General features: G+C 37.2%; 3 protein-coding genes across 5 annotated transcripts; 1 reads left to right on the top strand and 2 right to left on the bottom strand.

The window, feature by feature from the left end:
- Positions 1-7,346: 7,346 nt before the first annotated feature.
- On the bottom strand, positions 7,347-31,744 carry Smp_007710 (hypothetical protein; the record flags this gene model as incomplete). The annotated part of the gene is made up of 7 exons (XM_018800126.1): positions 7,347-7,468; positions 13,215-13,634; positions 17,987-18,231; positions 18,514-18,645; positions 23,328-23,547; positions 27,350-27,397; positions 31,693-31,744. 7 exons carry the CDS (start codon positions 31,742-31,744, stop codon positions 7,347-7,349), a joined length of 1,239 nt encoding a protein of 412 aa, XP_018653971.1.
- A 14,747-nt stretch (positions 31,745-46,491) lies between these two features.
- On the bottom strand, positions 46,492-58,631 carry Smp_007730.1 (putative er lumen protein retaining receptor; the record flags this gene model as incomplete). 3 transcript variants are annotated; one of them, XM_018800122.1, is made up of 4 exons in its annotated part: positions 46,492-46,994; positions 57,901-58,153; positions 58,196-58,449; positions 58,487-58,577. In XM_018800122.1, the coding sequence occupies 4 exons, from the start codon at positions 58,575-58,577 to the stop codon at positions 46,978-46,980; spliced, it is 615 nt and encodes a 204-aa protein (XP_018653969.1). In that variant the 3' UTR covers positions 46,492-46,977. The 3 variants fall into 3 exon arrangements, with proteins under 3 accessions (XP_018653969.1, XP_018653968.1, XP_018653967.1); XM_018800123.1 differs by lacking the exon at positions 46,492-46,994 and adding an exon at positions 57,189-57,866 and having other exon boundaries at positions 58,487-58,631; XM_018800124.1 differs by lacking the exon at positions 46,492-46,994 and adding an exon at positions 57,189-57,858.
- Smp_191870 (hypothetical protein) lies at positions 51,615-51,783 on the top strand (the record flags this gene model as incomplete). Its single annotated transcript, XM_018800125.1, has 1 exon — positions 51,615-51,783. A coding segment is annotated over one exon (169 nt), but the record flags the coding sequence as incomplete, so codon positions are not given.
- Positions 58,632-72,089: the final 13,458 nt, after the last annotated feature.

Below are 72,089 nucleotides of genomic sequence, written 5' to 3'. Positions count from 1 at the left end.
TCAGTGATGCCCTAATGGTTAAAAAGCAGTTGATCCATACAGCTATAGCTTCACTTTTTCAGTTGTGAAAGAAGCTTGGTGCTTTTGCAAAGTATTACTAGCTCTCTTAAGTATACACAGTATGATAAAGACGAGTACATAGATCAGGTACTAAGTAGTGAATGAATAAAAATTAGAACTTGAATTCATGAAAGCTTAATGGGTTTAAGAAATGATTCATTGAATGGTAATGCATAATGGTAACACATATTTTTCATTTACATTGTAATTGTTTTCTGAAACAAATAGATTTCTATCAACCAATGACTCGCAGTATTTTTAATCAACTCAATCAAAATGTTGTTTAATTACACTTTTATTTGATAAATAGGTTCCACTACTACTACACTTTCGATAAAATGTACAAAATGAGATCAGATTAACGATATAAGTTATGAGAAATTTAATAACTTACTTTGTAAGCCAACAAACCAAGAAGATAACCAGCACGAGTAGATGTTACTTGATTTGAATCAGAAACTGCACGAATCAGAGCCTAAAAAATTTAGGAAATAAGAATACTAATATTTCCACATAAATTGGTACACAACATTGTGCTCATACTGTATTACGTAAACTGATAAGTTTCAAGAAATTAAGTAGATTGTCAACTATTAAACAAAAGTAATTGTATGCTCTCAAGAACTAAAATGGAGGTTAAATAATCCGCAAATTTCTTAAGATCAATAATATAACTATGTAAAACTATTCGTCAATAATTTACCAAAATCAACGATGAGTGGTTGAATAGAAGTTTATTGGGTAAGATTATAATTTACGGATGACCTTTGAGCAACGCCAAATGACCTTGAAATCTCCATCTTCTTACCAGGGTTAAATGAGGGTTACATATTAGTGTGAGGAATTAGGGTTAACATTTACAGTTGAATGTTGGGGTTAGGAACTAGATTTAATGTTTTCATCACGAAATGACATCAGCTATAATGCATAAATGGTATTTATTCGAATGAGTGGATGAATTCCGCGCCAAAATCCAAAACCTGCTATCTTAAATGTGATTGGTTCGTCCATAAACTATAGTCTCACCTTTCATTATTAACTCCTAAGGATTTTGCATTAACGTAGCCGATAATTTGACAATCACTTTGACGATTAGTTTTCAATGGCATACTGATTTACTTGAACAGATAACACGATTTCGATAGCATTTACATTTATAATAGCTAGTAGAGGAATTCCTGGACGTGCATTTTATACCTGCATCCCAGTATTGACATATGAAAAGAAACTCCAAATTCGATATTCATCACTACACGTACTAGTACAAAAGTGGATTTTCCCAGAACTGTAAATCGGGATAGAACATCAGTTCTTTTTAGACTGTAAATACATCATGATGATGAATATTGGACTTGTATAAAATCTGAAAACACTACCATCTATCAGCTGACTGCAAATATTTAACCAAAAATAAAGCTGTAAATAACGATTCTCTTTGTAATAACCGTGCAGTTTCTAAAACATATTTCCGTAAATATTCAAACAAGCTTTGAGACACACATATGTTTACTGAGACATAAATACGAGTATACTATTTTTGTTCTTTATCTAATACCTTGCATCAATCAGAAAAATGACTTCAATGCATAAAAACAAAGTATACACGTATGCCTACCCACAGACAAGTGAAATTGGTTTCTAGGTATTAAATTGATTGCGTCATAGTAAATCCGAGCCTACTTTTAGTAACATTGACTGGTAAATAAAAGTTATGATTGATAATAAGTGTTAATCAATATATATATGTATATATAAACCGATCACTTATGTTTATATATAAACTGAGAAGATTCGGATTGATTTGCATTTCACATCGTTGTAATAACCACATAAAAAGACAGAAAAAACGATACAATCTAGGTAAAAGTTAAATGGAAATACTAAGCAAGAGATAAGTAGTTAACACAGATAATTAAGAAATATAACAATACCACTGCACATTTATACACGCACATACATAAATACGAAAAAGGGATTTAACACACACCTCGTATAATCCAGCTTCAACCAATGTAGCAAGTAAGATGGCATAATAATTATTCATTAGATCAATTCCAATAGAATCATACTTAATTAAAAGACGACAACCTTCTGCAGGAATGAAATCACCTTCAATATCCCAAGCACTAGATGATGATGATGATGATGATGAAATACACCTCACTGGTAAGATTGAGAACAGACGTCGTGAAGAACTGTCCAAATATGAAGATGACATTTCGTTGCGTAAATAATCACTTCTTTTCCCTGGTGAACTCGATAGATTTATTACAGGTAACAAAGAAGATGAACCGGTAGATAATGCTTCAATAAGACCCAGTATAGTTGGTTCTAATTCCTTGACAGATGAATGGGGTATAGGTACTGTTGGAAATAAACCATATAATAAGCTTAATATTTGGTTCTATGGAATAGAGAGAAAGACGAAAAGAAGAAGAGTTTACTACTTTGATGCAGGAAATAACCCTTTATCTATTCGCGTTGTATTCTTTGAGATGCATCATCCATCTCAAAAATACAACACTACTATCCTTATTCTTAGATAAACGTATGCTTTACGATCTCACTCCATGATCATCAATTTAAAGTTACAACTTAGTGGAAAAATAAATCAGTTGGGTAATCCATGTATTTGCTTTCGAACATTCTATTAATTACAATAACTTTCCATGTCCATTGATTGCTTTTTTTTCTGTGATATTGTATGAAATATAGCGATCTAAACAGGCGTTTTATTGTGTGTTTATTGTTGTATTTACTATCTGTCTTAACATACATGTCACTCAAGACTGTACACACTGAATCAGTCAGTTAACGATGTAGCACCGAGCTTACACGCATATCTAAATCATGTTGTCTAATTAGTTATCAGCTCTTAGAGTAAATAAATTAGTACGTTGAGATTTAGTGAAGGAAATATGACGATATCCATTCCAATAAAAAGCTGAATATGGGATAAGATGTAATTCAAAAGGGAAGAATACAATTCAATAATGAAGTGAAGAATGACATTAGGCTTAAGATTTTGAGGAAATAGCCAGAACCACTACCCTAGGTGATTTATGAATTCCAGTATAAAGTCAGAAGTTTAAGTTTCACTACACCTACCTATATCTGAGTTGTAAGGTAGTTTCATAACTCTTACAGTAAATATGAACCCACAGACTAATAAACAAAGATCACTGGGTGCTCCTTTTGTTACCGCTAGCGATAATAAAGCCAGTTCCAACACTTCTTTACCAGGTCCACATGAAATCTAATCTTAAGCACAAACATGAGGCACAAACGATTTTAATCCAGAAACTTAAATAATTGGCAAAACTTAAAATATAGTACACCATGTGCCCATCATTCAATTGAGTAAAGATGATAATACACTGGAAACAACGGAAGTAATATAAATTTAAATATAAACCAATGACAAGTAAAATGGCAAAATATCACATGTAGTATACCAGTTCTTGTATGGTATATATATGGACTTTTATTATCCTATCCCTATAGTAAACTACAGATTTTTTTTAGTTGAGCTGTAAAAGATAGTAAGAGCCAATGATTACAATATTTTAGATAATACAGTTGAAAATTAATAATCATTAATCAGGCTACTACCATCACTTTAATCATGTGTAGATTTTATATACTGAATAGTCTGCTATCTTCTACTCATTATTCAATCTTGCCTTTTACTATTCTTACAAGTTAAATTCACTTCCGCTGCACAATTAAATAACTAAATACTATTTAGTAAGGTTAGTGTATTTGCCCGACATATTTATTTGCTTTGGTCAAATTAATAACACATAACTATAGTGTAACTGAAAATAAGTCATTAGTATATTTTATCAAGTGAATAAAAAATCTGATCAACCAGTTAATATTTTCTCACAACTCACTCTTATTTCTGTATTACCAACACCCAACGTATACAGTAGAGTTTGTAAAGTTGGGAGACCATCATGAATAAAATGGAAAATACCTATCAATAATAAAATAGAAATAAATTACGGCTTAGAATGAAAAATAACAAAGATGTTTTTCTTTAAGCTATATATTATGTGGTTATGTTGTACATCCTTAAAAAATCTCTGCATTGTATTAGAATAGCTAACAGTGAGTCATAAACAATGTAGAACCTGCCATATATGTGCATCGTTTCAAATTGCAACACGATAACAATATATCGAAATGAAATTAACAGGAAAAATCAGTGTAGTAGGAGTATTAACAATATCAGTGATGGTAAAAAAAGATTATGTGGTTCAAGAAGAAAGGGTGAATGACCTGATAGTTTGCATTTATTACCAGGGCTAAATTCAGCAGTCATTAACTTTATGAGCTGATACCATATATTGGCAAAAACTATGAAAAACTGTTTTTAATTACCACTAAACAATGAAAATACTTGTGAAAAAATAAACCCCCAAATGCCCTGGTACGGCCGAGATTGGGGAGAGTCTGCTCTCCCTCTCCAAATGCTCTCACACGGCTAGCGAATATATAGCCTCTGCCAGGGAAGTCCTACTCAATGCCTTCTCGTGGCGGGGGTGTTGTTCACAAAAGTGAGAGGACGAAAAGCGAATGTCCGGCGCTTTAACCGGGTTGGTGGATGTGGAGGATCCACCTAGGGGAGTTGGAAAACCCTGATTCCAAACCAATGGTGCACATGGGCTCCAGTACCCTGAGGGAATGAATGGCGTATGAACCAACTGTTGGTCACCGGCTACCATGGGACTGTATCTCTTCACGATGCTCCACTGCCTTGTGGATCAGACCTTTAGGTCAAAGGCTCCGGGTGTGGCCCCCTAAGAAAACCACCTGCTTCAGTCTGGGCACCTGGGCAGTATCACAGCCCTCACACAAATCGAATGAGATTTGTGAGGCGCATATTTATCTGGTGCTTCCCTGTACCAATATTTATGTGTTTAAATAAATAAATAAAAGAAAAATAAAAGACAAAATCAAACAAAGAAGTAGTTGAAAGTAAATTGCGAATGTGAGATACCTGAACACACACTACAGATAAACAATACAAGAACAATACTACGAAGTTCACAAATCCCTTCAGTTTTGATTCAAAAGACGAACCATAACAACTAAGTACGACTATAAAATTGTAAAGAAAAAGTTAATAACTGAGTAATATTGTTACAAAAGAGAGTTTTATGACTTGAGACGAAACTTTTGATTGATAGATAAACTTTGATTATACGTACTGACCAAGTGGTGGCTGCTAACGAAACCAATTTACCGGGGGATCACCACCCACTCACCCACGAATGCTTTGAGATCAAAGGCAAGAGCACCAGACGGAGGAATAGGCTTTCCAATGGCATAAAATAGGATTTTTGTATACAAAATATTGACACAAAAAAATGTGACAAGCGATTAAAGGAAATCAGTCTGTACGTCACTCGCTCTCCAACCAATTAAGACCTGACTATTAGGCTTACTTTTCGGGCCTTAGTATACTTGCTACTTCGGCTATGAATGCCTTATGCTAATCCTGTTTTTCCATTTATTCCTTTAAGTTTTTTTTGCGCAACAGTTTACCATAGATCCATTTTTTAATTGCCACTGGATGGAACATGCAAATACTAGTTAAACGGTGTGAAAACAGTCGAATCTTAGCTTAAAATAAAGAAACTAACCAGTATATACTTTTATATAGTAGTTTTTTCCCAGATGTTCATAGAGGTAGGATATATATATATATAAAGTGCTTATCTGGGGCTAGACTTTATCACGACGTTATGATGCAATAATGTTGAACCAATAAGTATGGAGAAGCGAACTAAACGTTTTATTATTATTTTGATGGTTGATGGGTTTTGAAACAAGGAAATCTGAAACAATGATGTTCAAAGAAAACCGCAAAAATCAAAATTCAATCTTCGGTAGGGCTTTAAGTATATACTAATGAGGAGTGGTATACGCTAGGGCCGAAACGGCTCCGTCAGCTGTTATCAAATAAAAAGATCCTCCAAATGACTTTAGTTAGTTTACACAATTCAAAAAATATACTCCCAAAAAGTCTCGATGAAACCACTAGACTCAGAGTAATACTATATTTTATTAGATAGTCAGAAAATAATAATACTTAAAAGCTACTATTTGCCTATGTTAATTAAAACGAGAAATATTGATAGGTCTAAAAGAACAACTATGGTGTATAGAGAGCACTACTCACTAGAACCCTATCTATCTGACAATCATATTCAGAAAGTATACAGAATTGATAAACAATATATATTTTCCGATCACCATGACAAGAACAAAACAGGATAAATCTAAACGGGTTTATGCTTAGCTTAATGAACCTGCAGTTCAAATATCCTCTAATAATTTATTTGTTAAATAACTTCTAACAATGTTTATTCCTGTATTCAATATTTTATCCATAAGTGTGCTATTTTGTTAAAAGATGAACCTATTCTACTGTCTTGTCTTTGTACGTCGATTCAATTGACGTCAACAATTCGATCTTGTGAGCAGTTGTCCCTCGACATGTCGATCGGTATTCAATTTATTCATTTTAACAATTAAAACCTTTTTGATGTAACAAACTCTGAATCATAAAATATATAGTTTTAGATAAGTGATTATACATGGAAATTTGCATTGATTCAGCAAGCTATTTGTTTTAAATAAACACTATGAAAAATGGTACATAACTGAAAAAATCAGAGTTTTGAACAGTTCTTGAATAGTCTTTAACGATATATTTAATAGTGTCTATTAAGGATTAAAAATGAGAGATAGAATATGGATTCATAATTTAAGTGTTTATAATAAATCACGAATCATGTTTTTTTCACACAATATGACACAGAAAGGAAGATTGACTCTAAAAACAAAATCGACGGTACCAAAATACATATAGTATGAATACACCCATAATATTATTAAAATCACCACACATTAAAAGAACAATAAAGAAAATAAACACAGACAATTGCATGGAAACTTTACCTGGCCATGAACGAAGGAGAAGAATTAGACTATTTCTAGCACAGATTGGAAATGAAGGATATCTATCATCGCAATCCAGTGACAATCATATTAACAGAGAAAAAAGAGAGAGAACACAAATAACCTCATGTAACATGTCAAAAAGTGTTGATTAAAGCTTTAATAATTTTAAGTAGTAGTTTACAGAAGAGGAAAGGGAATTTAGTTAAACTGTATAGGGGTTTAAATATTGATGGGCTTTCGAGATCGAAATGCACAGAGTGAGTTTTAGTTTGACAATTATCGGTCGACTAAACAAATGAAAAACAATTTTGTTACAATACGTCAACCACTACCATAGGAACCAGGAGACGCAGAAAGTACGCCGTTTCAAACAGCGACTTTAGTACATGTTGAAAATCCATGAATTCATATTCTTTTCCACAACCTGAGTGTCCTATGAAGACATAAAAACAGTCTTTGATTGATGTAATTTAAGTCAAAGGTTTTTATCGTACCGTCACCTTTTGATTTTCTCGAAATTTAAGATTTATATTTGTCTGTGTTTGGATAATCTAATTACCCAATATTCTATAAGAATACGCTTTTTTCACTCACACAACCTACATGATCCTCACAGTCAACTCAACAGAAACATACAAACATAAAGCTACAATAAACTGATTGTGTATAATTATAATAAATAAACAGAGGTTTGAAATTTAATAAAGAATGGAGACGCATAGTATTCTAACTTAAAAGTATCCTATGCAAATGTTGACATACTTTGATGCTATAAGATGAATTTATCGCTGATTTTCTTTTTTGGACCCTGGCACAGTTTAAAAGAAAATACATAATTTTATTTATCGTAATAAACTCACACGTTGAAAGATAATTTTGATCGGTGCAGAAAATATGGTGAAGATGTGAAAGTAACGAAGAATTTCTGCAATTTAATTTTTTTGATGGGAGAAGAATAGTGAAAATACATTATAAATATTTTCAGAAAGCACAGAAAGCAAATGATAAGCGTTTGGTAATAGTCTAAAAATTATACACCACAATGATACAAATACTAATAAATGCACTTCCAATTCATTACTTATGCATTTTAAATTAATGGAATACTATGACTCAGTGATATGAGTAGAGTTAGAAGTACAATAGTGGTTTAATGGTAAAAACGAGTTGATATTCAACCAGTGCATTTCTAACTCGGCCATACATCACAATCGACTGAGTAGGTTGAGACATGTGCCACATATCCTTAACAAACACCTATTTTGACACATAAGATTGGCACAGGTTGAAGTACAGACTTCTTATTTGGGGTTGGAGGAGTAACTTTAATCAATGATTTAAGAAACTGGGTGACATAAAGCGAAAATGGTTGCAGTGGGACAGATGTATCATTCTCTAGACCTTGAATTTCAATGCTATTGCATACCTTTTATTCTGTAAATTCATTTATTACTTCTGAATTATGTTCTCCATAACTAGTACAGTTTTTACTATCATTGACACTAATATTATTATTCTGATTTTTTTGTTATCAACATTTTTAATGCTAGCATGCTTTGTTGGTGTAGTGAAGCAACTTGGAATGATATACACTCAAACTAGGTCCTAGGTTGAATATGGCTGTCTGAATAGTTCATTTAAACCACATTTAAGCCTACTTCGATTTGGATGACCGGTAATCTATCACTGGCCCACATACTCAAACATGTGGCTAAAAATCCGGAGCAAAAGTTGGAACTTCATTAGGATTATTTTCTACTACACTGTGAAGAAAAAAATATATTGATAATCATCAATGAAGGTTAGTAATTTGTATTTTATCAACTGTTATAACCATAGTCTCTAATAAGTGTGCCGCTTTCATTATGGACCATATTTAACACGGCTAACAGAAATATTAAATTACGATTAAATAAGAACAATTCGGTTAATCATATTTAAGTAACTAACATTAGACTACATGATGAAACCGAATTGTAAGGACGACCTAGAGCGACACATTAGCCAATCAAGAAATAATGTTTGGTTATGAAACAAATAATGATAAAAAGCAATAAACTTTCAGTAGATAAATAGTTTTAATATGATTGGTAAACTCTTATGTGTTGATTTAGCTATTTTAGTAGATGAAAAGACGATCACGTTAGGTATCAGAGGTCAAGAGATGGTTATGAGTTAGGGTTAGGAGGGTTATATTGAGAAAATAATTCCTATCCACAAAAATGCTCTTGAACAAGCATACATTCAAATCAAGTAATTAAATAATGTGGTTTATAGATCACGTAACATTCACTATGGTTGTAAAAAAATATTTCGTCAATTTTAAGCACTTTAGGAACTCCATATAAACCATTTCTACTTAGTTCTTCATTAGAAACGTGCTATGCTTCGCTGCGCCTATAACATGACGCGAAAATCCGGGAAGGGATATCTCAAAAAATGATAGGCTCACACAAGGTCATCAATACAGTGAGGTTACATCCAACAATTTTTTACAACACACACATAAACACTCTGTGCGCCAAACTTCACAAATGCACTGATTTATAAAAAAGCCCAAATGAATACAGTGAGGCATCACAGTCAATCCTATTTTGTAACAAAATAGTGTGAACATTTTTACTGTTAAATAGGCATTAATATTAGAAAAACGACTGAAATCAAAAGTTTATGACATTCTTATCATGAATGGTTCTTTTGCTAGAGCATAAATCACCAGTTTATTCATTTAATTCTTTAATGCAGATATATACTGATACAATAGGGCACCGAAATAAACATGTGTCACACAAATAAGGAAATTTAATTATGAAGAAATAGAGGAAGTGGGGAGTAGGGAGTACAATCAGAAAGAAGTGAATGAATAGCATAATACGACTAGGAAGAATACTCTCAAGTAAGGAATTTCCTTTCATTTTTTCTGAAGACTACTAAATAACACTACAGCAAGATCTCCATCAGCCTCTATTCTGAGTCATACCTGTGGACGTCTCAACCCACTGTGTTGCATTATCTCTAGGACCTCAACTAGACAATCGTGAAGGATCGACAGATGCCAGTCCTATACTGTTTTCCCTCATACCACTACGTCATGCCATGAACTGACTGCTTATCCTCCTTTTCCAACCAGTCCCAGAGTCGGAAAATAATGAACAATGTAGAATTCGCTAGGGTGATATTCGCAATATATATTCAAGCCACAGAAGCCAGTGTTTCAAGATGTTAACACCAAGTGAGTTATCTTCACTGCACCCGAATACACATTGTTAAACCTCCGTATTGGTAACATGATATAACTTCTGGATGTTAGCTATCTTTTAGTGACAACGATGATGGGAAACAAAGTCACCGAATATCTTCAACTTGGAGGTCAGTGTTTTTCAGGTATAGAGCAGGATCGCTCCAACCGAAACGTTGATAAGTTGACATTTTAAAACCACACTAACATCACAACAGGCCCAAAGATGAACCTGATTGGTGTAAGCTGCTTTACTTCACATTATACGTTGAGTGGTCTCAACTTCTACGCCAACACCAGCACACACAGCTGCCTAAATACAAAAACTTTCCGACTACTTAGAAAAGCTCATAGCAGACAATAACTAAAGGCTCAAGCTTCTACCAGCTTTGCAGAAGTACTTTTCCTCTAAAAGGTACAAGTCACAGGCCGTGTTTACAAATATTGTCTTCTAACTGATCGAGTGAGATTTGTATAACTTGCCAGTTTATATTGGTATATATATATATATATATATATATATATATATAAGCAAGGTATGTCTTACCGAAATAAGACTATTAGGTAAAAGTTGTGCATACTCTGAGCGATTAAGAACTGCAATCAGCGATAGAATAACAGCTTCGTGTATGCGTGACGAGTGATACGTATGCATTGTACTATTATTGCACACGAATGTAGTCATTAAAGCTTGAATTATAATTTGTCCAATTAATGGAAACAATAATAATAATTTTTTTCCTATTCCATTATCCATTGAAACGTTCGACTTGTTATTATCATTACTATTATTATTATTATAAAACTGTCGATGATGATTGTTGGTATGATCGACATCATGATGATGATAATAGTAGTAGTGGTAATAGTAATGACAATAATAATAATAGTAATAATTGGAATAAGATAATTTAATTTTTGAATGATTAACAACTGAAGGATTTGTGCGTAAAATTAAACGTTCTAAAGCCAAAATAACTAGAGAAAGAAAAAACAACAACAATTATTTGCAAATGAAATATATTCAAGAAAAAAAGGATATTTTCCTGTTCTCTGTGAAATTAGAATGGTCATATGAAATTTAATTCATTCATTTGTCAGGTACAGATTAGTGTATTTAGAGTTCCGCTACACTCTAAGTATGATGTATTAGTGGTATTACCCGATTGTTTAAACCGAAATACATGCAGTAGGGTTTGAGCCCGTGATTAGGTAGATGAAAGTTGAACATTTTAACTATTGAGTCACCACTCTATCACATTAACTAAAGGCGATACAAATAAGAAGAATATTTAAAGAGATGAATTGCATAGTTGAAGCACTTGATACCGGACCACTAATTCGGCTTAACCACTTCAGTTTTCAGAGCTAGATAGCAACAACACTCTATGAAACTATTGTGGATAGAAATTAAACCCGTCATTAAAAAGTGATATCCTTCTTATCATTAGTCAAAAATTAGAAAATGCTGCTAACTACTACAACGCTATGAGTAAACAGTCAAGAATTAGGTCTGATAGTCAAGTCTTTATTTCACTGACGGCTAACCGATAGACAAGGCAGAGTCACTGTTTTAAAGCCACTTTTGTCTTAGATGACACTTGCTAATATTTATTGTGTTATAATATTCAATACATAACTGTATAATTTTTTTAAAAAGCCTTGTTAGCTGATCAAATGTAGTTTATTACAATCTCGGTTCACTTTTAGTGAGTTGTGTTAATAATTAGGTCTGGTGTGTTGTTGCGATGTGGCCACACGGTTTAAACTGTCGATCAACAATCAGATCGTTTTAGAAATTAGAAGTTGGTTATAAAAAATCCCAAAATCCAGCTCAGAATAGTAACTTAATTGTCAAAGTGCACTACATATGACGAATGTTTTGAGTGTACACGTTGTAGGTGGCTTCAAGTAGTGCAATCTACTTTACTGACTACCTAAAGTATATCATTTTATGACAAAATAATGTGACGAACTCGAGAGACAAACCTATACAAACCAGGAATTCATAAAGCATTAAGTACATATCTGATAGTTAAGTGAGTTATGCCTATTTTTATTCGTTTAAGATGTGCTTAAAAACTCGCTGAGAGTGATATATATATATATAAACTTTCGATATACTTCCTAATCACTGATATAAAATTAGAAATCGACTGAGCTAGAGCTGAAACAACCTCATTTCAATACAGTCACCTTGCTTCAGCACATGTGATTTGACAGGATACCAGATTTCTAAGTACAACTCTATTTTTTCATTACGTCTGTCCACTTCTTATTATGTCAGTACGCATGCGACTACTGATGAAATTAGTGTGAATATTAATTTGCATAAGTAAAAAAAAATGGTATAATAGATTTACTAGACTTATTATTTGACGCCTTTCTTGTTTATCAAAAAACCACAGCATCAACTACAATCCAACCATACTAAAACGTGTGACGAGAAAATATTTTTGTAAATTTTATTTAATACAAATATGTCCCGGTACAACTAATGACAGTATACGGGCAATCCTTTTGGGGTATAATTATAGCAACGAAAACTGATCAGAGTCTAATTATAATAATCAACAAACGGGATAATACAAAAGCTTAACGAGTAAACATCAAACGCGTTGAAAAAGCTAACAGATATCAGGACTTCGTAATTCAAAGAGGAAATGTTTGATCGAACAGGTTACTATCCTTTCAATCATCAATGATTTTTAGTGAATAAATTGAAGACACGACTCACTAATTTCTAGATTGATTTATTCAGAGTTGAGACTTATAGTAGAGTGCAAATTTACTGAATACTGATTGATGGAAATAAAACCTTGGTAAGAGAAGAATGTCCATGAAATTGAGATGTAAATTATTTGAAACACGGTAAAACAAAAATAAGCAATAATTGTTTTCTTACTTTAGGAGGTATAAACAACCAAATCAAAACGCTCACCTAATTCAGCAAGAATTAGTAAACAACCCCGAATAGTTGTATCTAGCTCCGAATCATTGAAACCGCTTATTTTAACTTTTGCTTCTCCGAAATCTCCAATACGATGATGACGATTTCGAGGTATATGGCGTGATACAACTGCAGGAACTCCCACACCTGATGCTGCATGAGCATCTCCTTTATTACTAGATTCATTTGAATTAGCAACTAAATAACGATGAACTTCTAAACAAGGAGCAGCAACAGCATGAATTATACTTGAAGGAATTAATTGTGGTGCAAGCCGAGTGATGTAGTAAATCAAACGCAGTACAATTTGGCGCTCACCAAAAGAAGATAGAAAAGGTGGTGAAGAATTTCGAGTCGCTATAGTTGATTTTATAGGATGACCAGTATCCAAAAAAGGAGGACGAGAGAAACCTATCATAATGATTTTTTTAAAGGTATTTCAAAAAAAATGATAAACAAAAAAAATGATTTCCATCAATTTATGTTTAACAACCTATTCCCTGATTGGGAGCGTACAAACTATTAATAAAAACCAACAATCCAGAAACCATGATGCGAAAATTACCAGTCAGTCATTATTGACATAGAGCCTACTGTAAATTTGCGTTGTCTCAAGTTATTACACTATATTAGTACTATGAGATAGGACTAACACGATGAATTGCAAGAGATTGAAATAATATAGTGGCAACGATTAAGAAAACGACTTAACATTTGCAATATACTTCAGGAAAACAGGATGGAAAGGTACATACGAAAAAAACTCTAAAATTTAAGATCGAAAGGTAGGGAGGATGCTTTGTGAACGACTCTGAACCATGTTACCCAAAATCTCCAAAAGCTGACCAGGGTTATCGCGTGGACTTCAACCAGGTAATCTGGATTCATCTAACAACACGGTCCAGATAAACAATCAAAGACTGTGAAGTAATGCCACGTCCTGTTTTGGCTTTCCAAAGCTTTTTTCCAACCTACTTTCTACATCAGCAACCATCAAAGCAGGCGGTGGTTAGGCATGCAATAACGCATTTCCTAGGCATTTCAGTCGATGAAGGTCTACAACATTATCAAACAATTTCCCACCTTTCTCTAGTACCCTCCGTCTAATCTTAACATTACTTACTTAATCGTTTCACGAAGCGCAGACAATACTTTGAAGAAACATGGTCAAAAAACTGTGACCATAAAGGAATACAGAGTAAACTGCTGAGCAATATGCAACCGCTTTAGTTAATAGACAGGTATCTTCCTTAAGCCACAGACGATGAAAGTTCCCAAAAGTCAATCAAACTTTCAAAATCTGTGCTGAGATTGTCAAAATTGTGGTTGATTGATAGTATCAAGAAGACAACATGCTACTTGGATAAACTATAGTGTATTTTCTAAGTCAATGAACGACTCTAGATCGTTTAATTTCTCAACTAGTTTGATAGATTATTAGAAGACGTACATATATCACATTACTTCTACTGTGCTAAGACCTAGAGAGAATATTCCTAATTGCGTGTGCAAAAAAACAGATTCATTTATTTTTATTTACCACCCAACTGAACAGTTATCTAAAGGAATTCAAAAAGCTATAAACGGGAGCTGACAACTAAAATAATAATAAATAACTGTTATATAAATAAATTATTATCAACCTCGTTTAATTTCAACAAATACTTTCCATATAAAATAAAATTTATTACTTTTGGTTTTTATGCCATGAATTCTGTCCGTAGAGCTTTGGGCAAAACTTTTACAAGAAAAACAACACAAAACACTGTATGTGCATTCATCACTTCAACTAGCGGCACAATTTGATTTTTATTAGTACAAATACAATGATACCCTATTGAACTACTTTACTATATTCCTTTAAATATTATTCACTTTAATTCTCGTTTTCGTTCTATCGTGTTCTGTTTTGACATATTTTGTAGCTTCGGTCTTACACTAAAATATGATGATCATTATCACTTACATCATTTCAATCGCTTATAAGTCTCCTATCACTAGACATTTCGCAATACAACTAACTCTTACAGATTTCCACATCGTTAGTCTTGTTTTTACATATATCATTGATCGTTAGAATTGTACCGGCCTAAACAAATAAAGGTTGTTTAATATCTGCTTTACAGCATCGATTGCAAAGACGTGAGATTACAAATTATATCAACTAAGCATCTTGTTGCATGAGTAGAGAAGGAATTTTAAAAGGTTGATTTTTCAAGTTAATAATCATTTCCAAGTATAGATTTTTATGATTGACTTTGACTAACAATGTTTGTTTGAGAGGCTAATACTGTAGCGAATAAGAACACTATTGGGGACAATTGAATGTATTTGGACTCAATATTACAGAACGTCTTAGTAAAATCTGAGAATCATACAGTAAATACTCAATTTGCAAAATGTCAATCAAGTGTCTCAAACTTGACTGTTTATTTTGCAAATATCAGTCAATCGTCTCAGATTTCATTGTTCCTGCATTTTCATGCCAATTGCTTTCCGTTTCCGTTCTTTCCTTCTCGATTTTCTATGCCAGACATTCTATTCATGACTCACGACATACACTACTTATGTCGATAAGAGTAGCACATACTAAAAGTCTACAATCCAGTAAACCAAAGCCGATGTAGGTAGAGCAGTTTGAACATGAAAGATAGGTACTTTAAGCACTAAGACAGACATCATATTCATCAAGCTATGGTAGATAACTAAAGAGTCGTGTGTTAGACTATTCAAAAGAAAATAAACCAATCAGTAGATATGTCAAAATATTGTCTTTATAATCACATCTGAGAATGAGATCACATTCACCCATAAAACTCCCTTCAAAATCCAACCAATCAAATATAGTTGACCTTGTCTCTTATTTCTAATGTTTCATTTTTAAGTACTTTCCAGAAGAGTAGTATTCTAAGCTATCATATCGAAAATTAAGCCCAAAGTTGATCACAAGAATCTGTACTTTGTAAGTGGATTACATTAAATTTAGTTTGTGCTCAGATTGTGTGAAACGCATAGAAAAAATAACTCATGAGAAAATGGATAAGGTCTCAATCAGGTTATGGATTCCATATTCACATAGCCTCTCTCCACTGACAAACATATGACAAGCTGAAAGCGTGAGTCAATTGAAGCTAGACCACCATGGAAAACATGGAAGCACTGGACGGCCGTTTCGTCCTATTATGGGACTCCCCTTCTGATAATAATAATAATAATAATAATAATAATAATATGACTACGAGGGGTAAATCCAGGAGTTCTAGCGAGAAGTAGTGACCAGTGGAGTTCAAACCACGTCTGTTGTGAGATATCAACTCACTGAAGACAATTGGTGAACGGTTGCTCAAATTCGTGGATCAGTTGAAGTTAAACATTAACACCGTTGGATGCTGGCTCAGTGGTCTATCGGTTAAGTGCTCTGGCGCGAGACTGGTAGGTCCTGTGTTCGAATCTCGCGAGTGCGGGATCATGGATGCGCACTGTTGAGGAGTCCCATAATAGGACGAAATGGTCGTCCAGTGCTTCCAGTTTTTCTATGGTGGTCTAGCTTCAATTGACTCACGCTTTCAACTATGGAAATACTAAATCTCCACAAAACCCCTTCTGATAATAATATGACAAGCTAACAACCAGATGTTAGGCTAGGAATTAGGTTTGATTTTTATTAGCTGAAAATGACTGTGGTCTGAAACTGCTTTTTATACTGAAATGTTTATCGACACATTGAAAGTTTTATACAAAAGTAACTTAAACAATATTAAAGTAAATAAAAGTTCGACAGCTTTGCTCCCTACAGATAGTGCCGCTAAACTAAGTTGCCTGATCTAATCACTTCAAAAACACGTTACGTTCATAACGACAGTGGAGACTTGTTAGTTGAATGTTCTTCATATTTGAGTAGGCAGACAATATCTTACTGTACACTTATATGCAGACAACTCAAACTCCGCCTAATCGATCCTTGATCAGTATCCATAATGTTCCAACAAGACATTAGGTAGCTATATAAAATTAAGAGAAGTTTTTGAATTCATCGTTCTCGGGAGTGAACTATTGACCAAACTGAGAAGTTTGTGTCTAGATAGGTATCTAAGATTTATTGGTAGTGTTGGAAATAGGACTATATATATATATATATATATCGAACTCACCAACTTTTTGATTACATCAATCCGGGTATAAAATGCCTGTGGGTATGACTTTACAGACTACGTAATCAAATGGCTTGGATAGGAAGCAAACCCGAACCTAGTAAAGACTATGTCATTTTCTTATGGCCTACATAGACAATAAAGTACTTCTTTGATAAATGAAACCGATTTTAGTTCGAAGAGCTGGTTTTGTGTACTATTATTAGATTTTTTATTATCATTACTATTTTCCACCCTCCGGTTTTGAAACCTAACTCTGAATATAGCCCCTCCGGGGACGGACAACATCACAAAGGTTTAATACGGCTATTCTTCGGGATACTGGCAAACTCAATGAATCCAAGATAGCCCTCAACAATAAGTTCCAGGCCTTTCATGATCTCAATGAAGGGGGAACTACCATGGAGAGAAACTGGAAAGGAATAAAAGAGACAATCACTTCAATGTGTCATGAGGTTCTGGGCCACAAGAAGTAAGTAACCTTTTGAAACATTATTTCGCATAGACCATTACTTATCACCCCACACTCAAGTATAGTATCACATGAAATAACCAAATAGCACCATATAGAATACAAAATAATCAAAACTAACATAAAACAATGTAACATACGTGTAGCATTTGTCCCTTTTAACAAAACACCAGAGGATTGATAATGATCACTAATTAGCTGACGATTTGATGATTCTTCACTCAACTGACAAGATGAAGAATTACATGTAGAACTGATTGGCGGATTCGATGTAACAAGGAATTTAGTACGGGGATTACTATTAACCCTTGAGGTAGCCGAAGAATTTCCAGACAGCCCATTTGATGAAATAAAGTTTGTGGGATAATAAGATAAGTCCATACATCTACAGTGAAAATTTTAAAAAAAACACAATTGACATTTTATCTGATATTTAATATGTGCATATAGAAATATGTTGGTCAGCAATAGACACATTTATTTTTGCAAAACTTCAAGATTAAGATTACACCTCACAGATAAACTAGATTCTTATACTTATGAATAAAACCTTTTAGGTCTTTGACATGTCAAAAAAGGAAATTAAGTGCAAATAGAACAGCGTGCAACCGTCCATAAATATTAAAGACATGAATCTTAGAGTTATTTTGAAATATTTAAAACTTACCGAGCAATCAATAGATCCAGACGACATTCCAAGAGTAGCTCAACATCAACGCTGCTATGTACATAATAACGAAGGCAACGTAAAGCTGCACATCGCAGTGAAGGATTATGGTGCCAAAGTGGTAAGCGTAAACTGAATAGAAAATTAGTATTAGATAAGAAGGGATTAAAATGTTTAAACTTTACGTATATGATTAGTTTGGAAAACCGAATAATATAAATGAAACTTTAAATCTTGTTTGGAATACATTTAAGCACTTTATAATAGAAAATAAGAAATTAATTATGAATAACGTTTACCAACAGCGACAATAAAACGCGTAAAAAATCGAAAGTGAAGGATTGCCACCAAGAAAGTTAGGTAGCTACTGATCAGCGATCTTCAATGAGGTTTTACTAATATTGCAAACGGATTGAGATGAAGTCAAATAAATCAGTAAATTTTGACTAAGTAGAGGCTAAATGGAACCATTCATATTAGCAGCAGGACGTATAGGTTACTTTCAATCCAGTATGAGTTAGCACATACATAATAGTGATCAGTCTTCAACTAGACCGAAACAGTTGTTCAATCCTTTCGATGTTTAACGTCAGTCTATGGTGAAAGAAAATTTGATATCAGTTCAAACAACATTGAACTTCCGCTTTTCACTACGACAACTAAAAAATGATTTGGAAACACTAGGGATTCGATGAAGAAATGCAGTTATCAACGTGCATTGTTATTTTTTTTTTATTATTAAGACTATTCTTGTCCCATTTCTACAATCATCATTACATTAAAAATAATCTTCATACAGTTATTGAGTAATAAACAAAACATTGGTATTCTTGATATTTCCTTGCAATAATCAAGATACTCAGACGAAAATAGTTGATATAATATCAAGGAATTGAGAAATATTTGACAAAAAATTAAATAAATGATAATCAAACTTAATCTAACAGACAGAAACAGGGTGATAAATTACTAAAATGATAAATACGTACATAAACTTATAGTTAATTGATCATACAGTTTCTGTTAGCTCGAAATTCAGTTTTTGATGTAAAACAACACCAATATCATGGTATTTTATCATTTCACAAATATGGAAATGAGAGAAAAACATCGTTAGGTAAACTTTAGTCAGATTATACGAAAAATAGCAAAAAAGATAGTCAATATATTGGGTGATTGGACTTTAATATTAATGCATCAATGACCACTTAAACATCAGTTTATCACTCAGCTATAAGAACCACAAATCATTTGGAGATAAAGATTTATAAAATGTTAGATAACTATGGATAAAATAGCTTAAACATAGAGTAAAAATGTAAACAAAAGTACTGAAAGAAATCACGCTAAGTATCCGTGTACAGATTATTGTACCAAGCTATTAGTTACATCCATTGTGATAATTACTTAGGTTGCTGGACCGCCCAAATAATTCAATAACAAGTTTCATTTTTATCAATCATTCGAACGACTTTAAGCCATATAATTCAAAGTTAGTTATAAATCACCCAGACCCCAACCAGGAAGTCTATACCTATCGTCAATGACTTCATGAACTGATGCCACTTTTTGATTCGGCCGCCCCTAGATTTCTTCACGCAATACATGTCCCAATCACATCAGTTGATGAAGATTTACTACCCCTTCAACCGATTCGCCATCCATACCTAGTACCATATTCCCTAGCCAGGGGTTGCTTACTCAGTAGTCCCGAAATGCACGAACAATGCTTCATAGACACCCATAGTCGAATACCTGTAACCTACGAACATCGCCTGCTCCTAATGGCCATGTTTCACATCCATAAAGTGGAACGAAATAAACTACTGCATTATAAACTGGTTCTTTGGTTGGTAAACGAATATATTGCCTACTCCATTAGTGGCGCAAATTGGATAAAACCAATCGAGCTCCCTGAATTCGTGCCAAGATTTCCTCAGACACCCGACCATCAGGACTAATGAGACTCCCAAGATAACTGAAGCGGTCGATGTACCCAACCACTTCACTTCCTATCATTAGTTCGGGCGCGGGTGCAGGTCAATCCTAAAGCAACATGCTTGCATTGTTGTTTAGTGGTCTAAAGACTGCATTTTATCAATGTCTTCAAGCGGAACTATATCGTCTGCGTATTTTAGGTCAACAAGTGAATCTCTTAGTAGAAGATCGACCCTTGGAAAGTTTGACAATGAGCGCGCTAACTCTAAAGGGATGTCTGTGACAAAGTTAGATAAAAGTGGAGAAAGCAGGCAACCCTGATGAACACTTGAAGTTACCAACTCTGATAACAGTTCCCCATAAGTTTCGACTCGACCAGTAGTGCTTGAGCAGAGAGAGCCTGAACAAGGTTGGTGTAATTGTTTGGTCAACTCTCAATGACAGACAGTAGTAAAGAGCCTCACGATCAACAGAGTCAAATGTTACCTTAAGGTCAAGGAATATAATTATTGTTGGACGTAGAAAAATATGACTATTTTCCAGAACCTTCCGAAGGGTGAATATTTGGTTTATCCATCCAAGTCCAGGTCTAAAACCAGCATAGCTTTCTAAGAGTTGTACTTCATGAGCTCTGGTTTTCAGTTGAAGTATTATTGAGGTTAGCACTTCAGATACTACACTAATTAGACTGATTCCTCTGTGGTTGTCATAAGAGGATTTTCCTCCTTTCTGATTGACTGGGACAGTCAGCGATCGAAACCAGTCAGATGTGATTACGTCCAGTAAACAGATCCTATCTAAGATCTTAGTTAATTTAACTGTTAAAACTAAACCAATATTCTTAAAACTCTCAGGAGTTAATCCTCCAGGCCTTCCTGGCCTCTCTCTCTTCAGATCGCATATAGAATTTTGAACCTCACTAAAGGTTGGAGGACCTACATCAATGCGTTATTTAGATTGCTTGGAGATAGTGCGTAACCGAAGTATGGCTGAAAGCCAGTTGAACTGTTCCCTAAAGTGTTCTGTCCATCGGTCTGATCTCCTGGATTGAGAGCGAACAACGTTCCTGTCTTTTTCCAAGGTAGTCTAGCAGCCAGATTTTTAATGCCAGTTTCCTTAATAAGTCTGAACAGTTGTCTGTCTCCTGTTACCTATCACTGCTGCCTCTTTCATCTCTTTTGCTTCTGCTATTTACCACTGCTCACGATCACTACGTAGGCTTCTCATGAGCCTATTTTTAAGTTGTCTCCGCTCCTAATCGTGTTCGGAGCCAGATGGGATGAATTTTCCGGCACCTATCGGTTTATCAGACGCCGCCGAAATTCTCCGATTTTTCTTAACCTTTTGGTTCAAGTTATTTGTAGATATCACTGCTGATTCCACAGCTGTTTGGAAATCATGTCAAGCTACCTGGAGACTGACATCACTCTCATGGGTGACTAACTCCTCTAGTTGTTCATGAAATATATTCTCGGATTTTTCATCATTAAGTTTAAACTCAAGGTGTTTACTTGCTGTGACGTTTCTACGTCCCATAAGACGCAGACAAATACGTGCTCGTACTAGAGCATGAACCGAGTTGAAAAATCTGACCCAGAATGATTGGCAGTCTCCTCTCAAGCCTCTTCAACGATGACTGATGGTAATGTGGTCTATTTGAGTTTATCGATAAGTTGATTATAGAGGTCGTTACATCAGACGATGTTTCTCCTCATGTTTAAAGTTGGTGCTTATCAGAAATGGACGGTTATCTGAGCATAGTTACAACAGATGGTCGCCATTATCTGTTCGCTAGGCCACAACACCGTAAGACCCACCTGAGTGCCTTTCAGTTTGGTTTAGTCAACCTACTTGGGTATTAAAATCACCTACATCAATGCGTTTGGCTTTTTAAAGGAGGTTGGATAGCTTCTTATAAACTTCATATTTAACATTATCCGAGCTCCAGCCAGTGGAAACGTAGACAGAGACAACGGAAAGGCAACGGCGTGTCCCTCTATCTTTTCGAGTTCTTACTGTCCCGTTTAATCGGACAGCGCACAAGCGACTGTCCATTAGGATGCAGTATATCAGAGCCTGTTCTGCTTTTGAACTTAATGCTAAACCTACACCAGCAAGGCCACAGGAAATACCAGTGGGGTGTGCAGATACTCGAAGGATAAATCGTGTCAGTTCTTTATATCGACAAGGTGAGGTCAAACGAATAACTGTACTTGAATCCTGTATGCGTGGTTCAGAGACGTAGCATACATCGATGGCGCGAGATTCTAGAGTCCTAGCTAAAGGAGCCTAGTGTTCTATCTGATACAAGGTTCGAACATTAGAAGCTCTAAAGTATAGTTTAGAATGTGGTTCGAGGAGACAAGGAATTACATTTTGTGAGCTCGAATCATTAGTATTGGCGGGGCGTGGTGATAAAGATATACGAGCAGGGTTATTCGTGGGGATGGGAGAATTATTAAGAGGTCAGGGAGGGATCTAATCGTCAATGAGATGATATCGGGTGTTGATACGGGTATGAAGACAGTTGTCACTTCCCGGTTGCCTACACCGTAGAAAGATATTTCTTCTTAATGGACCTGATAAAGAAGCTGAATCAGTAGTGGTCTTACAGATCCGATAGTGAGACCGCAGAGCTATAAGTCCAAAACCTAGTTTTATTTTCTATTTCCAGCTATTCAATATCATCGATATTACTTCTCGTACACTGCTTTTTATCCTGTTAATTTCTCTTTTCACTTTGCTGTATGAGATGCGATAACTTGGACAGATACATATTTGTGACTGACTAAGTAACCAAACAAAGTAATCAATGATGAAATTTTTATATAGTGAACAAAATTTAAGAAATCATGGCTAAATTAGTTGTGACTTACATATGGTACACTGATCGGAGAAGCGGAGTTCTTAGGTGAGGTAGTCCACGTACAGCCTCGAACACACGTTGCGATATAAGAACTAACACATTAAGTCTTGCAACAATTCTGCGCTGCGCAGACACTTGAAATGAAACATCTGATTCTTTAAAGCGCAGACAAGCGTTAGTAAAATCATTGTAAATCCCTTTTAATAAATTATTTAGAACATAAAATGTGTCTGCAAACAGAAAGAAAGAACAATATAAAAGGGGGACACAAAGTATGATGACAAACAACAGGAATCAGAAAATATGATAAATAAGTTCGAGGTAACAACTTTGGTTTGACATTTAGACTAGTTTAGCTAAGCACTGCAGACAGACCATTTGAACAACCTTGTCACAAGTGTTTGCACCAATCTCCCCGAATCCCTAGCCATTTATTCATTTATTTGAATACATAAACATCGGTGCAAGGGGGTACCAAATACATATGCGCCACACTAACGATGAGGTTGTGAAGAGAAAGAGGTAAAGTGTGTACAATAAAAAGAACAACAATGAACAGAAACTAGTGTGAGAGTAAAATTATTATTATTGATATAATAATAATAATACTTATGTCTTATATTCTCATTATTCTATTTATGAATACTCATCATATCACCTTATTTATTTTTACACCTCTATAACCTTTATTTATTGTAGCAAAAACATTTTATTCATTTTAATGATCTTATTATATTCACTAAATCTATTATTATTACTCGTATTACGTAATCTAGTACTATAATCTTTCCATTACATCATCTTGGTCATTCGTGTTCACATTTCCTCAAGGAATTAGTACTTTAACAAAACATTTTCATATATTTACGATTGTACAACTTGATAATAAATTCGTTGAAAAGAGATCCCTTCGCTGAACTTCGTGTTTTTAATTTTAATGTTTAAATGGGAATTATATGTCAATAATAATAATAACAATAATAATAATAATAATAATAATAATAATGGGAGAAGCAGTTCAGTTAGGAAAAATACAACCAAAAAGAATTTCTTCAGTTAAAGAGGTTACGTCCACTTTTTATGGAGTAAAATAAAGTTACAGCAGGATCGCCACTGGCTTCTATTCTGAGCCATATCTGATAACATCTCTAGCCACTGTGTTGCTCCATCTCTAGGACCCCAACCAGTGAGTCGTGAAAGACTAACAGAAGCCAGTCCTGTGCAGCTTTCTTTCATACCACGACACCATGTCATACACTGACCTCCTCTCCGCCTCTTCCAACCAATCTCAGACTCGGCAAATAATGCACGACGAGAAATTCGTAGAACATGTTCAAGACACCGAAGTCGGTGTTTCAAGATGGTGACACCAATTGGATTATCGTCTCTGAGCCCGAACACACGATGCCCGACCTCTGCATTACTAACATGTTGTTGCCACTGGATGTCAGCTACCCTTCGGAGACAACGATTATCAAACACAAAGAGTCTTCTAACATCCTCAACTCGGAGAGGCCAGGTTTCACAAGCATAGAGCAAAACTGCTCTCACCGATGCGATGTAGATCCAACCTTTTACAGCCAGACTAACATCACGAAGGCGCCAAAGATGACCCAGATTGGCATAAGCCGCTCTGGCTTTCACTATACGTGAATTCATTTCATCACTCATGCAGATACCTAGATACACGAACTTTTCGACTACTTCTACCTGCTCACTTCCTAGAGCGAGTACAGGATCAGGGTCCTGCCAGTCTTTTAAAAGTACTTTGCACTTCGAAGGTGGAAAGCACATACCGTACCTGAGGACACTGATTGCCAACTGATTAATTGCGGATTGCATGGCTTGAGCATTATCGCACAGTAAGACAATATCATCCACATACTTAAAGGTCGAAAATTCTTTCTCTGGGTAACAGATCCACACCGTCATTATATACACCCATAAGAGCTGTTTCCAGGATGTCGTCGATGGCAAAGTTGGAGAGGAATGGTGAGATTGGGCAACCCTGACTAACCCCACTGCTTGAATAGAACAAGGGAGAAAGATGGTTGTATGCCCTCACTCTGACTGAGATGTTTGTGCATAGAGCTTTTAGGATGTCGATAAAATTCTCAGGCACACTCTTCTTCAATAGACAATTCCAGAGGACAGTCCTATCCAACGAATCGAAAGCGGCCTCGGTGTCAAGAAACACTATGATTGTTGGCCTGTAATACGTATGACGGTGTTTTAGCATATGGTGGAGGGTGAAGATGTGGTCAATATACCCTCGACCAGAACGAAAACCAGCCTGCTCCTCGAGAGCCAATCTTTCTCGGGTTTTGAACAGTCTACGAAGTTTGACGGAAGCTGATAGTTTGGACTCGATCGGAAGTAGACTTATTCCCTGATAGTTGTTCCAGAAACGACGTGAACCCTTTTTAAAGATGGGGACAACTATCGACTCATCCGACGACACTGGAACACTTTCTAATCGCCAGTGAGTTCCTTAACCAGAAAGTCACCATCTTTAAAAGGGTCGAAAGTAAGTCATCAGGGCTTGGTGATTTGTAGCGCCTTAATAGTTGGAGTTCCTTGTGGACTTCCACTTTGGCGAATTTCATTGCGTAACAGTCGTCATTTGTGGTCAAACTCATGGTCACCCGGAGTAGACTGACAGGCTTCAATAAGTTATAAGGAGCCTGAAGAAACCCAGTGCTTATAAGCGGGACATTCCACGAAGCCGCAAGTGACTTTACTCGCACGTTTTATAGAAAGACAGTTAATTGGTGGTAAAACTCATCCCTGATCGCATACGGGCTGCAATCTGTCGGAGCGTACGCGATGACGAAAAGACATCGTTTCTCACACCGATTTCTCCTCATTTTGGCAGAACTTCGTAATCTAACAGAACATAACCGAGTGTTAATGGGGATCCAATCGGTCAATGCTACCTCAGATCTAGCGCTTAATGAGACACCAACGCCAGAAAAACCAGACGGAGATGCCACAGTGTCCCCAGATAAACGCACGTGAAACTAGCTTTTCGAAGCGACAGGTTAAGAGTGGATTTGTAGAACTTCACTAGTCTTGAATACGGGTCCCAGACAACAGACACCGATGTTGAGACTTCCTAAATACAAAGCCAACCCTGTTTTCCGACCTGCATTAGTGTGCGAACGTTGAAGGAGATCATTTTGAACGGTATACGTGATTTCAGAAAGGCTGTTTCAGTATTCTTAGTCAGTGATAGCACTCAACTTTCGACCAGTCAGCGACTCGAAATCGTTTAGATAGGATAGGGTTTCCACCATAGGCGAGCTGCTGTATAAGTTGAAAAATAAAATACGCGAAATGAGAATAAAGGAGAACACATAAGGGACGTAGTATAAAAGAAATAAAAACGAATATTATCATATGATTGTGAATAAGATTCCTAGTATATTGGCAGAATAGATAAATGGCTAACAAATGTACCTATCACAAACAAAAACAATCTTCAAGCAATCCTAATATACAGCTTATGAGGAAAAAAATCATTATCGATTAAGATGAATTTGTCACATTAAATTCAGTGCGAACTCCGCTTATAGACTTCCAATACATTTTTTGTATGATTTGTGTTTAGTGACAAATACTTAGCTTATAAATCCTAATCATTGTGACTGATATATAATCGATTAGCTTGAGTATATTTTCAATCATACTGTGTTCATCATTAACGGAACTCCCACTACTAAACTATTCTTCTTACTTTCGCTGGTGAGTAAGAGAAGAGAATAGAAGAATACTGTGGATATGGATTCGTTCACTATATTGAAGTCGGAGTTGCAAAATATTAGCATAGCTCACAAATGGATCGGTCGGACAGATCACTAATAATAAAAATGGATGAGAACACTACCAGAACTATGTGATATATATTAGAGCAATACATTCCGAACAATATGATCACACCGCTGGTATATCACATAGTTCTGATAATATTTATCATCTTGTTACACTATACAAATTTATCGAACGGATTAACTGTTTTAAAGATGGATATACCTTTCTTCAAATCAATTTGCAAGAACGTCACGCTATATCGAAGTGAAGCTGAAATAAGAAAAAACAAAATGGTTTATTTATTTTAAAAAGTTTAGTTCAGTGGGGCATTTAATGTAATAGGATGAAGTTAGTTCATTGCATTTTGCGAGTACTTATCAGTAATGGAAGATATTAACCCGTTCTCAAACCCCATGCTTCCAAACCCTAGTTACATTTATGTGAGCACATACCTTTTATATCAATCCATATGCTTGTTCTTTTATTTCTGCATAAAATGTATTTTTATTTTTCCGATCGTCGGCGCTGTTTCTAAACAGTATTTCTAAAAGTTAATTATCTACGTGTCATAATGGAGAATATGGATCCAAATTTAAAGGTGTCCTAGTAGTTAAAACTTGGGCAACATCATTGACAAACACGGTGGATCTGATGCAGATGCGAAGGCGCGGATCAGCAAAGCAAGAGCAGCATATGTACAATTGAAGGACATCTGGAACTCAAAACAATAGTCAACCAACACTAAGATCATAATTTCCAATACAAATGTCAAGACAGTTCTATTGTATGGAGCGGAAAGTTGGAGAACTACGAAAACCATCATCCAGAAGATACAAGTGTTTATCAACAGTTATCTACGCAAAATACTTCGGATCTGTTGGCCAGACACTATCAACAACAACCTACTGCGGGAGAGAACCAACCAGATTTCAACAGAGGAAGAAATCAGGAAGAAGTGCTGGAAGTGGATAGGACACATATTGAGGAAAGCACCCAACTGCGTCATGAAACAAGCCCTCATATGGAATCCTGAAGGTCAAAGGAAAAGAGGAAGACCAAAGAACACATTACACCGAGAAATGGAGACAGACATGAGAAGAATGAACGAAAATTGGATAGAACTAGAAAGGAAGGACCAGGACAGAGTGGGTTGGAGAATGCTGGTCGGCGGCCAAAGCTCCATTGGGAGTAACAGGTGTAAGTAAGTAAGTAGTAGTTAAAACACTCAAATTTCAACTAATGAGTCACACAAATAAATAATATATTTGTAGCAAAATTAGATTTTCTGACGATTCGTGACTCAGTGTAAGCCACTTCTTCAGAGAATAAATAAAAAGAAGTGGCTTACACTGAGTCGCTAAACGTCAGAAAATCTAATTTTTCTACTCATTGGGATATTACAAATATATTATTTACTTATAACAATCTACCCAATGCTCAACTTATTCTATTCAGTATCATGATTAATCCTGTGATAAAAAAAATGTGGCTTTAAATACAGTACACAGGTTTATACTTGGCTGACATTGATATTTACTTGATTGATAATAACAAATACATAACAGAAAATAGGTTTGAGATTATTAGTTTTACTGTGGATATGGATAGGCTAAAATACCTTTAAAAATATCGAACTAGATTTCTGACACTGGAGAAGTCGTATATATGAAAAAAATTTTCATTTTATTTTATTTAAACACATAAACATTGGTACAAGGAAGCACCAGATAAATATGCGCCTCACAAATCTCATTCGATTTGTGTGAGGGCTGTGATACTGACCAGGTGCCCAGACTGAAGCAGGTGGTTTTCTTAGGGGGCCACACCCGGAGCCTTTGACCTAAAGGTCTGATCCACAAGGCAGTGGAGCATCGTAAGGAGATGCAGTCCCATGGTAGCCGGTGACCAACAGTTGGTTCATACGCCATTCGTTCCTTCAGGATACTGGAGCCCATGTGCACCATTGGTTTGGAATCAGGGTTTTCCAACTCCCCTAGGTGGATCCTCCACATCCACCAACCCGGTTAAAGCGCCGGACATTCGCTTTTCGTCCTCTCACTTTTGTGAACAACACCCCCGCCACGAGAAGGCAGTGAGTAGGACTTCCCTGACAGAGGCTATATATTCGCGTGGCCATGTGAGAGCATTTCGAGAGGGAGAGTGGGCTCTCCCCACTCTCGGCCGTACCAGGGCATTTGGGGGCAATGAAAAGATATTACCTGACGAAGTGTTAAGCTGAGTAATTTTGAATACTAAAATTCCGTAATGCGAAGCTTAGACTTATCACCATCTTGTTTAAAGTGGCAAGCTCAGTGTTTCATCAAGATAACATTTTTTGTACTTAAAGAAAGTCATAAGATGAAAGTGAATATTAGAGAGAACAGTGTGGATTATTATTATTATTTGGGATTGTTCATAAACCTTCATTATATTAAGGACTATCGTTTAGAAACTCACGTTTCTCTACACAAATGGATCTACATTTATTTAAAAAGTACAGCTTATCAAAACTATCATTGAGGATGATTCACTATGCTAATAAACTAACCTTTTACTACGATATATAACAGACCAATTAAAAAAATAATCACAAAGTTGTGTATTAAGCCACATATAGCCAACACGCCATTAACAGTTAAGTATTGAACAGTAACTGAAGCGATGGCTAGGAGGCTAAGGCGTTCAACTCACAACCATCAAGTCGAGAATTCGAGCTCCCGTATCAAATACTTCGGTTTATGCAACCGCATAGTCACCAGCCCTACACTTAAATGTGGTCCAAAAGTGAATACGTCAATCAGTATCTTGGATATGATTTGAGTAAATAAACAAACAACCCACTGAGTCAACCTACAGTTAGGGACAAATGTATGGTAACCCATGTTGCCATATCACATCACCACAGAGCGAAATTACTAAATATGAATAGCTGAGCTGAAATACTAGTAGTGAAAGACTGAATATAGAAGAATACGGTTCGAAGAGATGACTTCGAAGGATAGAAACTATGGAATACGGTTAAAACTCAAGACAGTAGAAGATAAAGTGAGTGCATTTAATCCATTGTGGTCACTTTTGAGTCATGTTAACGTCTGATAGCTCAAACCTTACTCAAGTTATCTGCAACTACTAACAAGGTTTAGTCCAACAGCCAATGACCCCAGTGAAGTACTTGGCTCCCAGGGTTTTTACCAGTACACTTCTATTCCAGTCAACATCGCCAATCGAGAGGGGAGAGAGCAGTACTCAGACTACCTGGTCTACGAGCACAAATGCCAACATGGAGGTGGGTATTTTTAGATTACACTGTTGATTTTTTTTGACACTAGCAACAATACTATGTGAAATACTGTTGATTTATAGGAGATACAGAGCAGTATTTTGGTTGTTTGTTTAGATCTATCTTAAAAAGTAAGCCAATAGGTTAAAAACAACGTACAGTCTGGGACAGATGTCCATTAGTCTCAATCTCCACTCTTCGCATCAGCTGAGAAACAGGAAACTTACAACCAGAAATGCGATTGCAAAAAAGTACGAAATTCAAACAAAATATAGTTCAAAATAGACAAATGAAATTTTGGGGTAAGGAGTATTAATTAATACCAGAACTGAACAAGCATACCTGGTGAGTTTTTATCAAAGTCCACAAAACAACTGAGTAGCAGATAACAAACTATCCGAACAAGGAGTATTCCAAGATGACTATTTACCACAACGAACATTATAGTATGCTTGGTAGGAAACCCTTTATAAGCAAACTATGAAAACTTCAGTGCGTCTTGCCAGAGTTGTGCTTTAACGAATCAGATCGAATATACGGCTTTGAAACACAAAATCAGACTTGCTTTCTAACTTAGTCCCACTATTTTGGCACCAGTTATACTCTTAAAAATTTCCATTCCTCTTTAATTTGTAGAACCAACTACAACACATCAGATTCCTCGTTGACATAAGTGCCTATGTTGGATAACAGTGAATCATCAAGAATTTTTAGACGGACAATAGGACACTTGCATACATAGGTGCGATCGAAACGCCAAATAGCTACGGACGATTGCTGTCCAGAATAATTGTAATTGACCGTTACAATGCAAATTTACTAGTCTAGTCGAGAGCAATTGAACTCCGCTACTTAAGGGACTAAAGAGATTCCAGCGAACAAGATAAATATCAACAAACGAAATCACTTGGTGAGATTTGATTATTATGTTTAATTTAATAAAGCGTAGGATGTGCTGTCTTTCTCTATTAGTATGCAATGTCCCAAGAGGATATTAAATTAACAAGCTCAAGCTTTTATTTGGTATAAAAAATGACAGAGCTACAAAGCCCACCTATCAATTTATATTCTCAGACAATATTTAAAATAAAACGTAAGTAAATGCCAATATCCGCTTAAGCACTGTAAGAACTAGTTCACAGACGAATCGCTCGAACAATGTCAACATTGCCAAACAAACATAGATGTGTCAGGAACAACTTAGGTAATGAAACACAGATCTGGACTCAAGCGGAATAAAATTTACCAAGACAGCAATAACGAATGGACTATACAAATGTCTCACCTCCAGTTGGTCTGAATCCTTTTAAGTCACGCAAACGAAACTCTTGGTGCATTTAAACGATTAGTATTTAAACCCTGAATACGAGATTGCCAGTTTTTATTGTTTTATACAACACAGGTTTCCGGGAAAATCGTCTGTCCCCTCACCATACGAAATATCCATAAGACCTGATAATCTATGGACAATGGAAAATCACGCCAGACCTCAGTTTAGGTTTCTATTGGTTTATTTTTATGAGCATCTGGTATGGAGGTAGATATACACAATCGTCCAACTCCTCGTGATCAAATCGTTGCCAACTTAGTCCTTCAGGTGTTTAGTGGTGAACAGACCACCCCGACGGCCTTGGACGAACCAATCAGAATTAAGATTGCGCCCTATGGATTTTGCACGACATTAAAACTGTAGTGGATGATAATCCTTGAGATGTAATTAACTCAGTAAAATTCAATGTCATCGGGCTCTCAAACGCTTAAGCTTATAAAAATGTCTATTATTCAGCTAGAAAGCAATTTTCTGGTGATGCGACGAGGCGTGGAATACGGGCGCCTTGCGAGAAACATCAGTGACCTTGAGACTTTGACCTACAATGGTCAGAAAAAGGTAAAAAAATAGTGTGAGTTATCAGGAATACAATCAAGAGCTAAGATTCTGAGTTAGAAATAAAATTTAGGGCTTTTGTTACAAACTGATATCGGCTATAATGCTAAAATGCTATCCACCAAAATCTGAGACCCACAACGACAACTATAAAGATGGTTGCACGAACATCTGGATGACAAAGCTTTGCAACATATTGAAGACATTGTGTCGATAATGTTTCAATACTATTGGATGATCCCTACATGTGGATGTATCAGTTAGCGAGGTTTTCTTACTTATTCCGATCTGTTCAATGTGTAGTTTCAGGGTTGTCCAAATTAACTGGTGCTGAAGATCGGTGCCTCGTTTTTGAAGCCACCAGAGTTTAGGAAGGTCGATCCCTTGAAAACTGTTCAAAGAATTCATACGACACAAAGCGTCTGGAACTACATTGTTTGTTCCAGAAACGTTTTGTATATCTGAAGTAAACTGCAAAATGCAGTCCAGTTGTCGAGAATCTCAAGGGGAATACTTGTTTGAAGATTAACTTAAAGAAAAGGTAAGAGGTTTGTGATCGTTGAAAAGGGTGAATTTTCGACCTCTCATGGAGTCTCGAAAGTACTATACAGCGCAGGACATAACTAGGAGCTCCTTACTGAAAATGCTATGCTTCAATCTAGTTTCTAGCAACCGCCTCGAGAAGAATGCCAAAGGTTGTCAGATGTTGTCAACTCATTGTTGTACAATTCCTACGACTGCCAAGTCAGATGTGTCGACTGCGATACTAACGAGAGCTTCGATGTCCTGATCAGCGAGCAATGTCGCTTTGAAGATTAGTTCCTTAACTTTGGAGAATGATTTTCTCGCGATATCGTCCAAATTGATGGACTTCTCATTTCCATGAAGTTGGTCTGTTAAAGGTCCCATAAGGGATGTGCAACTCAGTATGAACCATTTATAGGATTTTACTAGGCCGTTAACCGTGCGTAGTTGTTTGATTGTGGTCGGTTCTTGATCATCAGTAGTATGTCCTAAAAAATCTAAGGAGGTGGTGCCGATTCGATTTCGCTGGATCTTTAAAGTAATGCCGTGTTTTTACTGTCTTTCAAAGACAAGGTCCAGATGCTGAAGATGAGATTTCCTTTATGGACTTACAAACAAGCAGTCATCAAAAAACGTCATCGATGAACCTTTGGAAAGTCTGGACAGCATTTCTTAAGCCGAAAGGCATTTACGAAAATTCGTGGAGTCTGAAAGGGGTGATGATAGCGGTTTTCGAAATATCGTCAGTAGCCATGGGAATTTGGTTATAGGCTTTACCTGCTTTGCAAACTACACAACTCCTCTAGTGACCTTGGGATAAACTCGACATTTTTAAGTAATCTAGTTATATCGTAGTTACAGATTACAGTTATGTTTTCATTTAATTGGTTACCCAGATGTAGATATCTCTGAATAATTTATATAATAGGACTACTGTGTGTAAACCTTAGCTTTGTTGTAGTTTTTCTTCAATCATGATTGACTGCATTACGTCTGATACGTTCATAACATGATGGAGTAGTATTTTCATCGCATAAAACTTTACACTTTTCAAGTGAGCCAGCAAAAATAACTGAGAATAAAATACACCCAACATCATGGATAACGATAATTTAAACAATAATCAACGCTTCATTTTGATGTTTTGCCAGGGGCAAAATAGTGAACGAGAGTTAAACTTATCTCTAACCCTCAGGTGGACTGGAAGTAAATCTTTTGCCGGTTCGTAACTTTGACGGTCTGCTTAGCGACCAATCAAAACGAAGCGAAAATTATCATTCCCACCATCTCTGTAACCAATGTGGGTTGTCTTGCCTTGTTCTGAGTGTTTTTCCTCTGGTATTCTTGTCTTTCTGCAAAACCAAATGACGCGAATAGCACTCAGTACATATGAGCGAATGAAAATGCACCTGAATTAATTATTTGTATCGATTCGACATACAGCACTAACACAGGGAGTAAGTGGAAGTGCTCCACCTATGGAACGTCATCAGTTGTAAACTGTTGACTGCTACAAATAACTGTGGACGCAGGACCCCAACTTTATTCACCTGAACGAAGAAAAAGAGGAAGCTGCAGTGGGAATCACGTATCAATTTAAACTAAACGCGACGAATGCCAGTCATACGGAAACATTCGCAATTAATTGTACATGATCCATTATCTCTTTTGATGGAAGCAACTTATAGTACAGCCCACACAGTTTTATGTGCACTTCATGGGTGTGGAGCTATATCTAAAAAGATCCATCATCCAATATTAAAGCCAAATTGCCTATGAACTGCAGCAAAGTTTATCAGGCTCACCTCATAATTAAAACGCATAATGGCACTCTCTTAAACAAACTGGATGAAGTGGAAACGCAATTGGGCTACAGTTTCTTCGGTGACATGGTTACTTTAAGTAACAATGCAAATAACCAAGTTGAAAGTTCGTAGAAACAACTGAAACGCAGGTTATGTCACAGAGATTCTTCATGTAAATGTATGTGGGAGACATACAAGTGGCAAACACAAAGAAGTGGATGTAAGCCATTGGAGTCAAGATAACACTGTGGTTGCAAAAGTAGTTTTGCTACGTGGGAGGGTTACACACCTCTCTTAAGCAGGTTGACTAAGTACACTGGGTTTTTAGCCCTTAGAGATTATAAAAAAGAAGTATGATATACAATGAAAGCAGTGCGTTATCACGAATGTTCTTTGCGGACCGTAGTCAATATCCCATGAATCAACTACTAAAGTTCCAGTTCCGTGTCGTCATTTATCGAGACTTATCTACTTTCAGCATGGAAATCATCTCGGAAGTCCGTCACTAGTGAAGTAAACAAGAAGTTCAAGGTTGCTGTAATGTGTAACAGACTGGAGATTCCAGCTTTCCTCTATTGAAAATAGTTTTTGGGATGACGTTTTTGAGGTTTCAGTGGTTATTACGTTCTGGAACACTGTATATTTCGATAACATACACCGTAACACTAGATCTATTTCTCACATAGTAAGTCCAATTTTTCTTTCCAAACTGACGCTTATTCTCTACTAAATGCACCTACTAGGCTGATATCCCTATTCTAAATATTAGGTGATCAATGAAAAAAAGTCGCTCAATGTGCATCTGCCGAATAATATCATTTACTGAAATGCAGGTTATGTCACAGAGATTCTTTATGTAAATGTATGTGGGAGATATACAAGTGGCAAACACAAAGAAGTGGACGTAAGCCATTGGAGTCAAGATAACACTGTGGTTGCAAAAGTAGTTTTGCTACGTGTACACATGTACGCGAGGTAAATATATAAGACAGATTAAGTGTTTTTAAGCAGAGAATAATACATATAAATACATACAAACTCAGGCGTATGGTCTGCGAACTCACACCGAGCGTTTTTATCACTTTTTTCCAAACTCAGCACTATTTTACGATGCATGACGACAGAGACAGCCGAGATACCTTTTTGTATTTGTAGGCGGATTGATTTGGATTGGTATTTTGACTTAAAGCAGGCTCATATAGAAGGCGCCAAGGTTTCTCTGTCGTTTTCAGAAAAGGCTATGGTAATACTATGGGTCTACATCAATAGTACTTTACGTGTGATTTACTAATGCAATGTATTAGTGATAAGTTGGAGCGAGGGGAATGCAATAAATATGATACATCGTTGTCTAGTACCCTGATTCATCATGTACCGCACAAGTTGCAAGTTCTCAACTTCAGATTCAGGGAGCCAGTTACAAGATAGCGCATACAGAATCTCTTACTGAACGTTTTCTAACTTAGACACTTAACAACACCAACGGCAATGAAAAGTGAGGTAACTCTACTTACTAAATTTATGTGCTTTATCACTTCCTTTAAGTGCCATTATTATGTTGATCAAGCTAAATTATACGACAAACAATTATACTAAACTAAATAGATCTCGTAATTAACGTTTCATTTGAACGGACATGTTTCTTTAAGGGGTTGAATAAAGATAATTAGACCTACAAAGCCTCAAAAGGGCTAAAAGCTAATAAAACTTACCTAAACAGGGACAAACGATATTGTTTCCAGACTAAAGGCTACAGTCACTAAGAAATCAAAACATGGTTTACAGTACAAATATGAGAACAAAACTTGACCTAAAATCTTTTTCTACTATTCCCTGACGGTCTACTTCAAAACAACCACGACTACTATTAAGCTTCCCATGACTTAGGGTACCATTCCAGCATGTAATACGCGTGCCCAATGTAATGCAGCATAACAAGTTGGTTAAAACTTATAGTCACAGAGAAATCCATAAAATCCACTAAAAACTACATCATAATGTGATAAATTCATTGTATACATGGACGTAAACATGACCATTATCCCGGTCGAAGACAAGCTTAGTTGGCATGACAACGTTGAGCATACATTCAATCCCCAAGTAGGCTACTATTAAACTCAACTCGAATTCGTAATCTTGGCAGTCTACTTAGCGGCCAATCAGAATGAAGCGCGATTTATTGTAAGTACTGGCGGTCGGCTTTCTTTGTTCTGTTTTTTCTCCGCTATTTCTTTTGTGTAGCTGCATAATTTAACGTTTCAGTGTACTGAAATACCTCAGTTAATGTAATACTCTTAATGTTGGCGCAAATTTTCTTTGATTCAGCTTTGCATTTTTCGCTTTTGCTGCCGCTACTCAATTCAATGTATTCCTTCAGGCAGTCCGTTTTGTTTTGAGTATTGTTTTGTAGATATTGAAAATCAAAGTTAGTATTTTGTTAAAATAAGTGTTGTTACCTCCTGGGACTTTGGCTGTCCTCATGTTCGTTCCCATGTGAACAGTTATAAGTGTCATTTATGATGTTGTCGTGAGCAGTTGCTCATTATCTCTGGTTTATTTTCTTCATTATTATGTTAACCTGTCAACGAGTCAAACTAATACTGAGTGTCCAGTAGAAATGAATGTCGGTAATGTTTTCGAGAAGATTGAGGCCCAGGCACCTAACAACCCTGGACCTAGTCAGAGATACTATCGATCTACTGCAGAAGCTTTGCTATTAAAAATATGTTATATAACAGTATTAGATGAGTTGAACTCAGCACATCGTGCGTGAAACCAAGCTTAACATTGAAAATCCGGGAATCCGCTAGCAGTATGTAGTGAGTGTTTGATTTTTTGGCCAATAAAGGAAGCCGGACGGTCATGGTCAGGGAAAACAGGGTAATTAACTGTTATTATGCCCACTTTTTTAATAGATTAAAGCTTACCGGTTGCAAAGTCATGTTTTTTGTGGTATGATGTTAACTGGTATGTAATAGCTTTATCTAAGATGTCCCATAACCACCCTTGAGATGAGAAGCACCTGTGAATTTCTGCCTTCTTATTCGAATTATTTTTGGACAACTGTCTCTCAGTTTGAGTGCTTTGTACGCTCTAAGGAACTCGATTTTGATGACATTCATAGTAACAGTATGGCTTTCTCACACAGTAAATTCAATTTTTCTTTCAAAATAGACGTTTAAGTCTTCCTAAATGCACCTGTTAAGCTAATATCATATATATATATATTCTACTTCAGGTAATCGATGAAGACAAGTGACGCCATGTACATATGCTGTATATTACTCTCATTTCCAACTGTTATGTCTTACTTTTGAAAAATAAAATCGTTGTACTCAGTAAATACACACTTATTTGCCTTGATGGAGATAAGGGGTTCATGACATGTTCAACATGACTGTGTTAGTATTTTCACTAAGAAGATAAGTGAGCTCGTAGACCGATGTACGGGTACTTCTGTGTTACTAGTGTTTCATTAGTATAGGTAAAGACGTTGCTGGCATATCGTAAGGCATTTAAGCAAGCAACTATGAGATTAGACGCATGGATGGTTAGGATGTGCGTAGTGCGCTTCCATCTATCAACTGCCGTGAACACGTCAGGTGGGTGGAATAGGTAAGAAGGCCTGAGTCTGTAGGTTTCCCAAGAAAACAACGAAGATGTGTGCTATATCACCAAAATTTATTACATATAAACTAGGTGCTGAGATGCTCGTGATTCACAAATTTCTTACGACTGTCGACTTGCTAAAACAAAATAGCATAAGATCGGCAAATTTATTCAGGACGTTTCATTAACAATGGAATATCAAGCAAACAATTACACCAGGTTTCCATTTAGATCTCGCTTTGGTAATGTTAAGTTGTAGTCCTTGTTATTTTTTTAAACTAAGTGGTGGAAGAGGTGACTCATAAATACTGCAAGTGATTATGAGACTGAAGTGGAGATGCTGTTAATTGAGTCTCCCGTAAACAGTTTCACTGGGCCATTGTTCTAACGACGAAACAGTTTGTAAGATCTGTGAAGGCTCACTCCTGTTGGATTCTAAATGAAAAAAGTAGTAATGGCTTTAATCGAAAATCTAGGATAGGTAAATAAACAAATTACATGTTTTGAAGCACGAAATTTTCGCAGCCGTGATTTACCCTGAGTTCATGAATACTGGTTTAAGATCAGGCCAGCTGATACAACCTGTGCAAAGCATAGCATGTTTTAAGCTCAGTATTGTACAGCTCTTATTATTTTGTTTCCATTTAAGTATTCCAATGCGTCAACGTCTGGTTTGACAGAAAGATATGCAAGTAGAGTTAGTGTCTGATAAACCGAAATTCCCAGCTGTCAAAAAGATTTTTAGTGTTTATCCACAGCCAACTGCATTTAATTAAGACACAGAACACTCCTCATCCCGGACTGTACATTGTTAATTTTTAGGAAAGTAAAAACACAGATACTTAGCTATCCTGCTATCGATGTTAACGTTGAGAAAATTTATTAATGACTGTGATCTTGAAATATGGTCAGAGCTAGACGTACAGTCTGAAAATGAACACTATCTTATAATCCATGACAGCAACAACACTCAAAGCATTCTTTTCCTATTCGCAAACACACTGATGTGAATTAGTATACTCATTAAAAGCAGGCTAATACGACGAGTCACTGCAGTTTCTCAGTAGTTTTTATCAAAGGTTAACTTATTACAATGGGTCCATATCACTACTATATCATGTATAAGTTATTGACTAAATGAATAAGCGCAATGTTAAGTCTAGCGAAAATATGATAAATATGATACATCAATATAATATTTTCGTGATTTCCTCTGTTCTGCACAAATTCTAAGCTCTCAACTTCAGCTTCCTTGGGCTATATACGCTGTAGTGTATATACATAATTTCACACTGATAGTTTTCTAGCTGTGACGTTTAAGCATGCTAACAATTCGGTGTGTATTTAGGCGAAAAGTGGACAGTTTGAAACGCAGAGCGACATAAAGGGAAAAATCGTCAATAGTTCTCCGGACAGGTGAAAAAGCAGACATTTTGGAGCGTTTCCCCATAATTTTCCCTTGTTTTCCAACGCATTTTTCCCTTTATTTCCCCTTCATTGGTTGTTTAGTATATACAATAGCCAAGAATACTAAACTATGCATGTGTTATAATTATTGTTTCATTTGCACAGACAAGTTGCTTAAAGTAGTTTAATGTAGATAACTAAGCCTATTAACCCAAAATAAGAACTATATGCTAGTAGGACTTACCTAACAGACAGCGGTCGCTTACTCATAAAAACATAGTTCACGGAAAAACAAAACTTTCTCCATTAACATTATTCATTGACAGTCTATTTGAAAAGAAGCCAACGATGTAGTTAAATTTATTGTAATTTCGGATATCATCCCAGCAAACAATGCACGTCCGGTGTAACGTAGCCAGGCGTGGCAAATAAAAATTACAACCAGAGCAAAATTCACAACATAATCTAGTTGTTTATTAAAAAATTCATGATTTAACAAATTAAATGACTTCATGAACGCAAACATGACCGTTATTACACTTGGCGATACATTGGGTTTACGTGGAAACGTTGAGGTTAAATCCACCCTACAAGTGAGATAGCGTGATTTAATTCTCCGCCGAAATGTTTGTTTATTTCTGCCGACCTTGAAATAAATCAAGAGTAATAATAGTGAGTCACTTTAATTGAAAATGTTCCTTCTGAACTAAAATTCCTTTTTCTGGTTTCTCTACAACCTGCACATGATGTTAAGATATGGTGTATTGCGGTGCATCAAATCAATCGCAAAGCGTTGCAGTTTCTTCGCTAATCAGGTGCTGAAGGTCCTGTAAGTTCGTAATCTATGTTATCACTGCGCAAAATTCACTCTTCGATGTAACTAATACATGAATGTTGTGTTTTAGACACTCCATAAATGAATGGAAATTGCTACACTTTCAAATGGTTTTTGGACGTCATGTTGGTGAACTTGTGTATTTAGTTAAACATGGTTTTCAGGGTTGTGAAATGGTAGGTGAATCGGGTTATCAACTTAGAAATTTGCCAAACAACCGCTCTAAGCGTAACATGGAGATCGAGTGTGATTCCAATACCTGTGGGCATCAAGCTAAGCGTCCACGTCGTTCTGACTCGACCTCATCACATAAAGAGAACAATGGCATCTGTACGGCACCAAAAAACATGTTCCCATCTAGGTCTAGAATACCTCCATTAAGGAGCATTCATCCGATGAATACGATCAATGAGTCCACAAATGTGTCAACACTTGTTCGGAGACTTAAAGTACCTGGAGATTTAAGTGAAACTACTACACGGCTGACGCGTTCATGTAGTGTCAAAACAAGTCCAGTTGTCAACCAAAAACGTACTTTGCGAAGCAGTCACCGACGCAGCATTCAAACTATTCCGAATGCCATATTACAGGTTAGGCTGGAACGTTTCCCTATCCAATCTTTTTCTGGCAAAAAGTCTGACTCAGCTGTCGGTTCGTGTAATAGCAGTTTGGCGAATGAATCACAGACAGAAACTAAGGCTTCAAAAGAGTTGCTATCCTTGTTCTCTCCCAGAAGATTTAGTTCAGCTGGAAAAGATCAGGCAGCCAAGCTAAAGCGACTAAACAGAAGGCGCATGGAGTTCGACGTTCAAGAATTAAACCAGTCTTTTGGCTGCGATCTTTCTCCTTCATCTTCCGACTCACTACATGTAAGTAAAAGCTTTAATTATGTAATTTAAAATGTCCATTATTGGTGTTCAGTGACTATCCAGTATCGTAGCCTAGTTACTATATGTTAATTTCCACTTTTTAGTGACTTCAAGATTCATATCATCTGCTTGTCTTAAAACAGAAAGTTTACAGGTCTACGTAATTGCTCACTTCAACTTTGTATTTACTCTATCTAACGGAATTTTTATACTTTATGACAATCGGTAATTTTTGTGGGTTATAAGTTTCTTGACTTAGCTACTTTTCCTTAATAATTTCAAATTTTTCAGGATCAATCTGTAGTGGGTGATCCCCTGGAAAAATTATTGCGGTTATGCGGCCAAACTGAAATCAAGTCATTCGATGAATATTTTGATCATACGTATGATACTCATTTATAAGTTCATAATTTTGATTATAGAATAGTTGAAAGTATGGTGAAAATTGGCGAGGGTGTGTATGGTGAGGTATTTCAGTCACCGAAGGGCAATGTAGTCAAAATCTTCCCTGTGGATGGAGAAGATCTTGTTAATGGTGAGAAGCAAATGAAGTTTGAAGAAGTTTATCCCGAAGTGTTCGTGTCGCAGTAAGTCTAAGGTGTTTATTTTCAATCATCATTAGGAAGTTAAGTGAGCTTGCATACAAGTATCGACGTAACCGGTCAGTCAATTTTGCTCAGCTAAAAAGGTAAATACTTGTACGCTTTCATTCCACTTCCTTTTCAGAGCAACTGTTGTTCGAGGAAAACTACCTAAGGCTTTAGCTTCAAGTTGGAGAAAATATGAAAGTCAACGGGGTTCAGACAACGAATGTCTGGACTTCTTACCTGCTGAACAACAATGGATGGTTTTAGAATCTGAATTTGCTGGAGAGCCACTTTCCAATGTACGAGTAAGTATTATTACATGGAATTTCCAAAGTTGCGTAATTGTAGTAACACATACTTCAACTGTACACTAAGTCATTATAACTTCATTTATTTAGAATTTCTATACGATTTTTAGTTATACTTCTTGTCTCCAAATCCGGCCAGTTTTCTAATCTCAGTCCACCAAATTTTTTGTTTGTAACTCCTGTGACTCGGGGTATTTCTGTAATGTCTCCTTACACAGGTTACTCGTCGACTCAATATTAGGTTTTATTTTGAGTAATCTATCAGAGGAGTTATGATCTATGGTGTTTCTAATTCGCCGACTAGAAAGGCCCACTTGACAGTACCGGTTACTAAATAGCGCTTTAGAATATACTGACTGTCCTGCTTCAGTTTGGGCACCTGGGCAGTATCACAGCCCTCACACAAGTCAAATGAGATTTGTATGACGCGTATGTGTCTGGTGCCCTCCTGTACCAATATTTATGTTTAAATAAATAAACAAGTAAAATATACTAATTGTACTATCTCACCATTTAATATCCACAAATAGTCTTATCATGAGTTTTTATTTTGCCACAGCACCACTAACTGTCCGCACAAAATTACACCTGTTACTCCTCATGGAGCATAAACCACTGACCAGAAATCTCTAATCTACTTCGCTCTGGGCTGTCGGTCTTTCCCACATGCTATTCATCATTTTGATATTCGCCTCTAATTCTCTGTACAATATGTCATTTGTCATCCGTTTCCTTTTTGCCTTAAGGATCCCAAGTTAGGACTTGCCTTGTGATGCAGTTTGACAATTTCAGCAGTATGATCTATCCACCCTCGACGTCTTCTGATTTCCTCTTCAGCTGGAAGCTGGTTTGTCCTCTGCCTGAATATGTTGTTGCTGATGTTTGCTCAACGGATATGGAGTGTCTTGCGTGGAAAGCTGTATATAAGTACCTGTATCTTTTTGGGTGATAGTTGTAGTACTGCATGTTTCAGCTCTGTACAGTAGAACTATCTTGACGTTTGTATTAAGCATTCTGACTTCGGTGTTATTTTGAGTTCTAGATATTCTTCAATTATAAGAATGCTCCCCTTGCTTTGTCAATCTGTGCCTTCATATCTCCTCCTGGTACCCCAGTGTTTATGAGTAATGCTGTACAGGTACATAATAGTTTCGATCTCTTCCAAAGCGTCTCCATCAATTGTGATTTGGTTGGTGCTCGTCATGCTGTATTTCAGGATCTTTCTTTTTCCCGTGTGAATGTTGAAACATAGTGCCGCAGGGACTGCTGGTATGCTGACTTTCTTCGCCTGGATTGGTTGTTGTGTATGGGGTAGAAGAGCTAGAACATCTACAGAACCCAAGTCATATAGCTGAATCCAAGCTGTCAACTAAAATGTGGATTTCTTCATAATCCATTCAACCATCAGAAGAAAAAGGAGAGAATAAGCAGCTTTGTCTGACACTGGTCTTCAATTGGAATGCATTTGTTAGTTGCCCTCTATGGAGGACTGTGCATTGCGATCTGTCGTAAGAAGTCCGTATGATAATGACTATCTTAGGTACACCAGTGTCGAAGAGGATTCCACAAGGTTCTCTTATCTGCCCTGTCAAATGCTTTTTCTTAGTCAATGAAGTTGATGTTTGGTGATTAGTTCCATTTGATTGACTATTCGACAGTGATCCGTTGTGTCTCGAATTTTTCGGTACATGGTTGATCCGTACAAACTATAGACTGTTGGTATCAAAATTGATCGTCCACTGGACTTGTCATTCGGTTCAACAACACTCCGTTGGAGATTTTGCTTGTTACTAGTAGTAGTGTTATGCCTTTTTACCTCCTACACTTAACCGAATCTCCTTTCTTCGATTTCTTGAGGTGTCGTTCTTTGTAGTTTATCGGCATTTGTCATTCCAATCAAATCTTTCTGAAGAGATCGTGGAGCATCTTTGCAATTACCTCTGTATCTTCCCCCAGTGTTCCAACTGATATGCTATCAGGTTCTAATGCTTTCCCACTCTTGTTTAATCTGATGGACATGCTGATTTCTTTGATGGTTGGTGGAGCGACGTGTACAGGGAGGTCTGTAGGTGCTGCATAGATGTCCGGTGGGGTTTCGATAGAGATCCATTCCTTATGATGATTATAAGTGCGGTCCAAAACCTCCAGGCATGTTGAAGTTAGTGCTTCTTTAATCCATTTCCGTTTCTTCTCTATAGTAGTTTCCTTTCATTTAAGTAGATCTTGTAAGGTTTGAAACTTGTTGCTGAGAGCTATCTTGAATTCGCTGAGTTCGTTGGTCTCTCTATAGAAAACTGTACCAGACGTTTGTTATGGTGTTTGTCCAGTGCTCCTTTAGCTTCGGTTTCAGCTTGGCCACCACCAGGTGGTGATCCGAGGCTATATCAATTCCTCTCTTTGTTATGTTTTCCATGAACCTTTTGATGCAAATGTGATCAATCAGATTCTTCGTAGTGTGGTCCGGTGAAACCCATGTAGCTTTGTGTATGAGTTTGCCGAGAAAATAGTGAAACCCATAAGCATTTTGCTAAAAACACATGGATTTGCAAATCCCTCACCGTCTCGTTTCTTTTTCCTAGTCAATGTCGTCCCATGATATCTCCATACCTGATGTTGTCCATTCCAACCTTGGAGGTTAGGTCTCCCATCAGGATGGTCAGGCCCTTTCCTAGGCATCTCTCTGCGATCGACTGCAGTCTCATTAAACTGATCTTTATCGCCTTCACTGCTATCATTATTGGCCCATAGCACTGGGTGATATTCATTGTAATCTGTTCTTTCTTTTTTTGAAGGATGATTCGAGGATCCTGGATCCATGAGATTCGCATCCTATAGGTGCTTTCCGCACTTCTTTGGAGAGCATCGGCGCAACTTATGTGTGAGAGGCGTTTTCTTCATGACCAGAATACAACAGCACCTTTCCCGCGGCTTGCGTCAAATGGGTTTTACTTATTTCAAGCGTCGACAGGTTATATCTTATGATTTCTGCCGCTAATAGAATGATCCTTCCGGTCTCCTTCGTTGTGCGGAGATTCTATGTACCTATATTAATTGTTGCTCTGGTTGTCAAAAGCGGCATCGGCCTAGTAATTTCCTAAGAATCTCGGCTATCACCATGAGGCGTCATAACTTCGAAATGAAGAGCTTTTAACTCCTAAGGGAGAATTTAGATGGTGAAACTTATTTTTTCTGGTTAACGTTTTTTGAGCAATGTTCTTTTCTGTGAGACGGGGTTTCTAGCCCTATGCCCAATCCTCCTTTATTCGGGCTTGGAGCTGGCAGTAAACCTAGTGGGGCTCCCAGTGAAGTTGTTGACACAAAGTGAAAAAAGATTAGAAGACCCAAAATAATCTCAGTGAACTTCGTTTTCTTTGGTGATCACTAGTCCCAACTTGAGGTCCGACTTTCTCGTTTTCATAGTCTCAAATCGCAATGATTTACTTTTGTTTAAAAATTTGTAGATTGTCGATTTCCTCAGAATACTATAGTTTACATACCATTGCTATTTATATGTTTCTTAAAGCTGAATGAAAATCTTTGTCTATTGGTTACATTTGCAGTTTGAAATCAACATCAGTAGATAAACAGTATCCTGGGGAAGTTTTGGTTAAAACGTAGGTGTTATATATGTTAGTACAGATCTCTTCAGTGATTTAGTTCAGTAGTAATTTGGATATTACTTGTGTTATACACAGAACCTTTCATCACAGCAGTAGTAGCAGGTTTAGACATGAAAAATGTACTCCCAGCTGTTATTTGTGTATACTTAGTTGATCTTAGTGATTTTAGTACTACATGCTCTTTATCGATGTTACATTTATATGTTTATGAAGTTCAACACTTGCCGTGAAGCTCGTTCTGTGATTGAACAGATAGCATTGTCCTTGGCTGCCGCTGAATCTGCTCTTCAATTTGAACATAGAGACTTACATTGGCATAATGTATTGGTCCGACCTACTCGACAATCGAAACTGCGTTATCGTGTTGGGGGAGTGAGTTATGCTGTTTTCACTGAAGGAATACAAGTTACAATAATTGATTTCACAGTATCCCGTCTTTGTCATGGTACGGATTATTTTTTACACATATCTCTCCATACGCATTTAGAATGTTTCGTTCTATTCACTATTATACTTAATATATGAGTTCTATTGACTTGAAACATCAAAGGATCTCTCGTATCTTATTTACTCCAGGTAGTACCTAGTCTATTTTAATGGATATTTATATATCATATGGATGTTTTTAATAGCTATAGTATTTGTTTATTTGAACACATTGGTACAAAAGGACACCACACAAAAAAAAGTCAGGTTGTAAAGATATAAACGAAGGAAGATGAGTATAATAAAGAAAAAAAAACAATAAGTAAATAGAGCAAAGAATTGTGGGAAGGGCAGTTCTGTTAAGAAAAAATACATCCAAAAAAATTCTCTCAGTTCAAAAAGTTCTTTTCACTTATATGAAGAAAGTAAAAGAAATTACAGTTATGAGTCGTATCTGGTGACATATCAAGCCAATTATGTTGTACTCTATGACCTCATCCAGGGAGTCGTAAAGAACCGACAGACATTAATCCTGCACAACTTTCATAACATGGTACTATCATAACCTAACTAAACAGGTTAGTTTGGACGGGACACACGGTTTCAGGAAGGCTTGTTCAAAATTCGTATTCAGTGGTAGCATCCAACTGTCGACCAGTTCGTGACCTGATATCGTTTAGATGGGAAAGGATTTCTACCACAAGCGAGCTGCTGGGTAAGTTAAAGACCAAAAGAGTACACAAAGTGGGTATGAAAGGAAATAGACAAGTGATAAAATGCAAAATAAAAATGAATGCTACTAAATAGTTGAATATAAGTTGAGAGAGTATTTCCTTCAGTTATAGTCACCATCCACGAGGCAGTAGAGCAACGTCAGGGAATACTATGATAGCCGGTGACCAAGTATAGGTTCATATGCCGTTAGTTTGGAATCAGACTTTTCCCCTACATGCCTCCTGCATACTGACCAGTCCAGTTTAAGCACCGGACATTTGTCTTCCATCCTCTCACTCTTCCAGTGAATATCCCCGTCACGAGAAGGCGTTGGGTAGAACTTACCTAGTAATGGCCATATGAGAGTATTTCGAGAGGGGAAGCGAACTTTCCCCACCCTCGGCCGTCCCAGGGCATTTGAAGGCAAAGCCGTAGGTGAACGCTCGTCCGACCCGGCTAAAGACTTAATTCTAGACAGAATAGTTAATCTCTTTTCACATCACTTTACTAAAGTAATGAATAAGCGCAAACAGTGAGAACTAAAGATAAAACAAAACTCAGATGCTCATTTCTGCAAATCACATAGAACTTGTTCTTAATGTATGATTTTTCACCAAATAGAATTCAAAGTTAATCAATATAAAGACCAAGTCATACTAGCTAAAGTAGTGAAAAACTTATAATGTATTCTGTACTTGCATAGATTCCGTTTTAACTTTTCCGGATTTCGTAAGTTGACTCCCTTACTAAGCACTTGGATATGGAGCACACTGGGTATCAGGGTTAATTATATTAACCAACTGCCCAAACCCAAATAGGTGGTGAGGGTCTCGAACCTGAGACTTAGTGCTCTACATATTATTTAATTATTCAAAAACAGGAATGGTAATTAAGCAGTTCGTAGGGTTGACTTGAGAATGTAAATATACATAAATAATATTATGGAGAAATTTAATGCAACAACCTGGTGAGGAATACAGTCCTTTGATTTCATTACTTATTTATTTAAACACATAAATATTGGTACAAAAAGCACCAGATAAATATGCGCCTCACAAATCTCATTTGATTTGTGTGAGGGCTGAGATACTGCCAGGTGGTTTTCTTAGGGGGCCACACCCCGAGCCTCTGACCTAAAAGTCTGATCCACAAGGCAGTGGAGCATCGTGAAGAGATGCAGTCCCATGGTAGTCGGTGACCAACAGTAGGTTCATACGCCATTCGTTCCATCAGGAACCTGGGGCCCATGTGCACCATTGGTTTGGGATCAGGGTTTTCCAACTCCCCTAGGTGGACCCTCCATGTCCACCAACCCGGTTAAAGCGCCGGACATTCGCTCTTCGTCCTCTCACTTTCGTAAACAACACCCCCGCCACGAGAAGGCAGTGAGTAGGACTTCCCTGGCAGAGGCTATATATTCGCTAGCCATGTGAGAGCATTTGAAGAGGGAGAGTGGACTCTCCCCACTCTCGGCCGTACCAGGGCATTTGGGGGCTAGTTCATTTAAATAACAGCTCAAATGGTTTAACTCTACTGAAGGTAGTCATAAAAAACTAAAACCGTCTGATCATATTATCTAACTTTCTTTCTCACATTCTTAACCCCATTAGTGATATTTAGCGGTATTTAGTTTCTGAAGATAATGGCTAAAGTCTCGCAAATGCATTCCATTTAGTTATATTTCTCACCTTTAACAGTGAATCTTACTAACTATTGTTGTTGTATACATTTACTACAAAATATTACTACTATCAATTGTCTCTAGAAATCTCATACTCTGGGATTGGACCATCTTGCTTGTTAAAGGTTATTAAATTAGAAATAGAAACTTTCTTGACTATGACCGGAAATAAATACAGAGGTGAATTTCCAATGGCATGCGTTTTCCTTTGGAACCGTAAATTCGTACCATCGATTACTTACGAACATTCGACACCTCACACATCACAGAACAGTTTCTTATCACTTAGTGATCAGATTGCATTATTGTATCGGCCACCCGGCATCAATTTAACATTTAGATTCAGTGTTTACATTATTTGCTTTTTCCTTGGGTAGCTTGAAAAAATTACATCTCATGTATTAATAAACTAGTAATATAACTTCTGATCTATCCATTTTTAATTTTTAGAAGGCAACATTGTTTACGTTGATATGTCAGAGTCACCAGAAATTTTTGAGTGTGAAGGGGATTATCAATTCGACATTTACCGTATAATGCGCGAAAACAATGGGTATGTTATAAGTGACATTTTTGTTCTCATACTTTCTTTTAAGTGATGTAATCATTTGTCCTATGTTTACATGCATAACTTCCCAGAATTAGTTACATTTAGGCTTCGTGATGCTTTCTTAGTATTCACTAACGCATCTGTTACAATTGGATGAGCACTCCACCCCACGATACGTCTATTTATAAACTTTCAGAAAAATTAGTGAAAACGGACTAATCATAAACCATTTGATTTGAGATCTTTACTGTTAATGACTATATACTGAACTTGTGCTAAAAACTGGTCTCAATGATACATGTCTTGAAATTCACCGTACATATATTGAACACAAAATATTTCAAAAATAACTTTATTTGCGGACTGCTGCAAAGGACGGGTTTGCTGTGCAGCAGTCCGTTCCGTCCTACTTTATGGCAGTGAAACATGGCCGGTAAGAGTAGAGGATATTCGTAGGCTACTAGTATTCGATCATAGGTGTCTTCGAAGCATTGCTCGTATATCCTGGGACCACCGGGTAAGTAATGCAGATGTTAGGAAACGGGTACTAGGTAAGGATGGCAAATCGATTGATGAAGTAGTAAAACTTCATCAGTTGAGATGGCTGGGACATGTGTTACGTATGCCCAACCACCGACTGCCCCTATGTGCAATGTTTTATGGTGTAGGAGTAGGTTGGAAGAAAGCTAGGGGCGGCCAGACCAAAACATGGCATAAATCCATGAAGTCGCTGACAAGTGGACTGAGCCATGTTGGTAGGTGTAGACTACCTGGTTGGGATTCGCGAGATGATAGCAACCGATGGTTAGAGACCTTGAATGACATTGCTCAAAATCGTTTGCAATGGCGAAGGTGCACCCACTCTTTGTGTTCTACCAAATTCTAATCTTCTGAATTCTTCATGTCCGTATCCTTTTTCTCTTTCCAAATTTATTTCACCGTATTATACTCCTTCAATAACATCTTCAAACCCTTATCTTTCACATAATACTTATACTCTTACTACTTCTACCACTATGGGATTTGAATTGACAACTTCATCTCTGTGCTAATGTGGTATGGCAACTCGAACTGATGTACGTACGTACGAAGTTCTACGTTGTAGCTGACTGACTTATTTTTCACGTGCTCTGCAAATTAATCATCAATCAGTCACGGCATATAGCCTGTTTGAAATATCTCTTAACCCAAGTTTATATACCACATTACAAAAGTGAGATAAAATTATTTCAAGACATCCTAGAGTAGTAGTAATAGTATCAGTACTATTAGTGGTGGTAGTGTCAGTAGAAAAGACTAGATATGAAAAAAAATGAAGATTACATGATTCAGCCTCTAAAGTGAATATAAAGAGTGAATACATTTGCGCCATTACGAATGATTTTGAGCCATGTCACTCAAAGTCTGTACATTTTGGTTGCGATAATCACGTGGATCTTAACCAGGTAGCCTGTACATGTTGTCAGTTCAATTATCAATGACTTCATGGAATAGTCCCAAGTTAAGGCAAGTAACAATTAAACACATCCCAAACATGTCAGTTGATGAAGATTTACTACCCCTTCAACCGATTCGCCATCCATACCTAGTACCATATTCCCTAGCCAGGGGTTGCTTACTCAGTAGTCCCGAAATGCACGAACAATGCTTCATAGACACCCATAGTCGAATACCTGTAACCTACGAACATCGCCTGCTCCTAATGGCCATGTTTCACATCCATAAAGTGGAACGAAATAAACTACTGCATTATAAACTGGTTCTTTGGTTGGTAAACGAATATATTGCCTACTCCATTAGTGGCGCAAATTGGATAAAACCAATCGAGCTCCCTGAATTCGTGCCAAGATTTCCTCAGACACCCGACCATCAGGACTAATGAGACTCCCAAGATAACTGAAGCGGTCGATGTACCCAACCACTTCACTTCCTATCATTAGTTCGGGCGCGGGTGCAGGTCAATCCTAAAGCAACATGCTTGCATTGTTGTTTAGTGGTCTAAAGACTGCATTTTATCAATGTCTTCAAGCGGAACTATATCGTCTGCGTATTTTAGGTCAACAAGTGAATCTCTTAGTAGAAGATCGACCCTTGGAAAGTTTGACAATGAGCGCGCTAACTCTAAAGGGATGTCTGTGACAAAGTTAGATAAAAGTGGAGAAAGCAGGCAACCCTGATGAACACTTGAAGTTACCAACTCTGATAACAGTTCCCCATAAGTTTCGACTCGACCAGTAGTGCTTGAGCAGAGAAAGCCTGCACAAGGTTGTAGTTACAGTTATAACTTCCCCATTATCATAATACTAAGTCTTTTATTTATTTTGTCTTACAGGAATGATTGGCGTCCCTTTCATCCAAGTTCCAATCTTTATTGGCTTCATTATCTTATGGGGAAACTTTTAAACGAAACATCTTATCCCAGACGTGATCCTGATTCTCAACCTGTGGAATCTGAATTGCGCGCATTGTATGACATGGTATTAGCAGGTGATTATAATTCTGCCACGCAACTTGTAAGCTCAAGTTTCTACTTCGATTCTTGTCGAATCGGTTAACAGGGACTTGATGGACTTCCCAAAACGTCAAAGATTGTTGCTGTTTAGTTTGGTTCCGCCTTTTGATCCTTATAATCTTTCATACAAAACTCCTTCGTTTTTTTGTTTTGATAAATGATATGTGTAAAGTAGAACTCTTCCCATTCACATTCTAATTCTTTAGAAGAGGGACGCTAGCTTTGTGAAAACGTTTATCATGAAGTTCGATAATTTTTCCGGTTTCTTGACATACGTTCTATGTTTGTGGTTAGTTTTGGATATTTTTTGTAGACCTCGTCTCAAAATCGCTTTTTGTATCATAAAATATTTAGTGATCAGGTTACTTATCGTTTGGTTATGAGTGTTAGCGCTTCCGCTGGGTCTTGCTTATTATGCCACAACTAGATAGTTGCTGTAACAGATTTTCACTCTGACTTTATTACCTTATGCGACGGCATATATTATTTTCTTGCTATTAGTTTAGTAACTACTTGAAGCTTACCAACTACTATTGCTTGCTTAAAACACAGCAGAGGAATAGGGGCGTGCAACGTCTGTTAAGCCCAGATTGTAGTCAATATTTTCCGGATGTATCAATATCACCCTGAGAAAGCGCGCCACGGTGGCTATCGCATCAGAAAAATAACGAGTCAACCAGTGACCTCATTAGGAAGAGGGTTCCACAATGTGAAACGACTGGAGAACACTACAAAATCGAAGCGACCATTGAGGACCTGCCATTTGCGAACATCCAGTCAGCTATAACGTAGGACCAAGCGCATATATGCATCGGTCCAAATTACTACACATCATTACCTCAACAAGATGAACACTGAATTAATAAAGTAGTTACTTCAATGGTAGTAATATATAAAAGATTGTGTATAACGATATAATACAGTAAGAATGAATTAGTTGGTAGAAAGAAAGATATAAAACAAATTAAACCTCACAGTTTGAGGGAAGACAGAGTGCATACACCTACGCCATTGTGGTCGATTCAGAGCCATGTCACAGAGTTTCCAACCATTCGTTACGGCAGTCACATGGACCCCGACCAAGTAGTCTGTATCTACCAACATGGCTCAGACTAGAGTTAGTGACTTTAAGCACTTATGCCACGTTTTGGTTTAGCCGCCCCTAAGTTTATTCCAACCATCCCCAACACTAGTCAGCATTGAGCATCGTGGTAATCGGTGTCCAGGCATACGTGACTCAACCATCCCAGCCGATGTTGCAAACATCCACCGCTAAATGTATTAGGATATAGAAACCGGTGATGGGCAGTATCTGTCAAATGTGCTTTTCGGAGATTACTTAACTGGTGGTAGAACTAATCCTTGGTAGCATCCAGGTTTCAATCTATCAGGGCCTAGGCAATAACGAGAAGACACGGAGATGCCACAGGATCTCCGGGTAAATGTAGATGAAACAAGCTATACGAGTCGACAAATGGACAGTGAGTATGTACTGCTTTGATAAACTCAAGCAACAGACACCAATTTTAAGGCGTTCTAAAGACAAAGCCAACACTACCTGTTGTCCTATCTGCATTAATGTGAGAATATTGAAAGAGGTCAATTTGAACGATACACAAAGTTTCAGGAAGGCTGATTCGTGATCATAGCAGCTTTCGACCGGTTAATGATCTGAGATCGTCTAAATTCCTACCATGATCGAGCTGTTGGGTAAGTTGAAAACTAAGGGAATATGCGAGAGGGATGGAACAGAAACTCAGTGTAAAGTAAAAGTGATTGCCACAATATAACCGTGAGAATGCAAACTGAGTTGAAAAATTTTCAGTCGTAACCATTTTTACGTGGACTAAAATAACCTCGAAGGTCAAGACCGGAGCAGATGGTTTCTTTCTGGTCATCTACAAATTGAGCTAAAGATCTAACCCAAAAGGTAGTGAGGCAACGTCGAGACGCTATCCCATGGTAGCCAACGACCAAGAATAAGTCAATACGCCATTTTTCTGGCACTAGGGTTGTCCAACCCTTCAAGGTGGGAAAGACACCTAGGTGGATCTTTTAGTATAGTGACCGAAAGAACAGATAATGGCGACCGTCTGTTGCAGCTATGCTCAGATAACCGCCTATTCCTTGCAAATACTAACATTAAGCACAAGGAAAAACATCTTTTGACATGGCGACCCCCGAATTCGTCCCAACGTTGGACCCAACTAGATCACATCGCTATCAGCCAACAATGGAGCGGCTCAATAGAAAACTGTCGCACATTCTGGAGCTTATGTTTATATTCAGATCATGCTCTAGTGCGAGCACGTATCTGTCTGCGTCTCAATGGACGTAGGAAAGACACTGCAGGGAAACCTCAGGTTTCTACTTAATGATAGGCAAGCTAAGAATATATTTCAGGAAAAACAGTTAAGCAGCATGTAAGTTAAACCACCCCGAGTCAGCGTGGAATGACATCCGGAAAGCTGTGGAGACAGCAGTGATATCTGCTAATACAGTAAATCATAAGGTTAGGGAGAAACACTGGATCTCAGCAGCATCTACTGCACTGATAGATGCTCGAAAACGCATCCCATCTGGCTCTAAGCATAATGAAGAGCGAAGTCAGCTGAAGTGCAGGCTAATAAGAAGCCTACGCAATGATCGCGAACAGTGGTGGGTGGCGAAAGCAAGAGAGATGGAAAAGGTAGCGGCAATAGGCAACAGAAGACAACTGTTCAGACTTCTTAAAGAAGCCGGTACTATGAACCCAACTGTCAGCGAAACTATCTCGGAATAAGAGGGACATATTATTCATTCTCGATCCAGGATATTGGATCGATGGGCAGAACACTTAAGGGATCAGTTCAACTGGCCTTCAGCAACACTTCAGTTTCCCACGAACCCCAGTCGACCTGAATGGCAAGTTAATGTAAATCATCCAACTCTTTACGAGGTTGAAAAAGCTATACGAAATCTGAAATGAGGAAGAGCAGCAGGCCCTGACAGGTTTACCCCTGAGATTTTTAAGGATGGCAGACCAGTACTAGCAGCGAGATTGACTGAGGTCTTAGATAGAATCTGGGAACTGGATGTAATTCCATCTGACTGGTCCCAATCACTGATTGTGTCAGTGCCGGTCTGTAAGAATGGACAAAGATCCTCTTGTGACAATCCCAGAGGAATCAGTTTGACTAATATAGTGTCTAAAATATTAGCTCCAATAATACTTCGACGCCTAACCAAAGATCGTGAAGAGCAGATAAGAGAAAACCAGGATGGTTTTCGACCTGGGCGTGGTTGTATAAACCAGATATTCACTCTACGTCATGTCCTAGAACATAGACACATATTCAGATGTCCCACAATAGTAGTATTTCTCGACCCTAAGGCGGCTTTGACTCCGTTGATCGTGAGGTTCTGTGGCAGTTTTTGTCACTGAAAAGAAAACCAAAAAAGTACATTAACCTTATTAAGGCTCTCTACTCGAACACAACTGGTCGAGTTAGAACTTATAGTGAACTGTCATCAGAATCGATTACCTCAAGTGGTGTTCGTCAGGGTTGTCCACTCTTGTTTAACTTTGTCGTTGACATGCTTTTAGAAATAACGCATTCATCATCTAAATCTGCAGGAGTTGAACTTTTACCGGGAGACTCACTTGTTGACTTAGAATATGCCGACGACATAGTTCTATTTAGTGAAGACGCTGACAAAATTCCGTCTCCTAACCACTATAAGCAACAATGCAGGCATGTTCAAGATGAGATTCTCCCCCTCGAAGTGCAAAATGTTACTTCAGGATTGGGTTGCATCGACACCTGAACTAATGATAGGGAGTGAAGTAGTTGAACGTGTTGATCGCTTCACATAACTTGGGAGTCTCATCAGCCCATGTGTGACGAAATCTCAGCACGGATACAGAAGGCTCGACTAGCTTTCACCAACTTGCGTCATTTATGGCGTAGGCGAGATATCCGTCTAACAACTAAAGGACGGATTTACTGAGCAGCAGTTCGTTCCGTCCTACTTTATGGCAGTGAAGCATGGCCGGTAAGAGTAGAGGATATTCGTAGGCTACTAGTATTCGATCATAGGTGTCTTCGAAGCATTGCTCGTATATCCTGGGACCACCGGGTAAGTAATGCAGATGTTAGGAAACGGGTACTAGGTAAGGATGGCAAATCGATTGATGAAGTAGTAAAACTTCATCAGTTGAGATGGCTGGGACATGTGTTACGTATGCCCAACCACCGACTGCCCCTATGTGCAATGTTTTATGGTGTAGGAGTAGGTTGGAAGAAAGCTAGGGGCGGCCAGACCAAAACGTGGCACAAATCCATGAAGTCGCTGACAAGTGGACTGAGCCATGTTGGTAGGTGTAGACTACCTGATTGGGATCCGCGAGATAATAGAAATCGATGGTTGGAGACGTTGAATGACATTGCTCAAAATCGTTTGCAATGGTGAAGGTGCACCCACTCTTTGTGTTCTTCCAAAGTCTTCATGTCTGTATCCTTTTTCGCTTTCCAAATTTATTTCACTGGACTATACTCCTTGAATAACATCTTCAAACCCTAATCTTTCGGATTACTGTTTATACTCTTACTATTTCTACCACTATGGGATTTGAACCGACAACTGCATCTCTGTGCTGATGTGGTATGGCAACTGGGACTGATGTACGTACGTACGAAGTTCTACGTTGTGACTGACTGAAGTCTTCAAGGTGGATCCGCAGTACCCAACAGAAAAGAAGCTCAAAGCACAGGACCGATAGACAATCCACAAATAAAAAATCAGACCAACCCCTATTTGCAATTCTGATGCCTTTAAGCTTTGGTGTGTAATACATGAAAGAATTACATAGACCATCTTATCATGGGTGAAGGCTACTAAACGAGACTCATTATTTCTACTATTTGATTTGAGTATAAAATGTATGCATAATCGAAACACTAACTGAGTAAACCTTCGTAGCTGAAATCTCTATTTTGATTAGATAGTAGAGATATCTATACGCTGGTGGTGAGTCATCAGATGTATTACAGGTTTGATACTTCCGAGTTCTTGGCTAGAGATCCAATCCATAGGACAATGAAACTGCGAGCAAACGTAATCTCCATAAGTTATATCACGTTTTAAAGTACGACCAACGTCAACAGATAGTTTAATCCTGTGGTGTTCCTTGAATCAACTAGTTCCATAAATAATACCAAAATGGTCGGAATTTAAAGGTTATTAAAGTTGACGTTTTCAAGCTACCGAGGAAAAATGTCCCTAAAACAGAATCAAATGATTGCGAATCTATGCTCTGCAGGAAAAGCCATATCATGGGAGGTCCTTACGAACGTAAAACATTGTGCAATTATGTTCCAGGATAATTGGACCTGTGGATCCCATGGACTTTGTGACGACCAGTTGAGAGTTAAAATGAAAACATTTATAAACAATCTCGAACACTACACGAACAAAATTCTAATAATTCTCAAGCAGTCTACCCCAACAAATTAGTAAGCAGTTCACTGTCAATTCTTTTCATCTTGGATTACTGTGGCCTAATTATGTCTAGTATCCGGAAGAGACGAGATGCCGCGAGTATCACGACACACACCAATATACTTACCGATTCGAAAACCTTAGAATTACTGAAGTGGGAGTATTTGAAAAGATAACTCATGTAGTTTTATTGTAATAAGTTTTTCTACGGCAGCCAAATGCTTTACTAAAAATTTAAGATAACAGAAAATAAAAAAAATAGTAGCAAACGCAGTTAATAGTACGTTACGTACAATGAAGCTAAGGACCTTAGTGTTGAGGCCCGGTTGGTGGCGGAGATAAAAGTTTATTAAAAATAAATCACAGGAAAGCCAGAAAAACTTTCTGATATTATTCAGATGTAAAGTACATGCTAGAATAACGAGAGCGCATAAGAAAAACGATCAGCTGTATTTTGTTTATCACCGATAAAGTGAACACAAATGGAGTCCTCGATTAAACAGTACTTTGGAGCTTCCCAGATCCGACAGGAGAAACAAGTAAAAAGGAATCGGAGTTCGTGCTATTGTATTAACGTGAGTCGGGACGCATTATTCATTTGATCACATTACTACGCCGGAAGAGCAAAAGCTTTACCCTTGATAACTGAAAAATCATATGTATTTAGACAAATACTTACCTCTGGTTATGTACAAGTAAAAAAAGTCGCAATATAGCAAAGTTTGCAACACACCCGCAGATATCGCGATCAAATCGTAATAGTTTTGGACATAATACCGGTATATCCAGTTGAGTATGTACAGGCCACGGTAAGAACCAAGCGAAAATAGATAGTGAGAAGTGATGGTTTCTGCTTCTCCAGTTTTGCTAATAAGGAACAACTGAGGCAGGATGGCAACTGATTCCAAATATATGGAGAAGGTCCACAACAACTATGGTAAGACTGAGCGTTATTTATTACGACTTGCCTCGACAACTTGAAAACGATGATTGACAATCAACGCCAGTAGAGCGCATGGAACAAGAAGGAACTCCAGCCGGAACGTGTCATGATTCCCATCATATGTAGCCTTGAATCTAAAATATATTAAATACAATGTTGCGTAAGACGAAAATATGAAGATGATCTTTGCAAGCGAATTGTATAGAGACACATAAGATGTCAGAAGATCAACATAACGTGTAGTGAATACAATAGCGAACGCAATTTGACTACGTCCTGACAGACCTGAAACGTAGCGTTGGTTGCATTCATCAGATCGTACCTGCACAAGATCGTGTTTTCCAAATCTTCAGTACTAAAATTATAATAGCTGCAAAATGTGAAGCATCACCAAGAAACCGGAATATATTCATGACAACAGTTATTTGACGAACAGAACGTCAGACGGGACTCAATCAATGCTGAGATGGACCTGTTTAAACACAACCAGTATCCAACATCCAATAATTTTATGACGTGCTCGAATAAACCAATTGATTTCTTTGGGCTCCCTTGTCGCTGTTGTTTCCGCACGGTTCCAGGTCTTTGGTAATCTCCAATTGGCTGTGGTTTAGCCACCACATTGCACAGATTCTGATCAGTTTGATATATGTTTGTGGGTTTGTATATCTTATAATCTGAGTGTGTGATTTCTTCTCAACTCATTGGGGTTTTTAAGGCCAGCTGCTATCATTTCATCAGGCGAGAGCTTGGTCGGTTGCAATGTAAACAATAATGAATAAAAATTCGAGTATAGAAGAGTGAAGAAAAGATGACGGTCAGAAAAAGTCGCCTAATTAATCAATTAATAATCCACATGATGTGAACAGATATAAGTGAAAAAGTCATAGGTAATGGGGGATGATGGGAAGAAAGGTAGAGATAAACTGATGCTATTTGATAATGATAACGGTAAGTTAGTTACGAGAAGCCCATCAGGTACAGCTAGTTCAAAAGGAGATGGCAATCCATGGATGGGTACGTGTTTGTCAAGTCTCCTCCTAAAGGTATCCTTTGAGAAGTCTGTGATCACCTCGGACGGGAGAACGTTTCATATGGTGGGAATTTATAAGGGAAAATGTGGGAGTAAACCTGGACTTCTCATCGCGTAACGCAGTAGTAAGGTCGTAGAGGCATATTTGTGTTGGGGCAACTTGCCAGTACGAGGTCATCTCCCATTCTCATATGGGTCAAGTAGAATAATCTAGAGTACTAGGGTCTGCCTCAGTAAGATTTGTTCACTAACCCCCATTCACCTACTTAGTTTACCACCACTGTGCCTGATCTACTTTTATGTCTCTTTTGAGGAGAAGGGCTGCAATAACGTTGTGGACTTCAAGGTGAGGTCTCGAGTATATTTAGGTCAGTATTATAAATAATTCTAAGGGGAGGGTGCCAAGCATCTTCCGAGTAAAGTAAGGAGTAACAGTTACTTTGGCTAAATCCTCGATGAATTTTGAGCTGTAGTGCAAACTCTCTGGCTAACAATTTTAGATGGTGCTTTGTGAGGCCGGTTACGAGTAGACTTCCATGGTGAGTGTGAGTTTTTTGCATTTTGTGCGGCGGAGTGTTTGTAGGATGACATTTTGAAGAGTAAAACTTGTTTCGGGGTCCTCTGGTAGCTCAAGAGAACCCGATTCGCTCTATGTGGACCTCCATGTCTCAGTATTGTCAGCTTATGTGAAGGTCAATGACCTAGTTTTATCCAAGAGGTTGTTAGTAAAAGTTAGGGAGAGGAGTGATCCTCAAATGAGCCTCGTAAAGCCCTCCATGTTGAGACCTTCTAGCTAACGTGCACTCTGCTTGCCTAAATAAGGAACATCCAGTTTTCAGGCAGCTTCGAAGTCAATAAAGGAATGAACAAGTGAAACTCTTCCTTTCAACCTTTGCCTTAAGGGGTGCATGTATCACTGTGTCAAATGCCTTTGTGAAGTCAAGAAATGTCATATAGACTGGCACCTTTTACTTTCTACAGGTTCGCCGGCTGTCTCATACTAAAAGAATGTTGGACGTTCAGGATCTGGGTTCTCTGGTCCTATGTTGGTCCTCATGAACGATGTTGTTTCTGTCCACATCCTACCTGATTGAGCCATGTAGCGGTCCTCTTGTTACTTTCGACGGTACTGAAAGTAGTGCGAATAGTATGTAGAAGTTTTGGCCTTCCGTGATTCCTCCCGTGAAGATTTCATAAAGAATAGACAGTTTTCATTATTTTGGAAGTTGCTGTGACTTTAGTGATTCCCTGAACACGTCACATACAGCGGACTGGTGGCTTTGACATACTACTTTAGGACTACAGGGTGAATAAGGATGGGCGCAAGGTTTCGAGGTTTTTGGTACTAATCCGGGAGTCAGATGAATATTCTCAAGGGTATCAGCTAGCCCTAGCTTGGAGTGATGTTCTATGCTTGAATGTTTCTAGTTTAATCGATCAGCGGAATCAAGATAAAAAGATTTCTGTCACCTTCAGGCACTCTGGTTTTTAGGTTTCCGTTTGGTCATGAACCTGTGTAGATATTTCGGACTAACTTGTATTTTGTTATTATTATTATTCACAAACATCTTATGGGTACACAAGTGTTGTGAAGAAACCATTTCGGGTGTCCCTATGGTGTTATTGACTGATAATGAGTCTCGTTTCGCACCATGTACAATTACAAAGTGGTTGAACTGTTCAGGTACAAACATCTCAGACATTCTTGTTCTAATGGTCAGGAGAAAGATGTCAAGGTATTAAAAAGTGTTGTTAATTCCAATACTGCTACACCACTCATTGGACTGGAAAAAAGAGGGAACATTTTTTAGCTGCAACATAGCAGTGCTAAACACTCTATAACGAAAGAGATTGTATAAAATCTACTGAAGGGGAGGATTCTCCGTTTGTGTATGAGATGTCTAGAGTCCGCGGGAGTTATGTATTATCGTGTATATAATCGTCGACCATCTGTGGGGATTAAGATGGCAAGTATTAGTAACTCTATTTTTCGAATTCTAGGTCCCAATTGTAAGATCCATTTCGAAGGTTTCGTGTGTGAAAATCCCTCCACGCATACATTTGCACCTTTTTCTCATTTGTTTCTTTAGTTGTACATTTTGTTAGTCTTTTCGACGCCATTTGAAATTGTAATGTTTCAGTTTGTAATAGTTTTCTCATTTTTTATTTCGCTTTCAGTGAGTTTCTATGTTTCTTCTTGAACTGCATTTATGTTGTTTTAGTTTACATTTTAATCTTGGAGGCAGCCATATTGACTGTTCCCCTATTTGGGTGTGTTGCTTGAATTGACTGGGATCGTGCATTTTGATTGTGAATTGGAGCACTTTTACAGAGTCGGAAACACTTTGGGTTAGAAAGCAACAAACTGTTATCTTTCGAACGGATTTTTCCTTGATCTATCCAGAAAGGGATAGAATAACACTTACTATTTGGCGCGTTCGATAGATTGTTGTGGGAACAATTATTGGTTGAATAACTGAGCGGTAATATTTGTTTAGAACCGTTGTTTCCCCAATCACCTTGTTCTGATTTCGATTGGTGTCCGCGCTTCTCTAATTAACCAGACAGTCATTCTACAGCCAAACTTAGTTTGGATTCTACACCAATAATTTAAGTACACACAACCGAAATATTGATCAAATACATTAATAGAACAAAGTGAATTTGTTTCGAATGCTGTTATTGATTCTGATACTAACGAATACATTCTAAAGAGCACAGAGTTTATATACGAGACAGCCATACGGACACATGATGGAGCTACAGAAAAAACGTATTAGATATTACAGAAATCTGGATTTTTAATCAGGCTGTGACGGCCGTGGTATTCGCATTAACTGATGATTTCTTACGTGGATGATTCCACGGTTGATTTGGTTTCCGATTCTCATGCTCTTGCTAGAACATGTTGATTTAAAGCGGTTTGTAGACAATATAGGAATTTCCAAGTGATCGTTGTTGACTTATGTTCGTATTGTGGTTCTTGTTGTACCTTTGTTGGGTAATGCTGTGAAAAGGGTGCTGACTTTCAGAAAAACGACTTTCAACCCCTCGATGATGATGTTAATATGGTTGCGTTCTTGTCAACGCTATAACATTGCGACTTGGGAAATTTATAGGATTCTTTAAGGCTTGCGTCAAGTGGTTCGAGTGGTTATTAATTACCCAAAAGGCATTTCTACTATTATGCAAGACAAATAAAATGAAGTAGATTTATGTCGAACGAACGAGTTACTAGACAAACTCAAAAAGTTTGTAAACTGTCACAAAATAAGGGTTCGAATCTATATTCAGCGAAAAGATAGGGAATCTGAGAGTTCCTCTGAAAGTCCGAGGGTCGCGCTGTAAACGAAGTCGGGTCCATCCGGAGTTTATCTCCACCTGCCACGAATTCCTGATGAGATAGGAGGAAATGCATTGTATCACCCATGTTAAGAGATAAGAACATCCCCTTGATTCAGGAGGGAGCATGTCCGCTCAATCGTACATTTATTTATATTAGAAGAGAAGTTGCTAAGCAATGAACTTGATGGTCTGTCAAAAAGTTAAATGATGTAGGCTATGCAGCGAACTGAAAATGTTGTGACTGCAATGTTCTCTCTGAATTAGATCACCCATACCTCAACTCAGAACTTCTCTAGATCATGCACAATAAACTAGACCTTGTCTTTATCAACCGGCTTATAAATAGTATCTCTTACTCCTCGGTATTCACCTCTTCCTGTTCTATCATATCATCCCCCAAACTTAGCAATAAAAAGAATATCCTGTGAGTGCCGGGAACCTACGTAAGCCTAGATCAGAATTTCTTTAGTATTCGCCATTAAACTATGCGGAAAAGACTCCCTGCAAGCACCCGTTACTGTAACACTATAACCTGGTCCCAAAGTGTAGTTGATAATTTACTCTCGGAATGTTGTTTATATTACCTGTTAAATATCAGTGCGATTGCCAACAATCTATACAAACAAGGCCCGGTACCTACTTAATCGCTGTTAAATAGAACAGAACCTTTGAACCTCTGTTAACTTGCTTATTTATTTATTATTTAATTTCTCACATGTAAGTACCCGAAGTCCGTTTATATTCATATTCACTATTATTATTATTGTGAATGATGCGCTGATACATCAGATATTCTTCTTCTTCTCTCTTTTCCTTCTACATAGACTTTGTTCCTGCTCATCCAGAGTTTTTAACTTGAAACACACTATCTTGTATTAGACTTACATAAATGAGTTGACTTATGCATTTTTTCCTCACCATATATATTCCATACAAATTGATATTTTACGATCATCCTTTGCAATTAATTAAGATATTACTGCACAAACCCTTATTCTAACGCCAAATTTTATCACATCGTTGATTTATTTTTTTATCCTTCCTGCAATACATTTAATATCGTTTACACTTATTCTATCTCACAAGCATACTTATCACATTATTTACTCCTTTTAGTTTTCTTTCTACCACTTTTGTTCCTTAATGTTAGGTGGATATTCTTCCAAGTACTACAAAGCCTGTTTAAATATTACGAATGTCATGTATACATCATTGAAACTCGTTTCATAATTTTACCTACGAAAAGCCCAGAAATGGTTCCTTCACGGCATTTGTGTGCTAATAAGCTGTTTGTGAATGACAACAATCATATGTCACCTGGTACGTGTCATCGCCCGTTCCACTCTGTTAGATTTGTAGCTATAGAGCTTTCCACAGAGACTCATGTGGATGACAAGCGTCTTCTTTTGAATATTGTATATGTCTGAAGTAAACTATGAAATGGAGTTTGACTGACACGAATCTCAGGGAGAGGATCTATCTCGCTACTGTTCAAGAGAAGAACTTTAGATTTATGATCCTCAAAAAGAGTAGGTCATCAGTCTTACGCAGAGTACCAAGCATGTTGTATGGCACAATATATAGCTAGAAGTTCCCTGCCGAGAGAACTACACTTTTATTCAGTGTCTTATGGCAGTTCCCAGAAAAATTTCAAGGATTGCCAAGTTGCGCGTGCCCACCGTTGTAAGGCTTCTCCGATTGTTGAGTCGGATGGGCCTGCAGTCACACAATTAGGTTGATATGTGTTGCGATGCACAAAAACTGTTGGCCTGGAGATGCTTGTAAAATCTTGTCCACGTTTGTCAGAATCCATGCATATATACCTTCCTGATGATAATAACAACCTGTTTAACCTTAAATGTTAGTTTGGGATTCTCAATAGTTTTTTCGTGCGTTTCACTTGTTTTTGTACCCAGAAGATACTTGTATTTTGATTTCCCTAACGTAACACTTTATTTTTTTTTCATTGACCTTAATGATAATAATGACAGTTTTACTCTTTATCATACGTTCAGCACAATTTGGAATTCTCACCCTACAATATACTTTACTTACTCTTATCATATCACAATACGTAAACAATAAGTAAATAAATTATCTTGAACCTAACAAAACACTTTTACGAAAGTAGAAATCTGGGAACTGTAAACTAATCACAGAGAAAATAACAGCAATATATTTCTGATAGAGCAGTTACATACCATTTTCATAGGCGTAATCGTCAGTATACAACAAAGATTGGCCATAGAGTTCAAGTCCGCTGGAGTAGTTGAGAAGAGACATTAATCAATGAAGAAAGATCTACGGTAAAATGATTGCGGAAACTTACCGGCCAAGTATTTGTGTGCTATGACTGTTTAATAGTTTCATAGTTGTTTGAAGTAGGTAAAACATATGGAATGGTATTATACGTTTACACTCCTTGAGGCAACTCTTGAAGGACTGCACATCAAAGAGCGAACACCCAGGTACACTTTCACATTTTATCATTATGAGTTGTCTTCATTTGGAATGCTCTTCAAGCAGAGATGACTATAGCTCTCTCAGTGAGTAGCTTTAATAGGAAACTTGACGAACACATACCATACTCCTCGTAGACCAGCTATGTTTGATTCATGTCTCACAAAATACCACAAATACGTCACCGCGTAACCAGTACCTACTTCTAACCTCTCTAACTACTATATCCGTGCCACTCTTATTCTGTCAGTTCCATCTTCTTACACATCATCAGCTTAGTGAACTACTTATTTACTCTCGAAACAATTACCCTCTCTTAGCACTTGAATTTTTACTTTATTATTCCCATATTGCAGTAAACCAACTCCCCACTTGGTAATATGATATCTGCTGGTATCCGTAAACCCTAGCGCCCTGAGGCGAACACATTCACCCAAACTACAAGGTATATAAATCCACAAATAACCGTCAAACCGACTAGAATTAGTTCAATCAAGTGGCTGGTCAACCACTCATTGGACACAACCTAATACCTGGAACCGTACCAAAATAACAGGAACCGAGCAAGAAGAAATCAACCTATCTATACAGGCTCGTCACAGTGGTGTTTGATATTGTATAAAGTGGTATTAAAAGGCCGCTTGGTATAGGCTGTGACCTTGACGCTCGAGTATGTGAGGTTTGTGTTCCAGGCACAGTAAGGAACACTATGGCTGTGAACTGCGAATGTGAGGCTGGAAAAAAGCGAAAGAGACCCATCAGTGAACACCGTTGATTAGGTCAGATCTTACACCCAGTTTATCCCATGGTGCGTGCTGGATACGCTACTAAAGAGCCTTCGTACTTTGTTAGCATCGATTGGTCCTAATATATCTGCCTATCGCTTTACTGGAAGGCATACAGGAATGAAGATGTGAATGAAGCGGGATGTCCGTGTCGAGTAAACAACACGCGGTAGTAGTTACAAGATTCCGAAATTTAGAAAATTTTCATATCACGAATTAGAACAATGTATTCAACTGAACGATATTGTTCTCCATTAGATTCTCACAAGGCTCTAAACCGATATTCTTAGTTCCTATCCACAATCATATCGACATGGGCATTCAAATGGTTCACCACGTACTTTACCAATTCACCCTCTGCAACACAGAAGAATACTTTTTCAAAGGCTCAATAAAGAATAATGGGGAACGGGCCGTATCAATAAACAGTGTGCAAGAATTTACTAGGAATAAAAGCAGATGTCGAATGATCCCAAATGGGAATCATACACACTTTTAACCTTACTTAGAAAATGTTGATCTGATTCCCATTTGGATGGGTGTATAGACGTGCTGTGAACATGAATGTCCCATTTAACTTCTTATATTGCCAAAGCTAATAGCGTTTGTGTGACGACGGTAATAAGAAGCCAAATATGGATTACTTTGTATGCGTTTATTTCAAGCACCTGTTTATTCAGACAGACATTCAGAACTGAAGGCTGAAAAGGGAAGCGAGGCGAAGAAGGAGAGTAAACCAACTCAATTTGATCAGGCGTGGTAAATGGGGTGAGAAACACAAGCATATACACTCATTTAAAAACAGTCAAGGTTAATAAGCGAATAACTGACAGGCTGAATGTGGCACAAGAAGAGTAAATAATCTGATCTGTCTGGAAGCTAGGATGACCTATGTGAGGTCACTACAAACACACTACAAGCTGAACACTATTTTATAACACGGAGTACTTTGTTTTCCTTTCTAAGTGAACTGAAATGAAACAATATTGTCATTTAGTGAAGGCTGAAGTGTAATAATAATTTCTGCATCGTCTTGAGAAAAGGTTATTACTATGGGTCAAGATTTCGCATTCTTACCACCGGACACTTTCTTTGTCGCTGAGGTTGTCTTTATTTTTTGCACACTTTAGACTTAAAAGAATCTGAAAAGGATTCTTTAAAGGTGTTTGGGAACTTAAGACACAGAATATCGTCATATATTTCAAGGGGAATACTTGGAATTTCGTCAGACATTAAACGAGTTAAGTAAATGGAGACGTTTTTAAACATTACGTTTAGTAAGAATTGAGACGAATTTCGTCTAAACTAAGATAAATCAGATACATGACACTGGATGATTGGCGTTTAAAAAGGCGAAAATCTCCGTCAGAATTAAAAAAACAGTGGACAACGCCAAAGCCGTTTTTAATTAGTCATTTTCATACTGATCCCAATTTATCGAACGAACCAAATCTTGGATCAAATCTTGGATATTCTTCGCTGGTCACTTTTTATGTTTAACTTTTTTTGTCTGATATACGAGTATGGTCTTCATGTTTAAGTGCACATTTGAGAGAGTGGAGAAATCGACCGCTTTTCGGTGACCTGAAGATGTATGAAAGCGCCGATTACATGAATTATAGTCACCACATACAAACAAAAGTGCGTCACTGAATGGAGCAGCAAGAAATTCAGTGGGTCTTCAATGAAACCGAATAATGCAGGTAGAATGGAATTTAAAGTCACACGCATGCTAATAACATATACAAAATTGTTTTTGAGTGTTTCGGATGTCATCTTAAAGTGAAAAAGTCCGTGAACTTATCTAAAAACTTGAAATATCCGTAATTAGATCGACACTAGTTCATATAATGAACGTTGTCCCTTCATTCTATATGTCTGACGAAAACTGCTGACACCATGTGATGATACAAAACTGTCACCGAGTAAATAATTTGATCAGGATTGTTGAGTTGAGCTTGGATAACTATGACATGTGTTCAGGCTTAATAGAAATTAAAGATAATCCACCTTCACAGTGAATATTTCCATCCACTGAGATGTCTCCAATCTCCTTTTAATACACCTTGTAAAATGATCGACCATCAAATTCTTATGTACGCCCCTGAATAGATTGTGAAGTTAACAAAATTAATCAGTGGGTTATAACAACTAGAGGAAGATATAATGCTGAAATATTTCGATAGTAGAAAGAATATGTAACTCGGGTACCCAAGATGGTCTCTAGGCTTGCCCATGTTGATCAAGTTTTATTAAACGTTGTAAAGCGACAGCTGCTACACTGGTCCCTGTCTTTTGATTGTCCCTATGTGAACCAGTTGGTTTGTTCCTCGAGGACAGAAATATGTTTCCTGATTCTTAGGATCATCTTTCATTGTCAAAAAGTAACCGGCTTTTGCGATTCTTGGTCAAGATTCTACACACATGAGTAGAAGAAATCCATCTGTCCCTCATGGATATTTAATATCTTTGCGTAGTGGGAACACTCTTTCCTCTTGACAAGTAATTAGTTCCTAACAACCGAATCACTCACTCTCTTACGGTTTGATCATGCGGGGATTTTTATAGGTTGTTCACTGTATCAGTAAGCAGAAGAGCTTTTCAGGTAATCTAAATCTTTTGTTGACTCTAAGTTTGTGTTCATTCATAATAATACAGCTATCCTCGACGAGATATTGTGTCCCAATGTATGTTTGAATCATCAAGTACGTAGGCTAACAATCTAGAATCCAGACAGAACCACTGGAACTCCAGTAGTTCGGAACCTTGCAATCCTGGCTTCCACTGTGGTTATTACTTTCTTTGCATTGCCGTCCTATCTGATTGTTTTTCATTTACACTAGCTCATAAAGAAGTGAATGTGGGGTAGGGAATGAAGGTTTGCGTTGTTAGTTGCGTTGAGCTGTAGATAGTCGTCTGTAGGCAGTTAGCCATTTCTGTTTTCGCCAGGTCAGATTATTCCCAAAACTATCATTTGGTTAGATGAGTTTCCGCATAATCTAAGCTTTTCGGGAGCTAATCAGCCTGCTTTCCAGAATACAGTCTATCAAGTATTCATGATATATTGTGGAACATTCCTGGCTATACACAGTAGTTTTAGTTAAGTTTTGAGAGTACAGGGTATCTATCGAGCATTGTTTGAAAGTACGACCCCACGGTAAGTTTGACTCAATGTCAGTTTTTAAGATACCATAGCATATATTTGTGTAGCTAAGGGGATTTGAAAGGAATTTTTGTTACATTTGTCAAGATGCCACAACTGACCTTAAATAACGTTTCGGTTAATGGACAAGTCTACCTGACTTCATTGTTCTTCTTTCTTCAGTGGCGGACGTTTGAATACAAGATGCAAGCCATTCGTCTCGTAGAGTAGGTTGTAAATTGATTCAGGGCGTAGGGAGATTATTTCTGTCGTCAATGTTTGTTTTTTCCATCAAAGCAAGTTTTATTCTGCTCATGCTAATAGTGTGTGCCCTATCATTCAATATCAAATGTCTTATTTATCCTGCTCTTGACTTTGTATGAATAAGTGTGTAGAGGTTGTAGTAGGTATTGTATGTCATCAGGTTGAACAAACAAACTTTTAACGCCCTTATGTGCAACAAAGATGAATGTTTTACATCGGTGCTTTCTTTGGAGGTGCACGTCGAAGCTATGCAGTGTCTAATTTCATTTATTGTAAACATCCAACAGTCTCTACCGGAATGTTGTTTGCGTAATCAAAGTATTCATTTACAAATCGTGACGTTATTGTACACTAATTCTGCAGCACTACAATGATGTCCTATTTATTTTTGTGCGTATTTTCATTACTATCAGTGATAGATGATCACTATTTGAAAACACTGCCAAAAATGACAACCCAATTGGTTGTTGGAAAAGGAGATCAAATGGCAGATACTCTTCTATCCTCCTCTAAGTCATTACCTTTAATTAAGTAAGGGTAGGTCTATTTGTGGTATTATGGATTATACTTCCATAACAGCTGAACCAATAGTACATCTGATGAGAAGCGGAGTTAAGAGTTGATAGAACTGTGTCAGTCGTGCAGTTGATACATTTTTTGTGATCGACGACGGGTAGTAGAGGAAGAATGCTATAATTCGTTAGCTCAGTTTAATCGAATTCAATCAAAACGAACTACAACGAAAACCAACATTCACTTATTTAATAAAACATGATCTTCATTGCCTTTGGAATATCGAGTATCAGATGTAAATTAAGAGAATAATTCCAGTTGTCGTAATTTTCGAAGGCAATATCTGCCTTGGTTACTTTTCAGGACTTTGATAAATAGTTTTTGGATCGAATATACCATAATCACAGTACCCTTAGTCACGACACTGTATCTATCTGCGCCCATTAAATTAAGCTTTTGTTATAAGTGATAAGTTTATTCGCATGGCATGATGCATATTTACGATAGCGTCTGTATGCTGGTAAGGTAAACATATCTGATCATTAACCTCTGAGAGCCTTTCGATAACCACGTCTTCATTTACAAACTCTGGTCTATCCTGTATGCTGCACTGGAAGCGTCCAAGTCATACTCGATAGAGTTGTTTATCAACATGTCTGTTTCCTTATATACTCATTATATGTCTTTTTATTACACTACCCCACAGATTACGAAATTATTGTTAAACGGACAACAATATAACTTTAATATTATGTGTGATTCTCCAGGCTCTAGGTTGGCTGATAGATGAATAGTAAAGACTTGAACTCTGACATAAAAAAAGCCAAGAGCCAAATTAAATCATCGACTAAATAGGCGATTTATGAATAGAATTGTGAATCTATCAAGTTATTGATCTGTTTTGAGGCAATACATGTTGGTAACCACTCGAAATGAAGTTCTGTTCACAATATAGATAAAAATATTAAACAAAATAGCGAGTTACTGAAGCCAATAGAACAAAAGCAGAGAACGGTGTATGTGTATTTCTGCGGTGATTAGGAGTATCCGAACTATGGAACAAACTAGGAATCCCAGAAATAACTCAATTTATTCAAGAAGTACTAGATGAGCATGAACGAATGTATTGTAACTGGAATTAGAAATCAAGCAGTCATCAAGTACAAAGGAATCATTAGTTCATACAAACACCACATCCGCCACAACTTAAATTGGAGTCTAAGTGTCTGTATTCTATCGTACGTCTTCTTCTTAAGTTCATCCCGTGTCTGTCCGAGAGTGTATTGGATAAAGACTCTGTAAAATATCTCTTGATGCATCGTTTACTATTGTTAACTTATCGCGAATAAGTAATGGTAATGAATGCAGTGTATGCACTAGAAAATCCTAGATCAGTCCAAAATGTACTCCATTAGCTGAGAATCGACGAGTGTACAAATAAAGCAGTCCACCATTTACGCACGTCAAGGTGTTGTATTATAATAAGAATAAAACGCATAATTATTTTTTTGAAGCATTCGCCATTTTACTTAAATAACACACTATCCAACTGTATTTGATCTCTTATCATTTCTGTTAGTTTGCTGTTGTCAAGTATTCATTTATTTACTTATTGTGTTTGCTTTATTAATTTCCTTCGTCTTAAACCATTGTGCTCTCACAAATATCCTGGATCTTAGTTTTATAAGCTTTATATCGTAACCAACCAAATGACTATCCGATTCCATCAATCTTATGGCCTTTGAACGAACGCATTAAATTATACCAAAGACAAACGGGCTCCTGAATGACTGTCGAATTCACAAGGAGTTCACGCAGCTGTAAAATTGAGACCCACTACCAATCATGTATAGTTTTACGACTCCATTGATTTGTAACTTTTGAGACATATATAATGTGTCACTTTAATTCTCATTGGTTAAGATGAGTCTACTTTATTTCATCAGCAAGTAATAATCTTGATAATCTTTGGTAGACTACATGAGGAGTACGTATGTATGAAATTCAGACAATGAATGATATGGTAAATTCCGAGGAGCTTTCCTAATTACTGCTCCAGTCTGTATTAAATTAAAATTTATCTGGAACATTAGCAGGATATGTTTTTAATTATCCAGTTTACTAAGTACGGTTTGCAATTGAATGTTTATATCGAATAAAAACAGGGTGTTGAAAAAATTAAAAAAAATGATTGTACTACATCAAGATTTAATCCTGAAGTCCACTTTTTTAGATTAAGAAAATGCATTTCAAATATATTCAGTGTTAAGGAGTAATAACCGACATATCCAACTCACTCATTTGTGATAAGAAATCCGAGCAATAAATTATCATGTGATATTAGGTGGTTGGAGGTAGTCGGCAAGATACCACGGACTTAAAT

This window comes from Schistosoma mansoni, chromosome W (genome assembly GCF_000237925.1).
Source record: "Schistosoma mansoni strain Puerto Rico chromosome W, complete genome".
In the NCBI taxonomy this organism is placed as follows: domain Eukaryota; kingdom Metazoa; phylum Platyhelminthes; class Trematoda; order Strigeidida; family Schistosomatidae; genus Schistosoma; species Schistosoma mansoni.
Note: the sequence above shows the minus strand (reverse complement) of the source record. Positions and strands in the feature narration are given on the sequence as shown.